The 65766-nt window shown below is 66.9% G+C and overlaps 5 protein-coding genes across 5 annotated transcripts in view; 4 read left to right on the forward strand and 1 right to left on the reverse strand.

Moving 5' to 3' along the window:
* Window positions 1-5227: 5227 nt before the first annotated feature.
* Window positions 5228-35361, forward strand: KMT2D (lysine methyltransferase 2D). The gene is made up of 47 exons (XM_084277142.1): window positions 5228-5594; window positions 5851-5985; window positions 6064-6914; window positions 7154-7267; window positions 7676-7786; window positions 7894-7998; window positions 8907-9088; window positions 9200-9364; window positions 11432-11541; window positions 11634-11675; window positions 11807-12022; window positions 12099-12242; window positions 12334-12450; window positions 12577-12698; window positions 13377-13569; window positions 13736-13810; window positions 14332-14436; window positions 14601-14783; window positions 15519-15603; window positions 15699-15943; window positions 16666-16748; window positions 16852-16902; window positions 17058-18803; window positions 19072-19248; window positions 19385-19533; window positions 19720-21803; window positions 21920-22047; window positions 22460-22543; window positions 22722-22788; window positions 22898-23130; window positions 23239-23746; window positions 23900-26847; window positions 26938-27081; window positions 27163-27327; window positions 28080-28236; window positions 28321-28402; window positions 28489-28664; window positions 29126-29274; window positions 29372-29507; window positions 29600-29739; window positions 30064-31252; window positions 31979-32115; window positions 32593-32723; window positions 32822-33107; window positions 33208-33281; window positions 34118-34226; window positions 34319-35361. The coding sequence occupies exons 1-47, from the start codon at window positions 5264-5266 to the stop codon at window positions 34409-34411; spliced, it is 15057 nt and encodes a 5018-aa protein (XP_084133268.1). The 5' UTR covers window positions 5228-5263; the 3' UTR covers window positions 34412-35361.
* Window positions 35362-37022: 1661 nt separating this feature from the next.
* On the forward strand, window positions 37023-40849 carry PRKAG1 (protein kinase AMP-activated non-catalytic subunit gamma 1). Its single transcript, XM_084277127.1, has 12 exons — window positions 37023-37081; window positions 37980-38046; window positions 38174-38277; window positions 38423-38504; window positions 38592-38650; window positions 38780-38825; window positions 38965-39019; window positions 39116-39242; window positions 39596-39761; window positions 39887-39924; window positions 40029-40175; window positions 40279-40849. The coding sequence occupies exons 1-12, from the start codon at window positions 37076-37078 to the stop codon at window positions 40375-40377; spliced, it is 996 nt and encodes a 331-aa protein (XP_084133253.1). The 5' UTR covers window positions 37023-37075; the 3' UTR covers window positions 40378-40849.
* A 9355-nt stretch (window positions 40850-50204) lies between these two features.
* On the reverse strand, window positions 50205-52150 carry WNT1 (Wnt family member 1; the record flags this gene model as incomplete). The annotated part of the gene is made up of 4 exons (XM_084277158.1): window positions 50205-50693; window positions 50957-51222; window positions 51479-51732; window positions 52050-52150. 4 exons carry the CDS (start codon window positions 52148-52150, stop codon window positions 50205-50207), a joined length of 1110 nt encoding a protein of 369 aa, XP_084133284.1.
* A 5829-nt stretch (window positions 52151-57979) lies between these two features.
* On the forward strand, window positions 57980-62532 carry ARF3 (ARF GTPase 3). Its single transcript, XM_084277285.1, has 5 exons — window positions 57980-58031; window positions 58978-59157; window positions 59273-59383; window positions 59495-59619; window positions 61405-62532. Exons 2-5 carry the CDS (start codon window positions 59010-59012, stop codon window positions 61564-61566), a joined length of 546 nt encoding a protein of 181 aa, XP_084133411.1. The 5' UTR covers window positions 57980-58031; window positions 58978-59009; the 3' UTR covers window positions 61567-62532.
* A 1540-nt stretch (window positions 62533-64072) lies between these two features.
* The window catches only part of FKBP11 (FKBP prolyl isomerase 11), a 3735-nt gene continuing 2041 nt past the window's right edge, over window positions 64073-65766 (forward strand). Inside the window, exons 1-2 of the mRNA XM_084277134.1 lie at window positions 64073-64229; window positions 64642-64707. Of these exons, the coding sequence (XP_084133260.1) occupies window positions 64110-64229; window positions 64642-64707 (186 nt within the window). The 5' untranslated portion in view covers window positions 64073-64109. The remainder of the gene's footprint in view (window positions 64230-64641; window positions 64708-65766) is intronic.

Below are 65766 nucleotides of genomic sequence, written 5' to 3' on the forward strand. Positions count from 1 at the left end.
CCCTCCCATCCTCCACCCCTGGACAGGACGTTCCATTGCCCCCCCCCCGCCCCAGGAGAGGGGGTGCGGGGGGGGCTTCCCGCGTGCGTGGCCGGTACCGGGAGGGGTGCCACGGACACCCGCCGGGGCCAGGCCGCGGTTTGGCAACACGCGGGGCCGGTGGGGCGCCCGGTAAGCGGTACCGGACAGAGCAGCGGCCCCGGTCAGCCCGCTAGCGGGTAGAGCAGCTCATCCCCTACGGACACCCAAATCCCCGCCGGGGCTGCTCCATCCGGTACCGGGATGGGAGGAGGTTTGGGGGGGCGGGGGGGGGGGCGGAGCCGGTGCCGCCCCGCGTGCCCACGTGCGCGCCGCCCGCCCCGGCGCCGGCGGGGTTAAGTGTCGCGGAGGGATCCCTCCTCCCGGCAGCGTGCGCTGCGTCCCGCGCCGTCACACCCCCCGCGGCCGCAGCTCCCGCGCCGCTCACCCGTCTCCCTCCGCCCGAGCCCCCGCCGCCAAGTAGTGCGGGCGCTGAGCCCCCCCCCCCCCCCCCTTCCTCTCCCTGGCCGCGGCCCCCAGGGCGGAGAGCGGCAGCCCCGGCGGGGCTAAGCGGGCGGGGCGGGGCGGGGGCGGGGGCGGGCGGCGGGACCTACTTTCCTCTGGAAATGGCCGCGCCGGGGAGCACCGTTCGCCCCGCGCCCCGAGGCCCGTCGGCGTAGGGCGGCCCTGGGGGTAAGAGCCGGGTGGTGGGTGCGGGGGGGGGACCCGCCGTACCGGGGCTCCAACGCGTTCGGGACCGGGCCCTGTAAGGCCCCGGAAGGGAGAGGAGGCGCGTTCGGCCCCCCCCCAGGCCGCGCCGCCTCCGCCGGGCCGCGCCGCCGCCGCCGCCTCCTCCTCCTCCTCCTCCCGGCCAGGCCTCTCCGGCGGCCGGGCCCGGAACGCGGTCTCCGGCTCTCTTTGTGTCCGGTACCGGGGATGCCCACCCACCGCTCGGGGAACCGGTGGGGCCTGGGCTACTGAGCCGACCGCCTGAGCCACAGGTACGGCCGGGCCCGGCCGCGCCGGGGCCCCGGTGCCGGTCCCTGGGTAGGCCGCGGCGGGCCGTGGCACCGGGCCTGGCTGGCTCGGCCCCTCCGGAGGGCTCGGTTGCACCGGGGAAGGGGAGAGCGTGGCCCGGGCTCACCGGGGTGTTTCAGCCTCCCTAGGGGCGCGGGCAGGGCCGGCCAGGCCCTTCCACCGGCAGCTCCCCCCCCCCCCCCCATCCCCTCCACCGTCCCCGGTGCACGCCGGGGCCCTTCCGAGGAGGGTGCAGCCGCCCCGGGGAGGCCCTAATCCCCCCGGGGTTACCGGGGGACCGGAGGAGATTTGCTGGGGGGTGGGGGGCGCCCCTTTCTCCCCTGGGCCGGGACATGGCTGTGCCCGGCCGGAGCTTCTCTCTGAACCCTGTTGTGGGGGGGGGGGGGGTGGCAGGGACCGCACCGGCGTGTCCCCTCTGCCCGGTATCTCGGGGGGTGGGGGGTGGGTTCCCCCATGTGTGTCTCACAGGCAGGTTTGGGTTTCTCTTCCTCGACCCCTCTTGGTGTTTTGGGGTAGGGCTGAGGTGCTGGCACGAGGAGGGTGAGTTGGTGGCTGTGGGTTGGTCGTGGTGTTTGGGGATGAACCCACCCATCCTGGGACCCCCTGGGTGCTGTGGGGGCTTGGCCAGGTTGATGCTGGGCTTGGGGACACCGAGGCACAGGCTGGGTGTGGATGGAGGGAGCCCCAGTCACCCTGCTTTATAGCCTTGGGGCTGCCCATGTGTGTCTCTCCTGCACCCACCTCCCACCCCCTCCAATCCCCCCAGTTGAATTGTGGGGCTGCTTAATATGTGCTGGACTACCTTGGGGTATCACTGTACCCCCCAACCCCAACCTGGGGTCTGGTGGGTGGCAGAGGTGTGTGGGGAGGTACCCTCACTGTGGAGCACAGGGACTTGGGGGCTTCTGGGGAGCTGGAACCCCCCACCTGCTCGTGGTACGTGCAGGAAGGCTGCTGGGCTGAGACCCCGCAAACTCAGCGCAGGAGGAGGGGCTGCCCTACCCCTCATGCGTGGGAGTCACGGGGTGGGGGTAGGGGGGCTGGGGAAGGGCCCTTTTAGCCCTGTGCTGACAGATCTGACCCCCTTGCAGCCGCGGGCCTCCCCCGAGGGACGCCGGAGGCAGGATGGACGAACAGAAACCTCCCAGCGAGGAGAAGGACGCGGACACGCCAGGTGAGCCTGGGGCAGGGCAGGGGGCTGGGGGTGGTGGTGGTGGGGGAAGGAGGGGCTGGTGCTGCCCCCTGCCCCTCCCCATTGCCTGACGTTGCTCTCCCAGCAGCCGATGGGGCCGTGGCCTCGGAGGAGATGGGCAGTGCGGAGGGAGACCCCCTGAAACCCCCTGAAGGAGCCTCTGTGGGGCCAGAGCCAGAGAGCACAGACACGAAGGGACCTTGCCAGGCTGGCAGGTGAGGATGGGGCTGGGTGTGTGTGGGGTCCTTATGGATGGGGTGGTGTGGAACTGATTGTGGGGGGGTGTCTCACGTGTCCCTGAAACCCCCTGTTCTCCCCCAGCCCGCCGGCCCGCCGCTGCGCCCTCTGCAACTGTGGGAACTGGAGCCCACACGGGCAGCGGGAGCTGCAGCGCTTCGAGCTGGCGCCCGACTGGCCCGAGTGGCGGGGGGCACACGAGCCCCCCGGGGGTCTTGGCCAGCCCCCCGAGGGTCTTGGCCAGCCCCCCCCAGAGCTGGAGCCGGCGGGCGATGGCCCCGTGCAGATCGGCTTCTCGGAGCGGGAGACGCCGCTGCAGCTCTTCGAGGCGTCGGGTGAGTGGAGCATCGTCAGGGCGCTGGGGTCCTCGTCCCACCACCCTGGGGGCCCTTCCCAGGACCCCCCTTCTCCCCACCAGCTCCCTGGCACCTCCCACCCCTTCCTCCCCCCGGTCCCTGGAGTTCCCCCCCTTCCCCCTGACCCAGTGTCTGGCACCTCACACTTCCCCCCCGCCTCCCCTGGTCTCTTGGCAACCCCCCTTCTGCCCCCCACCCCAGTCTCTGGTACTGGCAACCCCCTTCCCACCCCCCCCCCCACCGGATTCTAGCACCCCCACCCCCTGGTCTCTGGCACCCCCCTTTCCTCCCCCACCCCGCCACTGGTCTCTGGCACCCCCCTTTCCTCCCCCACCCCACCACTGGTCGCTGCCACCCCCCTTTCCTCCCCCCTCCCGCCACCGGTTTCTGGCACCCCCCCTTCCCTCCCACCCCCTGGTCTCTGGCACCCCCCTTTCTTCTCACCACCCCTCTGCCACCGGTCTCTGGCACCCCCCCTTCCCTCCCACCCCCTGGTTTGTGGCACCCCCCTTTCTTCCCCCACCCTACCACTGGTTTCTGGCACCCCCCCTTTCCTCCCCCCCTGCCCCAGTCTATTAACAACCCCCTTCCCCTCCCCGGTCCTGTTTCTGATGCCCCACCCCTGGTGCTCCCTGGTCCCTGGCGCCCCTTCTTCCTTCTCCCCATCTCTGACACCCCCTTTTTCCCCCCATCTCTGACACCCCCTCCCCACAGGACACTGCTGGGTCCACCGCTGGTGCGCAGCCTGGTCTGCCGGCGTGGAGCAGGAGGTGACAGGGCTGACCGGGGTGGACAGAGCTGTTTTCTCAGGGATCTCACAGGTGAGCAGGTTGTGGTGGGGGGGCAGCAGAGGGGGGGGATCAACCCAGCCCCTCTGACCCCTCTGGGCCCCTTTGACCCCTCCTTGCCCCTCTGCTTCCAGAAATGTGAACACTGTCGGCGGATGGGGGCCACCATCCCGTGCCGGGCCGACGGCTGCCCCCGCCTCTATCACTTCCCCTGCGCTGCTGCCAGTGGCTGTTTCCAGTCCATGAAGACCCTGCGGCTGCTGTGTCCCCAGCACGTGGCCCAGGCTGTGCAGATGGGTGCGTGGGGGCTGCCAGCACTGGGTCCCCTCCCTTCTTAGAGGAGTGGGACCCAGGAGGGGTAGAGTTTTGGAAAGAAAGGGGTGACCCTGACAACTCCCACCCCTCTCTCTCTCTCCACCCTCTCCCCATGCAGAGGATGCCCGGTGCTCGGTGTGTGATGGGCCTGGTGACCTACAGGACCTGGTTTTCTGCACCAGCTGTGGGCAGCACTACCATGGGTCCTGCCTGGACATCACCCTGACGCCCCGCAAGCGGTCGGGCTGGCAGTGTCCCGAGTGCAAAGTGTGCCAAACCTGCAGGTGAGCCCCTTGTCCCTGTGGAGAGGGGTAGGGGGACACAAAGGAGGGAGGTGACAGCACAGCCTTCAAGCCCTGTCCCTGCTCCCCACAGGCAGCCCGGTGAGGACTCCATGATGTTGGTCTGTGAGGCTTGTGATAAGGGCTACCACACCTTCTGCATGGAGCCGGCCATCGAGGGCCTCCCTGCTGACTCCTGGAAGTGCAAGGTGGGTGCTGCTCTCATTGAGGGGGGGTACAGGGTGCCCCCAAATCCCCCTTGTGACACATCTCTGCCTCTGCCTCAGGACTGTCGGGTCTGCTCAGACTGTGGCCGGCAGCCGGCGGCGCTGGAGCCCGGCTGCCAGTGGTACCGGAGCTACTGGGTGTGCGAGGGCTGCCAGCAGCGCCGCGCCACGCAGGACGCTGGGGAGGCATCAGCACACCCCCCCCAGCCAGACCCCCCCTTCCAGGGGTGAGTGGGGATTGTTTGGGGTGATATCAGGTTGGGGGGGGACCCCCTTTGCAGGTGGGTGGGGAAGGTGTGGCCTGAGCCCTGTGTCCCTCACACCTCTTTCCCCATCCAGGCCGGTGTCCCCCGAGCGCAGTGAGCAGCCTGATGTGCCTGTCCCCCTCCCTGAGCTGGAGCCTGAGGGCTGTGATGAGGAGATGCAGCCTGGGGGGGACCCCAAAGAGGCACCCCTGGGTGATGGTGGGGCTCCTCCAGGCGAGCTGCCCCCTGATGAACTGGTCCCTGAGGAGCCCCCTCCTCTTGTAGAGCCCTCTCCTCTCGTGCAGCCCCCCCCGGAGGAGCCCCCTCCTCTCATAGAGCCCCCTCCTCCTGTGCAGCCCCCCGAGGAGCCCCCTCCTCTTGTAGAGCCCCCTCCTCCTGTGCAGCCTCCCGAGGAGCCCCCTCCTCTTGTAGAGCCCCCTCCTCTTGTGCAGCCCCCTGAGGAGCCCCCTCCTCTCGTGCTTCCTCCTGAAGAGCCACTCCCTGATGAGCAGCATGTCAAGACACCACCCCTTGATGAGCTGCTCCTTGACAGATCCCTCGAGGGCATGCCCCCCAGTGACCCACCCCTTGACAAGCTGCCCCCCAGTGACCCACCCCCTGACATACCTCCCCTCGATGAGCTGCCCCCCAATAAACCACCACTTGAGAAGTCAACCCCTGATGAGCTGCCCCTTGACAAATCACCCCCCAATGAGCTGCCCCCTGAAGATCTGCCCCATGACAAGTCTCCCACTGACGAGTTGCCCCCTGATGAGCTGCCCCCCAACGAACCACCCCTTGATGAGCTTCCCCATGAAGAACCTCCCCCTGATGAGCCGCCCCCCGAAGAGCTGCTCCCCAGTGAGCCACCCCCTGAGGAAGACCCCAGGCCACCAGGTAAATGGACTTCTGGGTCTGTCCCCTTTCCCCTCCCATGGGTGTGGGGGTTGTGCACGTGGGTCCTCTCACCCCATTGCTTGTGTGTGACCCCCTTTTCGTACTTGGATGCCCTGTTTGGGGACATGTCAGAGGTCTGAGGGTGGTCTCCAGGACCAGCTGAGCTAGTGCTTGCTGCTTCTCAACCCTGGGCTGGGTGGCACAGGGGGTGAGGGGACTGCTACAGCTCCCCCTCACCCATGGCCCCATCCTGCAGGTCTTTTCCCCGAGGTGGCTGTGGCAGAGGAAGCGCCAGCCCTGGCTCCAGAGGTGCCCCACGAAGAGGAGATGGAGCTGGAGCCAGAGCCCTTGCTGCCCCCTGAGGCAGCACCCCCACCCCCAGCTCCTCCAGGTGAGTGCAGCCCCCCAGGGTTGGGGGCAGTGTCACTGTTGGGGGCTGTGGGGTCACCATTCTCTCCCTCCTCTCCAGATCTCTGCGCCATCTCGCCCACCCACCCCCCAGGCCCCTCACTGGACCCCAAGGAGGATGAGGTGCCCGAGCCACCCACCCCAGTCCTGCCTGAGCCCCCCAGCAGCCCTGGCACAGCTATGGAGACCGAGCCCCCTGGCTCCCCACCACCTCTGCTGGGCTCCCCTGCCTGCACCCCGGCCCCTGCTGAGCCTCCTGAGGAAGAGGAGATGGAGACAACTGCTGGCGAGGGGGGGTCACCAGCCAGCCCCCATGGAGCTGGCACCCAGGCCAGCCTGGCCCCAGAGCCAGGACCCTTCCCAGACCTGCCTGAGGAGGAGGAAGAGGAGGAGGAAGAGGCACCCAGGCTGGAGCGAGAGGGCACCAGTGGGAGCTCCCCACCACTGAGTGAGGAGGACGCGCTGGAGGAAGGCCGGACTGGAGGGGACCTTGAAGCTAAGGGGTCCCCCTTGCTTCTGGAGCCAGAAGAGCTGGGCCCTGAGACCCCCATGGAAGTGTGCCCCACAGGGGAGAAGCTGCTGGGCCGTGGAGATGAGGGGGGCCCTGAACCCCCTGCCCTGCGCCCCCGGCCTGACATCCTCAACGAGATCTCCAACCTGAGCCAAGGGGACACGAGCAGCAGCTTCCCCGGCTCGGAGCCACTTTTGGGGTCCCCGGACCCTGAGGGTGGGGGCTCACTGTCCCTGGAGCTGGGGCTGACCTCTGCTGATGCCAGCCTGCAGAAGGAGGACGCCCTGTCGCTGCCCCTGGGGGCAGAGACCGACGACTCGCTGCTCTTCGAACCGGCTGCCAAGGTGGATGGGGACAAGAACCGGCGGCGCAGCTCCCCGGGGCGCTCCCGTGTCAAGCAGGTATTGAGGGGACACCCTGCCAGGCCTGATTTTGGGGGATCCACCACCCTCACTGCCCTGCTTGGGGTCATATCCCCCCTCCCTGGGCTGCCCCATGCAAGGGCTGAGCATGGGAAGGGGTGGGGTGGGGGCTGTGCCCCTCTGCTGCCCTGCTGCAGCTGGGATGTGTGGTGGGGGGTCTGGCTGGGTGCCCTGGGGGTGCTGTAACCCCCCCTCTTCCCCTCTCCTCTTGGCTTTAGGGTCGCAGCAGCAGCTTCCCAGGGCGGAGGCGCCCCCGAGGTGGGTCCCACGGGGGCCGAGGCCGGGGCCGTGCGCGCCTGAAGTCGACCACCTCGTCTGTTGACACCCTGGCAGTAAGGCTGGGCTGGGGGAGCGGTGGGGGGGCTGGGGAGGAGGAGTCCCCAAGTTTTTAAGTGTCAGGGCTGAGCACCAAGCAATCCCCCCCCTCCCATTGCCTTCCCCATCATCCCAGTCCCTTAGGACCCCCTGGGGTGGTGTTGGAGCAGAGAGTCCTTGGCAGGGGGAGGTGAGTGCTTGGGGCTGCGATGTGGGTCTGGGGGTTTCACCTCCCCAGCTATAGGGCTGGTGTGGAGTTGCCCCCCTCCCCAGGGAGGGGCTGGCTTGCAGGCAGACAAGGCCTCTGCTGCCTCCCATACCCACCAGTTTGGCACCAGCCTGTGGTTGGTGTCCCATACCCCTACCCCCAGGACTGCCCAGAGACAGAGGGTCCTTGGTGCTGACCCCCTCCTTTCTACCCCCAGCTTGCCGACGTGGAGAGCTCACCCAGCAAGGAGGAGGATGAGGATGATGATGATACCATGCAGAACACAGTTGTCCTCTTCTCCAACACTGACAAGTTTGTGCTCATGCAGGTAACCACACCAGAGGTGCCGTGGGACAGACAGGACAGACTCACGTCCCCCTCCCTGGCTCCTCTCATGGGGTCTCTCTCTCTCTCTCTCTCCCCACTCCCACCCAGGACATGTGCGTGGTGTGTGGCAGCTTTGGGCGTGGGGCTGAGGGACACCTCCTGGCCTGCTCACAGTGCTCTCAGTGCTACCACCCCTACTGTGTCAACAGCAAGGTGAGGGGGGCCAGGACCCCTGGCCCCATGTCCCTTGGGGGCTGTGTCCCTTTTGGGGGAGGCCCCTCTGGCTGGGCCCTGCATCCCTTTTGGTGGGGGAGGGCGTCCTCTGGCCAGGCCCTGTGCCCCTTTTTGGGGGCCCCTCTCTGGCTGGGCCCCGTGTCTCCTTTGGGTGGGTGGGGGGCCCTATGGCTGGTCCTCATGTCCCCTTTTTAGGGGGGGATGGGGTGTGCCTCTGTGTCCAGGCCCTGTGTCCCCTTTTTGCGGGGCGGGGGGGAGAGCCCTCCGTCCGGGCCCCATGTCCCCTTTTTGGGGGCAGGGGGGGCTCTACAGCCAGGCCCTGTGTCCCTTTTTTGGGGAGAGGCCTTTCCAACCAGGCCCCATGTCCCCTTTTTTGGGGAGTGCCTCTACAGCTGGGCCCCATGTCCCCTTTTGGGGGGGGGGACCTTTATGGCCAGGCCCCATGTCCCTTTGGGGGGGAGGGGGGGGGCTCTACAGCCAGGCCCCGTGTCCCCTTTTTGGGAGGGGGCTCTCCAGCCAGGCCCCGTGTCCCCTTTTTTGGGGGGGGCCCTATGGCTGGGCCCCATGTCACCTTTGGGTGGGTGCGGGCGGGGGGTGTGTGCTTCTACATCTGGGCCCCTTGGGTGGGGTGGGGGGGCTCTATATCCAGGCTGTGTCCCTTGGGGGGGCCCTTACAACTAGTCTGTGTCCCTTTTTGAGGGGGGGACACACTCCCCTATGCCCAGGCCATGCCCCTCACACCCTGCACGCTGCGTGGTACCCAGCACATCTCTGCCACGCTCTGAGGTGTCCCCTGAAGCTGTGTGCATCCCCCAAACCCAGGGACACCCATGACTGCACCCAAAGCTCACCCACCCCCCTCTTTCTTTCCACCCCCCTGACCCCAGATCACCAAGGTGATGCTGCTGAAGGGCTGGCGCTGCGTGGAGTGCATCGTGTGCGAGGTGTGCGGCAAAGCCTCCGACCCCTCCCGCCTGCTGCTCTGCGACGACTGCGACATCAGCTACCACACCTACTGCCTGGACCCCCCCCTGCAGACCGTGCCCAAGGGGGGCTGGAAGTGCAAGTGGTGTGTGTGAGGGGCTGGAAGGGCCACAACAGGAGGGTTGGGATGGCTTTAAATTGGTGCTGAGCCCGTTGTTTTCTCCTCTCTCCCCCCCCCAACTCCCGTCTCTCCAAGGTGTGTGTGCTGCGTACAGTGTGGGGCAGCTTCTCCCGGCTTCCACTGCGAGTGGCAGAACAACTACACCCACTGTGCCCCCTGTGCCAGCCTGGTGGTGTGTCCCGTCTGCCGGGAGAAGTACGTGGAGGATGAGCTGCTCATCCAGTGCCGGCACTGCGAGCGGTGAGCGCCTCCAGGGAAGGGGGGGTAAAGGGGGGGGGGGGGGGTGTTCTTAAGGACCCCCCCCCCACACACACTTAAGATCCACCACTTAAGTGTGGGGGGGTGTTCTTAAGTGTGGGGAGGTCTTAAGGGGGGAGGTTCTTGTGGAGGGGGTGTCTTGAAGGGGTGGTGGTGGAGGGTCTTGAAGTGGGGGGGGGTCCTTGAAGTGTTGGGGGGGTCCTCTATAAGTGGTGGTGGGGGGTCCTCTTGAAGTGTGTGTGGGGGGGTCCTCTTGTGGTGGGAGGGGCTCCTCTTGAAGTGTGTGTGGGGAGGGGGTCTTGAAGTGTGTGTGTGGGGAGGGGGTCTTGAAGTGTGTGTGTGGGGAGGGGGTCTTGAAGTGTGTGTGTGGGGAGGGGGTCTTGAAGTGTGTGTGTGGGGAGGGGGTCTTGAAGTGGGTGTGTGTGGGGAGGGGGTCCTTGAAGTGGGTGTGTGTGGGGAGGGGGTCCTTGAAGTGGGTGTGTGTGGGGAGGGGGTCCTTGAAGTGGGTGTGTGTGGGGAGGGGGTCCTTGAAGTGGGTGTGTGTGGGGAGGGGGTCTTGAAGTGGGTGTGTGTGGGGAGGGGGTCTTGAAGTGGGTGTGTGGGGAGGGGGTCTTGAAGTGGGTGTGTGGGGAGGGGGTCTTGAAGTGGGTGTGTGTGGGGAGGGGGTCTTGAAGTGGGTGTGTGTGGGGAGGGGGTCTTGAAGTGGGTGTGTGTGGGGAGGGGGTCTTGAAGTGGGTGTGTGTGGGGAGGGGGTCTTGAAGTGGGTGTGTGTGGGGAGGGGGTCTTGAAGTGGGTGTGTGTGGGGAGGGGGTCTTGAAGTGGGTGTGTGTGGGGAGGGGGTCTTGAAGTGGGTGTGTGTGGGGAGGGGGTCTTGAAGTGGGTGTGTGGGGAGGGGGTCTTGAAGTGTGTGCGTGTGTGGGGGGTGGTCCTTGAAGTGTGTGCGTGTGTGGGGGGGTGTCTTGAAGTGGGTGTGTGTGCATGTGGGGGTCCTTGAAGTGTGTGTGTGCATGTGGGGGTCCTTGAAGTGTGTGCGTGTGTGGGGGGTGGTCCTTGAAGTGTGTGCGTGTGTGGGGGGGGGTCCTTGAAGTGTGTGCGTGCGTGTGGGGGGGTCCTTGAAGTGTGCGTGTGGGGGGGTCCTTGAAGTGTGCGTGTGGGGGGGTCCTTGAAGTGTGCGTGTGGGGGGGTCCTTGAAGTGTGCGTGTGGGGGGGTCCTTGAAGTGGGTGTGTGCGTGTGGGGGGGTCCTTGAAGTGGGTGTGTGCGTGTGGGGGGGTCCTTGAAGTGGGTGTGTGCGTGTGGGGGGGTCCTTGAAGTGGGTGTGTGCGTGTGGGGGGGTCCTTGAAGTGGGTGTGTGTGTGGGGGGGGGTCCTTGAAGTGGGTGTGTGTGCATGTGGGGGTCCTTGAAGTGTGTGCGTGCATGTGGGGGTCCTTGAAGTGTGTGCGTGCATGTGGGGGGTGGTCCTTGAAGTGTGTGCGTGTGTGGGGGGTGGTCCTTGAAGTGTGTGTGTGTGCATGTGGGGGTCCTTGAAGTGTGTGTGCGCATGTGGGGGTCCTTGAAGTGTGTGTGTGTGGGGAGGGGTCCTTGAAGTGGGTGTGTGTGGGGGGGGGGGTCTTGAAGTGGGTGTGCGTGTGGGGGGGGGGTCTTGAAGTGGGTGTGCGTGTGGGGGGGGGGGTCTTGAAGTGGGTGTGCGTGTGGGGGGGGGGTCTTGAAGTGGGTGTGCGTGTGGGGGGGGGGGTCTTGAAGTGGGTGTGCGTGGGGGGGGGGGGGGTCTTGAAGTGGGTGTGCGTGGGGGGGGGGGGGGGGGGTGTCCTTGAAGTGTGTGTGTGTGTGTGTGGGGTCCTTGTAGTGTGTGTGTGGGGTCCTTGTAGTGTGTGTGTGGGGGGGTCCTTGTAGTGTGTGTGTGGGGGGGTCCTTGAAGTGTGTGTGTGTGGGGGGGTGGGTCCTTGAAGTGTGTATGTGTGTGTGTGTGTTCTGGAAGTGGGGAGGGTCTTGGTATTGGGGTTCCCCATGGGGTGGTCGGGGTGTGTAACCCGTCCCCTCTGCCCCGCAGGTGGCTGCACGCAGCGTGTGGCAGCCTCTTCACTGAGGAGGAGGTGGAGCAGGCTGCAGATGAAGGCTTTGACTGTAGCGCCTGCCAGCCCTACGTGGTCAAGCCAGCTGGTGAGCACCCAGGATGGGGACAACCCGTAGAGTTTGGGGGGGTGCTTGTGGGGGATTTGGGGGGTTCACCTTGGCTGCTTTATCCTCTGCAGTGCCTGCACCTCCCCCAGAGATTGTCAAAGCCAAGGAGCCAGGTCTGTGTGGTGCCGTATCCATTGCTGGGGGGGCAGGGGGGGGTTGGGAGGGCTTCCTGGTGCTATGGTGGGTGCTGGCTTTTGTCCCCAGCTCTGGCTTTTGTCCCCAACACTGGTTTTTGTCCCCACAGAGCCCCAGTACTTCCGTTTTGAGGGTGTGTGGCTGACAGAGACGGGGATGGCCGTGCTGCGCAACCTCTCCCTCTCACCCTTGCACAAGCGGCGGCAGCGGAAGGGCCGGCTGGGTACCCTGAATGGGGATGGGGGGCTGGAGGGGGGTGACCCCCTGGGCCCTGATGACAAGAAGGATGGTGATCTGGATGCTGATGACCTGCTCAAAGCTGAAGGTGGGTAAACATGAGGGAGGTGGGGGGTGTGGAGATGACCCCCGGGGAACCCCGTTAACGTTGTCCTCCCTGCCAGTGGGTGTTGAGCACATGGAGTGTGAGATCAAACTGGAGGCTCCAGTGAGCCCTGACCGGGACATGGGGGCTGACCTGGATTCGGGGAAGGGGCTGGAGGACCCAGAGGAGTGCAAGAAGAGGAAGCGCAAACCCTACCGGCCCGGTGAGTGCCACGCTTGGCCGTTGCCCCTGAGCTGCATCCCTGCCTCAGTCCCCACTGTGACCTCCCCAGCTCCTCTTCCTCTGCTCCTCAGGCATCGGTGGCTTCATGGTGCGGCAGAGGAAGTCCCACACCCGCCTAAAGAAGGTCTCTGTGGTGCCCACTGAGGTGGGGCGCGAGGGGCTGAGCGCCGAGGGTCACCCGGAGGAGGGTAAGGCCTGGCAGCACCCATCCCCTGGGGATGGAGTTGGGGGGGAGGGTTGTGCCCAAGCCATTCCCAGGGCGTGGGAACAGCCTTTTTTTGGGAGGGAAGGTGGTAACAGGGCTGTTGTTGCAGGGGCTCCGGGTGACCTGGCTGAGGGTGGCCTGGAGCTGGGCTCAGCGGAGGGGGATGAGAAGAAGAAGCGGCGTGGGAGGAAGAAGAGCAAGCTGGAGGACATGTTCCCCCCATACCTGCAGGTGGGATGGGGGGGGGATGTGACCATGGGGGTGTGTGTGTGTGTGTGTGTAACCCTGGGGGGTGACCCTGGGGGCTGCCCTGGTTGGGGGGTGTGTGTGTGTAACCCTGGGGGGTGACCCTGGGGGCTGCCCTGGTTGGGGGGTGTGTGTGTGTGACCCTGGGGGCTGCCCTGGTTGTTGGGGGGGTGGGGGTGGTGTGTGACGCTGGGGTTGCCGTGATTGGGGGTGGTGTGTGACCCTGGGGGGTGCCCTGGTGGGGGTGGGGGTGTGTGTGACCCTGGGGGATGCCCTGGTGGGGGGAAGGGGTGTGTGACCCTGGGGGCTGCCCTGGTGGGGGGAAGGGGTGTGTGACCCTGGGGGGTGCCCTGGTTGGGGGAGTGTGACCCTGGGGGGTGTGTGTGTGACCCCGGGGGGGTGCCCTGGTTGGGGGTGTGTGTGTGTGTGTGTGTGTGTGACCCTGGGGGGTGCCCTGGTTGGGGGAGTGTGACCCTGGGGGGTGTGTGTGTGACCCTGGGGGGCCCCCTGGTTGGGGGGGGGTGACCCTGGGGGGTGCCCTGGTGGCGGGGGTGTGTGTGACCCTGGGGGGTGACCCTTGGGGGCAGGGGGTGACCCTGGGGGGTGCCCTGGTTGGGGGAGGGGGTGCTGTGGGGGTGCTGACATCCACTCCCCCTTGGGCAGGAGGCCTTCTTCGGGAAGGCGCTGATGGACCTGAGCCGGAAGGCGCTGCTGGCGGCGGGCGGCGTGGGGGACGGGGCCGCCCGCCCCTCCCTGGCCCAGGGCGCCCCACGACCCAAGGGGGACCCCCCCAACCTGGCTGGAGCGCTGCAGGGTGCCCCCCCCAGCAGGAGGGAGACCCCTACGCACCCCCGAGGTGAGAGGGGAGCCCGAGGGGGGGGGCTGCTGGGGGCTCCGGGGAAGGTGGAGGGGGGGGGGGGCTGGGGGAGGGGGGGGGGGGCTATGGGGGGGGTGGGGGGGCAGTTTGGGGGTCCTACCCTGAGGAGGCAGCGTGGCCCAACCACGGCCTGGTGCCCCCGCAGGGGACGACAGCACCGATGGCAGCGCCGCGGCGCCTGACGACGAGGGTAAGGACGACGCGAAGGCCGAAGAGCTGGGTGAGCACCGCGGAGACCCGCGGCCGCCCCCCCCCCCCCCCCGGCCCCGCAGGCCGGGCCGGGAGCGGAGTCCTCCCAGGGGGCTATCGAGTGGCGGCCTAGAGCGGCCGCGACCATAGAGACGGAAGTGCTCTGTGGCTGAGCGGGCCGAGCTCTGTGGGTTCCTAGAGCGGCTCCCCGGTGTCGGAAGTGTGGCGTGTGTAGCGCCCCCCTGTGGTTCGGGTGGTGCTGGGCGGACTCGTCACCCTGAAGGCGATGGGGGGAACCGGGGTGCTGGGGGGGGGGGACGGGACACGGAGGGGGATTGGGGTGCTGGGGGGGCAACGGGGGGAACCTGGGGTGCTGTGGGGAATGGGGGGGGGGGAACCAGGACATGGGGGTGGGGGGAATAGGATGAACTGGGCTGCTGCAGGGGATGAACTGGGGGAAACTGGGTTTGCTGAGGGGGGGGAACCGGGCTGCTGGGGGGTTGGGGGGGGTGATACAGGCTCTTGGGGTCACCTGCTGATTCCTCTTCTCAGGGGCTGATGAGCCAAAGGACTCCCCAGACCCAGGGGATGCTGAGAAACCGGCCACGCCAGGTGAGGGGGCGCTGAGCTCAGACCTTGACAAGATCCCCACGGAAGGTGAGGTCCCCCCCCACACCCCCTCAGAGCTGAAGGGGGAGGGGGATGTCCTGGGGCTGGGACCCCCAGGTTTCTCCTCCGCTTCCCATCAGCGTGAGATCGCTGCTGCACGCTGCTTGTGATAGCTCAGCTCTTCCTTTTTACCCCCCCCCCCACCTACCTAGAGCTGCCCAAGATGGAGAGCAAGGATGTCCAGCAGCTCTTCAAGGACGTGCTGGGCTCAGCAGAGCGTGGGGAGCAGCCCCTCAACTGTGTGGCCGCGGGGATGGAGGCTGGGGGTGCAGCACAGGACCCCAGCCGGGCACAGCGACCCTTCCTGCAGGGAGATCTCCAGCTGCCAGGGCAGGGTGGGTGGAGGGGGCACAGCCCTGAGCTGAGAGGTGGTGATTTTAGGGGTGGGGGAGGGCATGGGGAGAAGGGACAGGACCTGCTGGCTGACCTGGGGGGATCAGTGTGCTGTGTTCTTAATGGGGCTGAGGTGTTTGAGCAGCAGTGGTGCCTGTGGCCAAGGAGGGTTTGGAGTATTGCTGCTTCCTCATCTGTGAGGAGAGGCTGAGGGAGCTGGGCTGGGTCAGCCTGGAGAAGAGAAGGCTGTGAGGGGACCTCACTGCAGCCCCCCAGTCCCTGAAGGGACCCCAGGAACAGGAGGGGAATGGGCTTGTTAAAGGGCAGAGACTGGCAGGACAAGGGGATGGGGTGAAGCTGGAGGAGGGAAGGGGGAGAGGAGAGATTGGGGGGAAGTTCTGTGCAGAGAGAGTGGTGAGGGGCTGGAAGGGGCTGCCCAGAGAGGGGGTGGGTGCCCCATCCATCCCTGGGGGGGTGTCCAAGGCCAGGTTGGCTGGGGCCCTGGGCACCCTTGTGTAGCTCCAGGCCTGGAGGTCGGTGTCCCTGCCTGTGGCAGGGGGGTTGGAGCTCTGTGACCCTTGGGGTCCCTTCCAACCCAAGTCACTCTATAATTCTATGAATGTGGAAAGCATTTTGGGGGTGTATGTGATCTAGCTGTGTCTGAGGGGACTCCCAGGGTGGGCAGAGGCTGAGCCCCAGCTCTCCCCTCCCTGCAACCCCTCTCCCTTCCCTTCCAGGACCCATTTCCTTGGGCTCCCTCTCTGGAGCCGTCCCCTTGGAGTCCTACTCGGGTGTTTGCCAGTCTCCATTCCTTGATAACAGGTATGTGGGGAGCTGGGGCTGACCTGCTCTGGGGGGGGGGTTCACTCCTCCCCTCACACCCCACTGGTCTGGGATGTCCTGTTTTCCCCACGCAGGGAGCGGAGCGGCTTCTTCAGCCCTGACCACTGTGAGCCTGAGAGCCCCTGGGCCAGCAGCTCGGCCGCCACCACCCCCTCAACCCCCACAACACCCACCACAGAGGGTGAGGGTGACAGCTTGTCCTACAACCAGCGTAGCCTGCAGCGCTGGGAGAAGGATGAGGAGCTGGGGGAGCTCTCCACCATCTCTCCCGTCCTCTACGCCAACATGAACTTCCCCAACCTTAAGCAGGATTATCCAGGTAGGGGTCTGGGGTGGGGTTGGGGGGGTTGTGGGGGTCTGGGAGGGGCTGTGGTTGTCTGTCCCTGGGTGAGGATGCTCTGTGATGCCTCAGGCTCCTCTTCAGAGGGGAAGTCTTGTCCTCTTTCAGCCTGGAGAAGAGAAGGCTGTGGGGGGACCTCATTGCAGCCCCCCAGTCCCTGAAGGGAGCAGAGGAACAGGAGGGGAATGGGCTTGTTAAAGGGCAGAGACTGGCAGGACAAGGGGATGGGGTGAAGCTGGAGGAGGGAAGGGGGAGAGGAGAGACTGGGGGGAAGTTGTTTGCAGAGAGAGTGGTGAGGGGCTGGAAGGGGCTGCCCAGAGAGGGGGTGGGTGCCCCATCCATCCCTGGGGGTGTTCAAGGCCAGGTTGGCTGGGGCCCTGGGCAACCTTGTGCAGCTCCAGGCCTGGAGGTTGGTGGCCCTGCCTGTGGCAGGGGGGGATTGGAGCTCTGTGACCCTTGGGGGTCCCTCCCAACCCAGAACATTCTATGATTCCATGATTCTCTCTAGTGCAGGGCTTGGCTGTGGGACTGGAGTGCTCCTTGTAGTGATGAGCTGGGGCTGGGGGGGACAATTTTACCTCCAGCTCCTGGGCAGGGAGCCTCCCTGTTGCATGAAGAGGGATGATCACCCACTTCAAGCCAGGGTGGGGTTGTCTAGGGTGGGCTAACATCACTTTTCCCCTCTCCATCTCCTCCTGTTGGACTCCCAGACTGGTCGAGCCGCTGCAAACAGATCATGAAGCTCTGGAGAAAAGTCCCTGCTACAGACAAAGCCCCCTATTTGGTGAGTGCTTGGTGGGGGGGGGTTGTGGGGTGCATTGCTGGGGGCAGGGGGGGGCCCTGGGCACCGGGGGGCTGTGAGTCAGCTGGCTTCATGTTTTTGTTAGCAAAAGGCCAAAGATAACCGGGCGGCTCATCGCATCAACAAGGTGCAGAAGGTACGTGCTGGGGTGGGGAGGTGCCCAGAGGCCCTGGCCCAGCCCTGGGGGGCGGGGGGGGGATACAGTGTGCCCAAATCCTGCCCCCTTAGCCCCTTCCCCAGCCTGCTAGCAGGGTAGAGGTGTCCCCCCTGACGACAGGGCTCTCTCTGCAGCAGGCTGAGAGCCAGATCAACAAGCAGACCAAAGGGGAGGGACTGCGCAAGCCGGAGAGGCCCTCGCTGCACCTGCGGATCCCGGTGCCGCCGGGGGCTCAGCCTGTCTACATCAGCAGCCCCCCTGCCACAGGCGAGGGCTTCCTGAAGCCCCCAGTGGGTGCTGGAGGGGGGCCAGAGTCACCCAGCGAGCTCTTCCTCAAGCTGCCCCCCCAGTCCCCTGCCCAAGTGCCTTCGCACGACCCCTACGGCTCGGCGCCCACCTACGCGCTGGAGCCCCGTTTTCCCTCGCCCCTGGGCCAGAGCCCCACAGCAGGTGCTGCCTTCCAGCCCTTCCCTGGCCAGCCCCAGCCCCTTACTGGCCAGCCCCAACCCCTCCCTGTCCCCCGCACTGTCCCAAGCTCCCAGCCCCCTGATTTTCACTCCACACCCCCCGGTACCCCCCGGCACCAGCCTGGCACCCCTGACCCTTTCCTAAAGCCCCGGTGCCCCTCCTTAGACAACCTCTCAGTGCCAGGGAGCCCTGGGGCACGGCCCCCTGAGCCCCTGCTCTCTCCCCTGCCTTTTGGGGAGCAGAAAAAGGGCCTAGAGGTGAAGAAGGAGGAAGTGGGGAGTCTGGGGGTCTGCTCCCCGAGCTACACCCCCGCTGTGGGTTACGGGGACTCCCCGGGTGGTCCCCACCTCTCTGCTGCAGAGCTGAAGGCAGCTGACGTCTTCAAAGCCCCCATGACCCCCCGGGTGTCTCAGGTAGAACCGCAGAGCCCAGGGCTGGGGCACCGGCCCCCTGATCCCCATCCCATGGCCCCCTCGCCCCCCGGACACCCCGATCTCTACCGCCAGTCACCCTACCCTGACCCCTACTCGCAGCCCCCGTTGACGCCCCGGCCGCAGCCCCCCGAGGCCTGCTGCACCCTCCCACCCCGCTCCCTGCCCTCAGAGCCCTTCTCCCGTGTCCCTGCCAGCCCACAGTCCCAGTCCAGCTCCCAGTCACCCCTCACCCCCCGACCCCTCTCCAACGAAGCCTTTTGCCAGTCCCCTGTCACCCCCCGTTTCCAATCCCCGGACCCTTATTCCCAGCCACCCTCCAGACCCCAATCCCGGGACCCTTTCACCCCTCTACACAAACCCCCTCGGCCCCAGCTGCCAGAACCAGGGTTCAAATCGGTGCCCCTCTCGCACAGCCCGGCAGCTGGTGGGGGTTTTGGGGGCACCCCAGCAGGGGAACCCCACACCAAGGCAGCGGGGGGGCAGCAACCCCCCTTCGCCCGCTCCCCCGGCGCCAGTGTCTTCCCAGGCAGCCAGCCCCCCATGCGCTTCACCTTTCCCCCAGCCATCTCAGAGCCACTCAAGGGCTCCCCATCCCACCAGCCCCATGGGATCAACAGCCATTACGTCCCCAGTAAGCCCCAGAGCTCAGCCTACGCCTCGTCCCCTGGCTTCCACCAAGCCAGCAGCCCCCTGGGACCGGGTGCTGCGGCTGCTGACACCTACAGCCTCTCACCCCTCCGGCCCCCCTCGGTCCTGCCGCAGCAGCCCCCAGCTGCCCCACAGCAGCAGCAGCAACAGCAGCAAGATGCCTCCATGTCCTTCCTGCCCCGAGCTGCGCTGGGGCCATCAGCTGACAAGAGGGAGGAGGCAACAACAGGGCTCCCAGCACCCCCAAACCGGGATTTGACAGAGCTTTCCGGTGGCCAGGATGGGGCTCTGGGCACCATGAGCCAGTCGGAGCTGGAGAAGCAACGGCAGGTGAGGGTTCACCCATGGTAAGGTCACGTCTGATGGGGTTTAAGAGGGGGGGTGAGGGAGGAACCAGGACCACCGTGGTTGGGGTGGGCTTGAGGAGCCCAGCTCCCGCTTGCAGCTCCTTCCCCAGGGGCACGGAGCGGGTGGTGCAGATGCCTGGGGGTGTGGGGAATGTCAGTAGAAACAGCCAAAACCTTCTGTGAGGTTTGTAGGTGGGTCCTGGGCTGAGCAGCTCCTGTGCCTGTTTGTCCTGACTCTGGGTTCTTCACAGCGCCAGCGGCTCCGGGAGCTGCTCATCCGGCAGCAGATCCAACGCAACAGCCTGCGGCAGGAGAAGGAGAGCGCAGCAGCAGCAGCCGCCGCCGCCTCGCCGGCAGGCTGGACCCCTGATGCTGCCAGCCAGGGCTTCGAGCTGAGCAGGGGCATGGCCCCCTACCAGCCCCCACAGGTAGGAGAGCTTGGGATGGAGCAGCTGTACTGGGGAGGCCTTGGATGTTTGGGGGTGGGGGTGGGGAGGAGAGGCCATACTGGGAGACCACTGAGCCTGGATGGAAGGGCTGACGTGTCTTTCCCTCCTTGTGCAGGACAAGGCTCTTCTGGGGACACTGGCTACAGCAGCTGGTGCTGGGAAGCTGCCCGGCTCTGTCATGGTGCAGGCAGCATTTGGGCAGGACGAGCGGCTCTCCCGGCCCCTTCCAGCAGCGACACCGTCCACCCTGGACATCAATGGGAGGTGAGTGCCTGGCACTGGGGTGATGGGCTCGCTGAGGGGGTTTAGCCTGGTGGGGCACACCCCCCCCAACTCCAGCTTGTGGGGCAAGGGGCTGGGGGTTCGCTGGGTGCTTGGCATAGCCTTGAAAGGATGGGGACATCCCTGTCCTGGCAATGCTGAGCTTGTTCTGACACTGGTGTCTTGCAGGGCGGCGGTGGGACCCCCCCAGGCCTTTTATCCCCGTGGGGTCTTCCCAGCACCATCCCCCCAGCAGCAGCAGCAGCAGCACCTCTGGCAGCAGCAGCAGCAACAGCAGCAGGCAGCTGCAGCCCTACGGCTCCCCGTCCCCTCCCGCTTCGCCCCCCCAGCCACCGGCACCTCCGTGGGCAACCTGGGCACCCGGCTACCGGCACCCGCCGAGACGGTGACCACACCAGCCACCCTGGGTGCCCCCTTCATCGAGCTGCGGCACAACATGCAGAAGGGAGCTGGGGGGGTGGTGGGCCCCCCCTTTGCCCCCCAGGCACCTCGACCCCGTTTTTACCTGACCGGGGGAGAGGAGGGCACCCCCCAGGGGCTCTGCCCTCCTGTCATGCCCATGCAGGCGCTCCCTGCCCCAGCACTGCAGCCCCAGAAGATGCCGCTGCCGCCCGCGTCTCCCCAGGGAGTGGAGATGAGCAACAGCCACCACCAGCCTCACGCCAAAGCAGCGGCACCCCCGGCACTGCAGACCCCCAGCCTGGAGCTACAGCACATTCCCCCGCGCCCGCTGTCCTCTGGCTCTGCCCTCCGCCCTGAGGGTCCCAAGGATGGTCCCACACCAGACCCTGGGCCAGCTCAGACCCCTGGGAAGAGCCACCTGAGCCTGGAAGGAGGGCGTTTGCCCTGTGAGGTGCCAGTGGAACCGGATTTGGACGATGATTTCGGTTCCCACAAAGACCTGGAAGATGATGACGACTTGGCCAACCTGAGCCTGGATCCAGACGTGGCTAAAGGGGACGATGACTTGGACAACCTGGACAGCCTGGAGACAGCAGACCCCCACCTTGACGACCTGCTGAACGGTGATGAGTTCGACCTGCTGGCCTACACAGACCCCGAGCTGGACACTGGGGACAAGAAGGACATTTTCAACGAGCACCTTCGCCTGGTCGAGTCGGCCAACGAGAAGGCTGAGCGTGAGGCCCAGCTCAAGACGGAGCCGCCGATGCCCAGCTTGAAGCTCCCGGATCACGCCGACAGCAAAGATGTGGTCCCCTCCACAGAGGATCAGGAGGTGCCCAAGGAAGGGCTGGTTCCTGGCGCAGGCTTGGGGCCTGCTCCTTGTCCCCCAGGCCCCACGCTAGCTCCTGAGCTGGCTTTCAAGGCCCAGGGGGCGGAGGCGAAGGCCGGCTCGCTGCCTGCTGAGGTCAAGCCCAAGCTGGAGGACAGCTGCCTGAAGACCTCTCCCTGCCAGTTCACCACCGGCGGCCCCGAGCGGGTCCCCATCAAGTCAGAGGCCATGCAGGGTGCCTCTGCCTCCCTGGGGCTGAGCCTCAAATCCAGCCAGACCCTCCTGAGCCCTGGGGCCGGCCCAGCTCGTCTTCCCTTGACTCATTTCCCAAACAGCAGCCACACTGGTGTCCCTGTACCAGAAAAGGACCCTTATGCTGGCCCGGGCCGTGGGCTGCCCCCTCCTCAGCTGGGCAACCAGAGCAACCCCTTGCTGGAGAAGTTTGAGCTGGATGGTGGAGCCCTGGGCTTGGGCAGCGCCCAGCATTCGCCAGCTGATGACTTGGACAAGATGGAGAGCTCACTGGTGGCCAGTGAGCTGCCTCTGCTCATCGAAGACCTGCTGGAGCACGAGAAGAAGGAGCTGCAGAAGAAGCAGCAGATGTCAGCACACCTACCCCGGGGTGCCCCCCACCTCCCAGCCCCAGGGCACCCCATGCTGCACACAGCAGTTGCTGGGCAGCCCCCTGAGGGGCAGCCACCCCGTCTGGGTGCTCCACAGCCCCCCCTCCAGCTGGGGCTGGTGGCCAGACAGCCGCTGATGCCACCTCAGCCCCCCCGGCTCGGTACACCCCAGCAGGGCCCGGCGCTGGCCCCCCATATGGGCATGGCCCCTGGGCAGCCCCACGTGGTGACAGCCCCTCACAGCGTGCAGGTGGCCCTGGCACAGCCACAGCAGAGCCAGCAGCAGGTGATGGTGCAGAAGCCCATGGCTGGGGTGCAACCACCCACCCTGGGCCTGAAGCCCCCCCAGCTTGTCATGCAACAGCAGTTGGCCAACAGCTTCTTCCCAGACACAGGTAGGGGCTATGGGCTGTTGTTTTTTGGGGGAGAGGGGGGGGTACAAAGGGCTCTCTTGGGTGTGGGGGGATGTAGCACTGAACACTCTGTGGTGCCATCCCCTGACTCTTGGCAGACCTGGACAAGTTCGCAGCAGAGGACATCATGGACCCCATCGCCAAGGCCAAGATGGTGGCACTGAAGGGCATCAAGAAGGTCATGGCTCAGGGCAGCATCGGGGTGGCCCCGGGCATGAACAGGTCAGTGGTGCTGTGGGGTGGAGGGGTGGGCAAGATTGGGCTGGGCAGAGGTGGGGGGGGACGTGATGGGGCTGGGCAGAGGTGGGGGGGGCGTGATGGGGCTGGGCAGAGGTGGGGGGGGCGTGATGGGGCTGGGCAGAGGTGGGGGGGGCGTGATGGGGCTGGGCAGAGGTGGGGGGGGACGTGATGGGGCTGGGCAGAGGTGGGGGGGGACGTGATGGGGCTAGGCAGAGGTGGGGGGGGGCGTGATGGGGCTGGGCAGAGGAGGAAGGGGTCGTGATGGGGCTGGGCAGAGGTGGGGGGGGACGTGATGGGGCTGGGCAGAGGAGGAGGAGGGGGAGGTGTGATGGGGCTGGGCAGGGTGCCACAGCCCCAGCTCACCCCTTACTTCCCTGTTGTCCCCCCACCCCAGGCAGCAGGTGTCCTTGCTGGCTCAGCGCCTCTCGGGGGGCCCGGCTGTCTCCGAGATGCAGAATCACTTGTTGGCTGGGAGCGGGCAGGTGAGTGGGACCCCTGAGTGGGGGTGAATGGGGGTCCCCTTGGGGCTCTCTGCCCCTCTCTCCAGGAGTTCACAGTGCCCCAGGGAGTTGGAGGCTGTAGAGAGGGTACAGGGGGCACTGGAGAGGTGGCACAACATGATGCATGTCCCCAACACTCCCCTCTCTCTTTCTCTGCCAGGAGCGAAGTGGCACCGACCCGACCCAGGCTCGTCCCAACCCACCCACCTTCGCCCAGGGCGTCATCAGTGAGTACCAAGACGATGGGGAGGGGGTTCCAGGGTGGGTCTGAGCAGGCCAAGCTGGGTCCCAGAGCCAGTTTTCCTGCTGATCTGAGCCTTCTCCCTGCTCCTGCAGATGAGGCTGACCAGCGGCAGTACGAGGAGTGGCTCTTCCACACGCAGCAGCTGCTGCAGATGCAGCTGAAGGTGCTGGAGGAGCAGATCGGGGCGCACCGCAAGTCCCGCAAGGCGCTGTGTGCCAAGCAGCGCACCGCCAAGAAGGCTGGCAGGGAGTTCCCTGAGGCTGATGCTGAGAAGCTGAAGCTGGTGACAGAGCAGCAGAGCAAAATCCAGAAGCAGCTGGACCAGGTAGGACCCCTGGGTATGGGTGGGCTGCCTGCTCCCCCACGTCAGCACCTTGTTGGTGTGTGTGTCCCCCCTCTCCACCCCATGCTGACACCTCGCTGTCCCTGGCAGGTGAGGAAGCAGCAGAAGGAGCACACCAACCTCATGGCTGAGTATCGCAACAAGCAGCAGCAGCACCAGCACCAGGCCTCTGCTGTCATGGCCCTGAGCCCCTCCCAAAGCCCCCGCCTCATGTCCAAGCTGCCTGGGCAGCTGCTCTCAGCACACGGTGTCCAACAGCCGGTGGGTGCTGTGGTGGGCACGCAGGGCCTCGGCCAGCAGCCAGGGCAGCCCGGGGGGCTACGCCTGCCCCAGGGTGGTGTGTCCATGGCCATGCAGCAGGGCCTGTCCTTCATGGGCCAGCAAGCTGTGGGGAACAGCCCAGTGCCTGGCACCTCCAACACCTTCTTTGCTGGAAACCCTGCCCTTCGAGGACTGGCTGCTGACAGCCGCCTGATGCAGGAGAGGCAGCTCCAGAGGATGCAGCTGGCTCAGAAACTGCAGCAGCAGAACATGCTGGGACAGGTGTCGCTGCAGCAGCAGCCAGGAGGGATGGGACAGGCATCCATGCAGCAGCCAGGCACGATGGGACAGCCGGGAGCGATGGGACAAGCATCCATGCAGCAGCCAGGAGTGATGGGACAACCAGGAGGGATGGGACAGGCATCCATGCAGCAGCCAGGAGTGATGGGACAGGCATCCATGCAGCAGCCAGGCGCGATGGGACAACCAGGAGTGATGGGACAGGCATCCATGCAACAGCCAGGAGTGATGGGACAGGCATCCATGCAACAGCCAGGAGTGATGGGACAGGCATCCATGCAACAGCCAGGAGCGATGGGACAGGCATCCATGCAGCAGCCAGGAGCGATGGGACAACCAGGAGGGATGGGACAGGCATCCATGCAGCAGCCAGGAGTGATGGGACAGGCATCCATGCAGCAGCCAGGAGCGATGGGACAACCAGGAGGGATGGGACAGGCATCCATGCAGCAGCCAGGCGCGATGGGACAGGCATCCATGCAGCAGCCAGGAGCGATGGGACAAGTATCCATGCAGCAGCCAGGCGGGATGGGACAACCAGGAGGGATGGGACAGGCATCCATGCAGCAGCCAGGAGTGATGGGACAGGCATCCATGCAGCAGCCAGGCGCGATGGGACAACCAGGAGGGATGGGACAGGCATCCATGCAGCAGCCAGGCGCGATGGGACAACCAGGAGGGATGGGACAGGCATCCATGCAGCAGCCAGGCGCGATGGGACAGGCATCCATGCAGCAGCCAGGCGCGATGGGACAGGCATCCATGCAACAGCCAGGCGCGATGGGACAGCCAGGAGCGATGGGACAGGCATCCATGCAACAGCCAGGCGCGATGGGACAGCCAGGAGCGATGGGACAGGCATCCATGCAACAGCCAGGAGCGATGGGACAGGCGACCATGCCGCAGCAGGGAGCGATGGGACAGCCAGGAGCGATGGGACAGGCGACCATGCAGCAGCCAGGCGTTGCTGTCATGGGACAGACCTCAATGCAACCACAGAACATCATGGCACAGACATCCATGCAGCAGCCAGGCATGATGGGACAAGCTTCAATGCAGCAGCCCAGCGTGATGGGCCAGGGCTCCATGCAGCCAACAGCCATGGTGGGCCAGCAGCAGCCCCCAGCACCGGCTCCGCAGCCGGGGGCTGTGGGGCAGCCCCTGGTGCTGAAGCAGCCGGGGCTGATGGGCAGCCAGCAGAGCCTGTTGGTGCAGCAGCTCTCACCCCAGCAGCAGCAACAGCAGCAGCAGGGCTTGCTGGGCCACACACAGGCACCAGGGCTGCAGCACCAGGCGATGCTGGGCCACCCTACGCCCCAGCGGCAGGTTCTCTTGGCCCCCCACCAGCAGCGGGTCCTGGGCTCACCCCAGATGACCCCGCAGACTCCAGGGATGCTGGGCCACCGGCTTGTGCTGTCCCAGCAGCTGGGACAGTCACGGGCGCTGCTGACCCCCCAGCAGCAGCAGAACTCAGTGGCCTCCCAGCCGGGCCTCCTGGGGCTGGGCCAGGGGCAGCCCCCCATCCAGCACTTTCCGCAGCATGGGGCGGTGGGCCAGGTCCCCTCTGTGCTGCACCTGAGTCAGGGAATGCAGCCGGCCCCGGCGGTCCTGGCTGCCAAGGACCTGCCCGCCGCGGGGGATGGCAGTGCCCTGACTGCCGAGGGTAGTGAGAGCGGGGGGCAGCTGCACGGGGGGTCCCAGGAGCAGCAGGGAGGAGCCCTCAACCCCCCAGGGCTGAGTGGCCCAGAGCCCTCTGCTCCCAAACACCAGGCTGAGCTGGGGCAGGGCCAGCAGCTCCTCTTGGCTTCCCCCCAGCCGGGTGTCCTGGGCTCACAGCCGGCGCTGCGGGCAGCCCCGGGGCAGCTGGGCACGCTGCTCGCCCCACCGCTGCAGAGCCCTGGGGCCACTTGCCCTGAGCTGTCCCAGCAGCATGGGGACACTGCTGGGGTGGCAGAGCCGCCCCTGGGCTGCGGGACAGGCCAGGCACAGGGTATGGCGGTGCCGCGGCTGCCGGAGCAGCCAGGCAAGGGGCCGTCGGGCTCGCTGCAGGGGCAGCCACCACCCCCACGGCTCCAGAGCCCCGGGCAGCACAAAGCAGGGCTCACGGTGCTGTCACCAGGCACGGCCCCGCTCCCCCCAGGTCTGTTGGGGCAGGTTCCAGGCCCAGTGATGGGCCAGATCCGTGCGCAGCTCCAGGGTGTCCTGGCCAAGAACCCGCAGCTGCGGCACCTGACGCCGCAGCAGCAGCAGCAGCTCCAGGCCCTCCTGGTTCAGAGGCACCATCAGAGCCTGATGCAGCAGCAGCAGCAGAGCCAGGCACTCCGGCCCCCCGGCTCCTTCCCCGGGCAGGCCCCGGACAGTGGTTCTCTGGCCCCTGTGGCCCGTCAGCCCCCTCGCCCGTTGGGGCCCCTCTTCCAGCCGCGGCCAGGTGCCCAGGCAGAGGCACAGGCCGGCTTTGCCACGGAGCAGGGGCGGGGGCAGCCCCCCCAGCAGCCCCTGGCTGACCTGGTGCAGGCAGCCCTGGCTGCTCGGGGCCCCCAGCCCGGCCTCATCCGGCTCCCCACGCCGCCAGCCCCCTCTCCCCTGGGATGTGCATCCCAGCACCTTGCCAGCCCTGAACAGAGCCCCCAAGAGCCAAAGAAGATGTCACCGGGGGTCCCAGCCTCAGCCCCCAGCCCCACGGCACCAGTGGATCAGGTACTGACACCCACACCCAGTGGAACCCTCCCCGACCCAGCACGGGGCCCCTGGAACCCTGAGGCGCCTGGTGCAGACTCAGCAGACCCCGGTGACACCCATGTCAACGGGGCTGTGCCGGAGGGGACCCCATCGACAGATGAGCACCCCCAGGTTTCGGTGAAGCAGGAGCCCAAGGAGGAGGCAGCGGTGGCACAGTGTGAGCTGGATGGAGATGAGGCAGCAAAGCTGGAGGCCAATGGGGATCCCGGGGCTGGGCAAGCCAACAGCCTGCTGGCATCGGGCGGCCGCTCCGAGGCTGGGCACCTCCTGCTGCAGAAGCTGCTGCGGGCCAAGAACGTGCAGCTCTTAGCACAGAGCCCAGGAGAGCTCAACGGGCACCTGGAGAGCCGGGGTGCTGGGACAGATCCGCGGCCGCAGCCGGTGCTGCTGGGCCGGGAGGTGAGTGAGGGGCTGCAGAGTGGGATGGGGAGGGGGTGATGGCTGTGGGGACAGGCTCTGCATGGCTGCTCCTCCTCTCTCCTTCCCCAGGACCCCTCCATCGCCAGGAAGCCAGCAGCCACTAAGCCCAAGCGGGTCCAGAAGGGCACTGAGCGGGTCCCGGCCTCCCGTAAGAAGCTCCGGAAGGATGAGGGGCTGCGCCCCGGCGAGGCGCTGATGAAGCAGCTGAAACAGGTAACGGCTGCGGGCTGGGGGTGGTGGTAATAGGGTTTGTCCCCTTCCACCCCTGTCCCCTGCTCACTGCTCTGTGCCCAGGAGCTGTCGCTGCTGCCGCTGACCGAGCCGACCATCACCGCCAACTTCAGCCTCTTCGCCCCCTTCGGCAGCAGCCCCATCAATGGGAAGAGCCAACTGCGGGGCGGCTTCGGCAGCGCCGTGCTGGACAGCGTCCCCGACTACTACTCCCAGCTGCTCTCCAAGGTGAGACCCACCCCAAGCTGCTCCTATCTTCCTCCAGCCACCATTGGTGGATGAGAAACTCCCTGTGAGCCAGCAGTGGCTCTTGCAGCTCGGAAGGGCGATGGGATCCTGCGCTCCATCAGCAGAGGGGTGGCAGCAGGGACAGGGAGGGGATTGTCCCTCTCTGCTCTGCCCCATCTGGAGTCCTATGTCCAGAGCTGGGCCCCAACACAAGAAAGATGTGGGACTGTTGGAGAGGGGTCAGAGGAGGGACATGAGGTTGATTAGAAGGGCTGGAGCAGCTCCCCTATGGAGAGAGGCTGAGGGAGCTGGGCTGGGTCAGCCTGGAGAGGAGAAGGCTGTGGGGGGACCTCACTGCAGCCCCCCAGTCCCTGAAGGGACCCCAGGAACAGGAGGGGAATGGGCTTGTTAAAGGGCAGAGGCTGGCAAGACAAGGGGGATGGGGTGAAGCTGGAGGAGGGAAGGGAGAGAGGAGAGATTGGGGGGAAGTTCTTTGCAGAGAGAGTGGTGAGGGGCTGGAAGGGGCTGCCCAGAGAGGGGGTGGGTGCCCCATCCATCCCTGGGGGTGTCCAAGGGCAGGTTGGCTGGGGCCCTGGGCAACCTTGTGTAGCTCCAGGCCTGGAGGTCGGTGTCCCTGCCTGTGGCAGGGGGTTGGAGCTCTGTGACCCTTGGGGTCACTTCCAACCCAACCCATCCTATGATCTCAGGGTCCTGGGTCATCCTGCTATGTTCACCCCACTCTTTCTCCCCAGAACAACCTCAGCAACCCACCCACACCACCCTCCTCGCTGCCCCCCACGCCACCCCCCTCTGTGCAGCAGAAGATGGTGAATGGTGTGACAGCCCCTGAGGAGCTGGGTGAGCAGCCCAAAGATGCTGACCCAGCCCGGGAGCCCCACGGCCAGAAAGGTGAGTGTGGGTGGCACAAGAGTGACATGGAGTCCCTGCTGCCACCACCACCTGCCTGTGACACCTCTCCCCTTCCCCACACAGACACACCAGCCGTGGAGGTGAAGAGCCTGGACCTTCTGGCAGCTCTGCCCACCCCACCACACAACCAGATCGAGGATGTCAGGTGAGCCCCTGGCAGCAGTGACACCCCACCCCCCCTTTGAGGGTGACACCAGGCCTTGCCCTTCCTTGACCCCTCTTTCCATGCAGGATGGAGAGTGATGATGAGAGCGACTCCCCTGACAGCATCGTCCCTGCCTCGTCCCCTGAGAGCGTGCTGGGTGAGGAGCTGCTCCGCTTCCCCCTGCTCAGCGAGGCCAAGCCAGAGCTGGAGGAGCGTGTGCTGTCCCCCATCATCCCCATCATCCCCCGGGCCAGCATCCCAGGTGAGCTGGGCTGTGCTGGGGGGGGTGGGGGGTGTAGACCAGGCAGGGGCAAGGCAGGACAGGGAGGGGGAGGTTTCCAGGCAGGAGCAGGTCTATGGGGTGTAGAGACAGGGTGTGGGGAGGAAGGATCGGGTAGGATGGGGTCTGTGCAGTGAGTGGACACAGTAGGAGGGGAGTTACTGGATGTGTGGGCTGGGGAAGGGTCCTTAGGGTGCAGAGCCTTGAGTGTGGCCCTGTGTGCTGGCACCAGCCTGCTTCCTGAGGGTTTCCCTCTCTGCTGGGTGCTCTGTCCCTTGTCACCACACTCCAGTTTGTCTCACACAAGGTGGTAGGTTCCTGGCAGCGTTTCTGCAGGGGTCCTGGGTGGCTGGCTGGGTGGGCTCACGGGTGGCTGTTGGTGGGGCTGAATTTCTGCAGCTCTAACCCACCCCCCCCCCCCCCCTTTCTCCTCCCTACACCAGTGTTCCCAGACACCAAGCCCTTTGAGGCTGCAGAACCCTTTGGGGCCCTCCCTGGGAAGGTGGGGGCAGCGGGCCCGGGCGCCCCATGGGAGAAGGGCAAGAGCAGCGAGGTCTCCGTCATGCTGACGGTGTCTGCAGCGGCCGCCAAGGTGAGCGAGGGGCTGAGGGGGAGGTGATGCTCTGGGGATTGCTGTGGTCACCTCCTGGGGTGACATCCTGGACCCATCCCCTCTTCTTCTTGCCCAGAACCTCAACGGGGTGATGGTGGCCATGGCTGAGCTGCTGAGTGTGAAGATCCCCAGCTCCTATGAGGTGCTGTTCCCCGATGGCCCCGTACGAGCTGCTGTGATTGAGGCCAAGAAGGTGGAGACAGAGATGGCTGGTGAGCATCTGCCTCCTTCCCCTGGGCTCTCCCCAGGCCGGGATGTCCCCCAGGCCAGGCTCCCTGTGACAGGCTCCCTGTGTCTCCCTCAGGGGTGCTGGGCAGTAAGGAGAAGGTGGCCCTGGGTGCCAAGGTGCCGGACCGCAGCTCGGAGTGGCTGAAGCAGTTCGACGCGGTGCTGCCAGGGTACAGCCTCAAGGGCGAGCTGGACCTCCTGACGCTGCTCAGACAGGTCAGTGGGGGGTTTGTGGGGCTCTCCCCAGGCTCAGGGGTTACCTGTAAGGCTGTGGTTATGGTGGGGGGGCCTTTTGGGATAAGGTGGGACTCCGTAGAGGTGCGTGGGGGTCCCCCTGTGATGGCAAGGTGGCACAGAGGGCTTCCTGTGGAGCTTTGTAGGGTGGAAGGGCAGAGGTGAGGGAGGTCCCTGCATGGCTGGGAGCACAGTGGGGTGCTGTGGGGTCCCTGCCAGGCCAAGGACCCCTCACCTTGCACAGGGAGGTTGGGGTTTGCCCACCCCTGAGGCTCTCTGACCCACACCCCACTCCCTGTGCCTCAGGAGAGCCCTGCACCTGAGAAGACCCTGCACCACTGCTACGTCAACAACGTCTCCAACCTGGACGTGCGGCAGCTCTCGGTCATGCCCCAGGAGCCCTCGCCACCCCTGTCCCCCTCTGTCCCCTCCCCATCCAGCCCTGCTGAGGCTGCCAGGGTCCCTGACCCCGAGGCAGCCCACGAGGCAGCCCCAGCCCCCGAAGCAGCCCCGGTTCCCCCCTCACCCCCACCACCAGCCCCTTCACCAGCCCCCCAGGAGGAAGGAGCCACAGGCCCCCACTCTCCACCCCGCTTCAAGCCGCGGTCGCGGCCGCCGGAGGACGGGGATGAAGCGCGACCCCGGCTGAAGAAGTGGAAAGGGGTGAGGTGGAAACGGCTGCGCTTCCTCGTCACCATCCAGAAAGGGGGGGTCAAGAGGGACGGGGACAAGGAGATCGCCGAGTTCATCGACAAGCTGGGCACCACCCTGCGCCCCGAAAAGGTGCCCCGGGACCTCCGCAAATGCTGCTTCTGCCACGAGGAAGGTGACGGGGCGACGGATGGGCCGGCCCGCCTGCTCAACCTCGACCTAGACCTTTGGGTCCACCTGAACTGTGCCCTGTGGTCCACGGAGGTCTACGAGACTCAAGGTGGGGCCTTGATCAACGTGGAGGTGGCCCTCCACCGCGGGCTGCTCACCAAGTGCTCCCTGTGCCAGAAAACCGGCGCCACCAACAGCTGCAACCGCATCCGCTGCCCCAGCGTCTACCACTTCGCCTGCGCCATCCGGGCCAAGTGCATGTTCTTCAAGGACAAGACCATGCTGTGCCCCTTGCACAAGCTGAAGGGCCCCTGCGAGCAGGAGCTGAGCAGCTTCACCGTCTTCCGCCGGGTTTACATCGAGCGGGACGAGGTGAAGCAGATCGCCAGCATCATCCAGCGCGGCGAGCGGCTCCACATGTTCCGCGTGGGCGGGCTGGTCTTCCACGCCATCGGGCAGCTCCTGCCACACCAGATGGCTGATTTCCACAGCGTCACAGCCCTCTACCCTGTGGGTTACGAGGCCACAAGGATCTACTGGAGCCTGCGGACCAACAACCGCCGCTGCTGCTACCGCTGCACCATCTGCGAGAACAACGGCCGCCCCGAGTTTGTCGTGCAGGTCATCGAGCAGGGCCTGGAGGACTTGGTCTTCTCAGACTCCTCGCCACAAGGTAAAGCCCCCAGGGGGGGACCTGTGGGTGCAGGTCACAGGAGGGGATCCTCTCCCTCTGCTCTGGCCTGCTCAGGCCCCACTGGAGTGTTGTGTCCAGTGCTGGGCTCCCTGGGATCAAAGGGACAGGGATCTCCTGGAGAGAGGCCAGAGGAGGGACAGGGAGATGGTTAAAGAACCTGGAGCATCTCCCCTGTGAGGAAAGGCTGAGTGAGCTGGGGCTGTTCAGCCTGGGGAGGAGAAGCCTGAGAGGGGATCTAATCAATGGGGATCAATAGCTGAAGGGTAGGACACAGGGGACATGGGCAGCCTCTTCTCAGTGTCTGTGGGGCGATGGGCTCAAGTTGGAGCACAGGGAGTTCCCCCACCAACATGGGCAAGAACTTTTCCCCAGTGAGGGTGAGGGAGCCCTGGGACAGGCTGCCCAGGGGGTGTGGAGTCTCCATCTCTGGAGAGATTCCAGCCTCATCTGGAATCTCACCTGTCCTGGGGAGCTGCTTTGGCAGGGGGGTTGGACCTCATGATCTCTTGAGGTCCCTTCCAACCCCTGTGATTCTGTGATTCCTCCCTCCCCTGTCCTGCTGATGGCTGAGATGCACCAGAACAGGGAGGATGGGGCAACGGGAGGTCCCAGGGTGGCTTGATCTGGGAGGGTAGGTCCCCACTGGGGGGTTGGCTTGGCATCTTGCAGCAGGTCCCTGGCTCCAACTCCCCCTTCTCTTGGCAGCTGTCTGGAACCGCATCATCGAGCCGGTGGCGATGATGAGGAAGGAGGCAGACATGCTGCGGCTCTTCCCCGAGTACCTGAAGGGTGAGGAGCTCTTCGGCCTCACGGTGCACGCGGTGCTGCGCATCGCCGAGTCGGTAGGTCCTGGGGGGGCTGTGGGGGTGGTTGGGGGTGAAGGGGGGGTGGGAGTTCCCAAATGCTGTGGCTGTGCTGGCAGGGCTGGAGCAACCACAGTGCTGCCCCTCCTACCCGGGACCCCCTTCCCCTCCTACCCGGGACCCCCTTCCCCTCCTACCCGGGACCCCCTTCCCCTCCACCCGGGACCCCTTCTTCCCCACCCATGACCCTTCCCCTCCACCCGGGACCCCTTCTTCCCCACCCATGACCCTTCCCCTCCACCCGGGACCCCTTCTTCCCCACCCATGACCCTTTCCCTCGACCTGGGACCCCTTCCCTTCCACCTGTGACCTTTCCCCTTGACCTGGGACCCCTTCTTCTCCACCCGTGACCCTTCCCCTTGACCTGGGACCCCTTCTTCTCCACCTGTGACCCTTCCCCTTGACCTGGGACCCCTTCTTCTCCACCTGTGACCCCTTCCTCTTCCTCCTTGTCAGCTGCCTGGTGTTGAGAGCTGCCAGAACTACCTGTTCCGTTACGGGCGCCATCCTCTGATGGAGCTCCCACTGATGATCAACCCCACCGGCTGCGCCCGCTCTGAGCCCAAAATCCTCACCCACTACAAGCGGTACGTAGGGCTGGGATCCCCCAGGGTGAGTTGGGATCCCTGCTCATCCCTTGGCTCTGACCCTCCCCCCTCTCTAATCTTGTCCTCACCCCTGGCAGACCCCACACCCTGAACAGCACGAGCATGTCCAAGGCTTACCAGAGCACGTTCACGGGGGAGACCAACACACCCTACAGCAAACAGTTCGTGCACTCCAAGTCCTCCCAGTACCGGCGCCTCAAGACAGAGTGGAAGAACAATGTCTACCTGGCACGGTCCCGTATCCAGGGCCTGGGGCTTTATGCAGCCAAGGACATAGAGAAACACACCATGGTCATCGAGTACATCGGCACCATCATCCGCAACGAGGTCGCCAACCGGCGGGAGAAGATCTACGAGGAGCAGGTGAGGCCTTGGTGGGCTCTAGAGGGGTACAGTGGGGTTGGGTATGGCCCCTGACCCCCTCTCTTGGGCCCCTAACCCCCTCTTTTTCCTCCCTCCCCAGAACCGTGGTATCTACATGTTCCGCATCAACAACGAGCACGTCATTGACGCCACGCTAACGGGGGGCCCAGCTAGGTGAGTGCAGCAAGTTGCTCTGGAGTGGGGGGACCACCCAACCCATCCTTCCCCTTGGGTTGGCATTGATCATCACCTCCACCACCCCCCCAATATCATTGTCCTGCCCCCTGGGTTGGCATTGACCACTCCACGCCCCCATATCCCTGTCCTTCCCCCTGGGTTGGCATTGACCACCACCCTCACCACCCCCCCTTATTCCTGTCCTTCCCCCTGGGTTGGCGTTTACCACCATGCCCCCATATCCCTGTCCTTCCCCTTAGGTTGGCATTGACCACCACCCCCCCAATATCCCTGTCCTTTCCCTTAGGTTGGCATTGACCACCACCCCCCCCCATATCCCTGTCCTTCCCCTTGGGTTGGCGTTGACCACCACCCCCCCATATCCCTGCCCTTCCCCCTGGGTTGGCATTGCCCACCAGCCCCCCAATATCCCTGTCCTTCCCCCTGGGTTGGCATTGCCCACCAGCCCCCCAATATCCCTGTCCTTCCCCTTAGGTTGGCATTGCCCACCACCCCCTCTTATCCCTGTCCTTCCCCCTGGGTTGGCATTGACCACCACCCCCCCATATCCCTGTCCTTCCCCCTGGGTTGGCGTTGACCACCACCCCCCCATATCCCTGTCCTTCCCCCTGGGTTGGCGTTGACCACCACCCCCACTACCCTCCTTACCCATGTTCTTCCCTCTGGGTTGGCATTGATCATCACCCCCCCTTACCTATGTCCTTTCCCTGGGTTGGCATTGACCACCACCACCACCACCCCCCAATATCCCTGTCCTTCCCCCGGGGTTGGCACTGACCACCCCCCAATCCCTGTCCCCCTGTCCTCCCCAGGTACATCAACCACTCATGTGCCCCAAACTGTGTGGCCGAAGTCGTGACCTTTGACAAGGAGGACAAGATCATCATCATCTCCAGCCGCCGCATCCCCAAGGGGGAGGAGGTCAGGCAGGGCCAGGGGGGTTGGGTCGGGGGGGGTCATGGGGGCACCAGGCTCTGAGGGTGACTCTCTCCCTTCTTCCCCCCCCTCTCCAGCTCACCTACGACTACCAGTTTGACTTCGAGGACGATCAGCACAAGATCCCCTGCCACTGTGGAGCCTGGAACTGCCGCAAGTGGATGAACTAAGGCTGGGAAAAGGGGCCCCACCCCCCGACCTCGGAGACCTCAGCAGCGGCCCCCCCACCCCCCCTCCACCCCCCACCCCTCCAAACCTCGGAGACCTCACCGAGCCCTACAGGGGGGGGCTGTGGGAGGTGCCAGGCAGGCAGCAGCCAGGCTATGGAGGAGGTGGTGGCATCCCAGGGGGAAAGGAAGGAGAGCGGCTGCTGCTGCTGCTGCTGCTGCTGTGGAGCCGCCGGCCCAGCCCCCCCGAGCGGGACGGACAGACAGACAGACAGACAGACAGAAGGACGAACGAACTGGCAACTCAGGGTTTTCTTTGCTTCGTCCTGCGAGGAAACATAAAAGGGGGGAGGTAGAAAGAGAGGAGGAGGCGGGGGAGGAGGTGTGACACCCCCCCTCCTACAACCCCCCCCACCTCCCATACCCCCCCCCCACCACCACCTCCCTTTTAATTAAAGAAGGGGGAGGAGAAGGAGGGGTGGGGAGAGAGGTTCTGGGGAGGGGGGGGGTGTGTGTGTAAAGAACAGAGCTGTCCCAGCAAAATCCAGTGTGAGTTGGGAACTGGTTTGGATCCTGGATCTATTCATTAATAATTATTTTTTTTTCTTTTTTTTTTTCTTTTTTCTTTTTTTTTTTAGAAGAAACTAATAATATTTGCTCGCTAATTACCAAGGTAATTACCAATTACAAGACTCCTCTTGAGCTCGACAATCCGGGCTCTGCCCCGTCGGCACCACGGCGGCCAGAGCTCGCTCGGTTCCTTTTTTGGATCTCTCTCTCTCTCTCTATTTCTTCTTTTACTTTTTCTGGTTGTTTTTTGTGTGTGTGTGGATGAGACACCCCACCCCCAAATCCCCCCCCCAAACCCCTGTGGGGAGGCACCTGTGGTGAGGGGCTCCCCCCCTACAACCCCCCCTTTCCCTTTCCCTGACAGACACAAGGAGCTTCTGCACCCAAACCTACCTCATTTTAAGTGTTAGATGGGTTTTTTGTTTTGTTTTGTTCTTGGGTTGGTGTTGTTTTTAAATGTGAGCTCCCCCCACCCACTATTTTCCCCCCTCCCCATCACTTCTCGGGGGGGGGGGGGGGGGGGGGCTCTTTCCCTCTCCTCCTATTCTGGATGAGGCTCTTCAGCCTGTCCCTAGTGGGGGAAAAGGGGGGGGGCAGTGGGACACCCTTGCCCTCCCTCCCCAGGAGGTCCTAGCTGTGCCCTATGCTGAGGTGGGAGGGGGTAATGGAAGGGGGGGTGCCAGCCCCTCTCCCTCCTAGGGAGGGGGGGGGGTGAGGCCCTGTTGCCCTATCCCCCCCCTACTCAACTCCCAGCACCCAGGGCTGGGGCTGAACCCGGCTGCTGTGGGCACAGAGGTTGGGGGGGGGGGGGGGGGAAGGTTATTTATCTATTTATACCTTATATTGTATATACTAGATGGGGGGGGGAATGGGGGGGCTCTTTGTGCTCTGCTGGGCTGAGATTTGGGGTGCAAGGGCATGGCCGGGGGGGGGGGGGGTGTGTGCAGCGTTTTTAACCCCCAAGCTGGGGGGAAAGGGGGGTCTGGAGCCTCCTGCCAGGTTGGGGGGGGGCTCAGAGAGAGAAGTGGTCACTGGGCATTACATCCCAGCCCCCCCTTACCCCCCCCCACCCCACCCCCCCCGCGCTGGCCGCGGTGCCTCCCCCACCCCTCACCCCCTCCAGGGCCGCTCCACCCACCCCCACCCCCCCCCACACTGGGGCGGCCCCTACCAAGCTGCTTGGGGGATAGGGGGGGGTGTGAGTGAGCTGGGGGGGGGGGGTGTCTCCTAACGCACAATCGCACAGCGTGGGGGGGGCCGCACCCCCTCTCCCCACCCCCCGGGGGGCGGGGGGGTGTGGGGTGGTGTCTGCACCCCTCGGGCCTGTTGGTGGGGTGTGTGTGGTGTGTGTGTGTTTGTGAAGGGGATGGGTACCCCTCCACCCCCCTCAAAATCCACCCCACCCCCCCCCCCCGCCGCCCCGCCCCGGGAGGCTCTTTAAAGCTGCTTCCGCTGCAAAAAAAAAGGTTTAAAAGAGACAAAAAAAGATGTTTTAAAGCAAAAAAACACCCAGAAAACGGGATAAAACTTTTTAAAGAAGGGGAGGGGGGGGGGAGGGGCAAAGGGGGTGTTTTAACAGCGGCCCCGGGCGGGGCTGGGGCTGGGGCTGGGGCCGAGCAGCGCCGGGCCGGGCCCAGGGCCCGTTTTAACCCTTCCGCAACCACTGGATGTTCTTTTCAATAAAGCGCGTGAGAAGCCGGGCCGCTGCCTCCAACTGATGGGGAGAGGAGGGGGGGGAAGCGCTGCGCGGGGCACTGGGAGGGTGGGTGACACCCTCCCCCCTCCCCTAAAAGAACCCCCCTCCAATGTATCAGCTGCTCCCGGCGCCCCCAGGAGTGTGTCCTGCCTCTGTGTTGGGGGGGGTGTCCTGGGGGTTGGGGGGTGGGACGGCTTCCCCCCCCCCCCCGCGACTGGGAGTGGTTTGGTCCGTGTGGTGTGTGTGGTGGTTCCCCCCCCCCCCCCGACCTGGAGTGAGGGGAAAGGTCACCCAGCGGTCATGGGCGCGCGCTTCCGGTCACGTGGGAGGTACTGGCGGAAGTGCGAGTTGGGAGCCGGGCGGAAGTGGGGCGGCGGCGGCGGCGGGACGGAGCGGGGGCCATGGAGGTGGGTGTGGGGAGGGGAGGGGAGGGGGGGGGTGACAGCGCAGCCTGAGGGCAACGGGGCTGGGGGGGCGTGGGAAGGAGGGACGAGGGAAGGGGGAGGGGTGCGGGACGGGGCGATACAGGACCGGGCGGGACGCGGGAGCCGGAGGGATACGGGACGGGGGGGACGCGGGGCCGGGGGAGACGCGGGACACGGGGGGAGAGGGGACCGGAGGGACGCGGGACGGGGGGATACAGGACCAGGGGACACGCGAGACCGAGGGACGCGGGACCGGGTGACGCGGGACCGGGGGGGAAGGCAGGACCTGGAGGGATACGGGACGGGAGGGGCGCGGGACGGGGTGGACGCGGGACGGGGTGGACACGGGACGGGGGGACGCGAGACAGGGGGACACGCGAGACCGTGGGACGCGGGATCGGGAGGGACGCGGGACCCGGAGGGATACGGGACGGGAGGGGCGCGGGACGGGGGGGACACGGGACGGGGGGACACGCGAGACCGGGGGACGCGCGAGACCGGGGGACGTGGGACCGGGGGGGATACGGGACGGGAGGGACGCGGGCCGGGGGGGCACGGAACCGGGGGACGCGGGACAGGGGGGACACGGGACACGGGGGATACGGGACCGGGGGACACGCGAGACCGGGGGACACGGGACCAGGGAGGGTGCGGTACCGGGGGACGCGGCACCGGAGGGATACGGGACCGGAGGGATACGGGGCCGGGGGGACACGGGACCGGGGGGATACGGGGCCGGGGGGCCGCGGGACGTTGGGGACACAGGACGGGGGGAGCGCGGGGCCTGGGGGGGGGGAAACGGGACGGGGGGGGGGGATACGGAACCGGGGGACGTGGGACCGGTTCCGACCCGACCCGACCAGCCCGTGTCTGCCCGCAGGATCCCGGCCCCGGCCCCGGCCCGGCCGCAGAGAGCCCGGCAGAGCTGAGCCCCGCGGGGCCGGAAGGTGAGTGTCACGGGCTGGGGGTTCCCAGTGGCCTCAGGGGTCCCTGAGGGGGTTCCCAGGGTGTGGGCAGCCCCACGGGTGGGTGTCCCAGGGCTTGGGGTGTCACCCTGACGCCTCCTGTCCCCAGGGGAGCCTCACCGAGGCGCCTACACCAGCTTCATGAAGTCCCACCGCTGCTACGACCTGATCCCCACCAGCTCCAAACTGGTCGTGTTTGACACTTCCCTGCAGGTAGGTCAGGCCTGGGGGGGCTGGATCAGGCCTGGGGGGGCTGTGTAAAAGCCTTGGGTGTTGGAGGAGAGGGGTGTGGGCTGCTGGGGGGATGCCCCTGCTCCCCTTTTGGGTGCTGGGTCCCTCCCATGGCGTGGCATTGCAGGTGAAGAAGGCTTTCTTTGCGCTGGTCACCAACGGTGTCCGGGCCGCCCCGCTGTGGGACAGCAAGAAGCAAAGCTTTGTGGGTGAGTGAGAGGGGTCAGGGGGGTCCCAGTGGGTGGGGGGGGGCTGGTGGGACCCTGCTCACCCTGTCTGTATCCCCCCCCCCACAGGCATGCTGACCATCACTGACTTCATTAACATCCTGCACCGCTACTACAAGTCGCCCATGGTAAGGCTGGGGTGGGGGTGGGGGGTTTGAGGGGGGGGGGTCTGAGACACCAGCCCCCCACCCTGTGTGCCCTGTCCCCCACGGGGACACAGGACTGTGGCTGATCCCAGTTTCTCTCCCTGTGCCCAGGTGCAGATCTACGAGCTGGAGGAGCACAAGATAGAGACATGGAGAGGTGAGAAGAATGGCTGCCTGCTGCCTCCTGCCCACCCAGCCCTGCCTGGGGTGGCCAGACCCCACCCCCTCCCCCCCCAAATCTGCACCCTCCCCACCCACGGTGCTGCCGGTCCCCTCAGCTTCTCCTCTCCCCGCAGAGGTCTACCTACAAGACTCCTTCAAGCCACTGGTCTGCATCTCCCCCAATGCCAGGTACCCCCACGCTGTGAGGAGTAGGGGGCACAGCTGGGTATGAGGCCAGGATCTGGGTAACACCCCCCCCCTGCTCCCCCCTTTTCTGCCCCACAGCCTCTTTGACGCCGTCTCCTCCCTGATCCGGCACAAGATCCACCGCTTGCCTGTCATCGACCCTGACTCAGGGAACACCCTCTACATCCTCACCCACAAACGCATCCTCAAGTTCCTCAAACTCTTTGTAAGTCCTGGCCCTGCCCCGGGGGGCCACCCCAAAACCAGCTGGACCCAGACTGTGCCAGGTACCACCAGCTCCGGGGCGCTGGGGTGGGCGCAGCATCAGCACCTTGTAGGTGCTTGGTGGGAGGGTCCCCCCAGGGTGCTGCATGGTCTATCTCTGCCACACACCCCCCCCCCTTTATCCTGGGAGACCCCAAACCCTGCTCTGCACCCCAGTGCTCTCTGCTTTCACTCCTAGGACCCCAGCCTAGGCCCCCCACAAGTCAGGGGCAGCCAGAGCTGGCAGCATCGTGAGGCCTGGGGCGTAGCAGGCCAAGCCAGTGTCAGCACTGTCCCCCTCCCCGTCCCCTGCAGATAGCAGAGGTCCCAAAACCCGAATTCATGGCCAAGACCCTGGAAGAGCTGCAGATTGGCACCTACAGCAACATCGCCGTGGTGCGGACCAGCACCCCCATCTACGTGGCGCTGGGCATCTTTGTGCAGCACCGGGTGTCTGCCCTGCCCGTGGTGGATGATTCAGGTAAGGATGGGGTCTGCTGTGGGGTACAGCACCTTCTGCAAACCACCCACTCAGAGTTCCATCCCCTGGAACTTGACCCTACAGACAGCTGGGTGCTTCTCACCGCCCTTCCTCTCCCTTCCTAGGGCGGGTGGTGGATATCTACTCCAAATTCGATGTTATTGTGAGTACTGGGTGGGTGGGTGGGGTGTTGCTGAAGGGCTGGGGAAGGGGAAAAAAAACCCACAGGACCAGGCTGTGTCCCCCTAAGCCTTTTCCCTGCCCCAGAACCTGGCTGCTGAGAAGACCTACAACAACCTGGACGTGACGGTGACGCGGGCGCTGCAGCACCGCTCGCACTACTTCGAGGGCGTCCTCAAGTGCTACAAGCAGGAGACCCTGGAAGCCATCATCAACCGCCTGGTAGAGGCTGAGGTAACGTGTCATCCCCCCCCCAGGCCCAGGGTGAGGGGCAAAGTTGGGGGGGCAGCCTCCCCATAGCACCCTTAGCCTGTAACACGCCCACCCCGCCCCCCAGGTTCACCGGCTGGTGGTGGTGGATGAGGGCGACGTGGTCAAGGGGATCGTCTCTCTCTCAGACATCCTGCAAGCCCTGGTGCTCCCTCAGGGGCCCTGAGGTGGGGTGGGGAGGGTGGGGTGTTAAGCCCCCTCCACGTGCCCACCCCCCACACCCCTCATCTCCTGCCACACCGGTTTCCCCACCCTGGACTGGTGGGGATGCCCAGGGTGGGGACCCCACTCACCAGCAACAAGCCAGCAATAGCCTCCTGCTGTGGGGCAGCTCCCCCCTCAAAGGGGGTTGGGGGGGGATGCCTGTGGTACCCCACACACCTCACCCTGTACCCCGAGGCCACGTTTGCCAGGCTGGGAGGGGGTGCTGGGGGCAGCCCCCAACTCCACCCAGGGGTGGGGTTCCCTCTGCAGCCCCTTGTCCCCCACACCCACCATGCGGGCTCACTTTTCATCACCCTCACTTGGCTTCCTCTGGCCTGGGGGTGCCACCCTGTGCCCCCCACACCAGCTCTGCTCTGCCCCCCACCCCCCGGGTCTGCACCCAGCCACTGCTGGAGAGAAACCACGAATAAACAGACCTGGCACAAACCTGGCTGGTGTTTCGGGGGGTGGGGGGGGCTTAGAGAGAGAGTTTGATGTCACCCCCCCCCACCCCGTGGGACAGGGGGGAATCTGCTGAGCTCACCCAGCCCCTAAATCCCTGTTTGTTCTGCCTGTGGCTCTTCTAAAAGTCAGGGATTGGGGATGGGAGGAGGATGGGGACCGGGTGGGGGACAGGAGCTTTGGGGAGGGGGAGGGGGCAACGCTTTGGGGTCTGGGGTCCCTGTGGGGTGCTGGGGGGGGGGGGTCACTGCCAGCCTGGAGGGCTGGGTTTGCTGGCAGTGCCGCTCAGGGGAGGTGCAAGGCCTGGCCCTGCTGAGCGTGGCACATTCCTGGCCCGGGGTGGGGTAGGGGGGGAGGCTCAGACGTGACCCCTGTCACCACCAGTTCACACCAGCGCTGGGGTCCGGCACCGGCCGCCGCGTCGCGGCGCGAGGTGAGAGCCAGGCTGGGGTACCCATGGGGCTGGGGGGGGCCCGGAGGGGGGGTGGGTCTGGTGCCATACTGGGGGCTGGTGCCCGTGCCGGTGCCGTTGCCATGCTGCCGCCGGAGGGTTGCTAAGCTCCGCTCGCGGAGCCCGCGTGGGCTGCAGCGCTCGGTGCCAAACCCGGCGTCGCCGCGCGTTGTCGCAGGGGGGGGAAGGGATCCTGGGGTGGGGGGCACCCCCTGGGACGGCTGGCGAGGTCCCTGCGCTGTGCCAGGCTCCCAACTGCCGGGCCTGCCTGGGAATTCGGGGGGGTGGGGTAGGGTGGGGGTGTGTGTGGGGGGGGGATATAGAGTGACACCCGTGGCTGCTGGCCTGGCGCTGCCACCGGGCAGGCCGCGGGGGTCCCCGGGGGTGCACGTGCGGCGGTGGCTGCGGGTGTGTGGGGGGAGACGCCGCGCGGCTCCGGCGAGGCTCTGGCGAGCGTGCGGCTGCGGGGCCCCCCCGGCCCCCCTACGGCAGGGACACCCACCCCCCCACCTCGGTGCCACCGGGGCCATGCTGGGTGGCCCGGAGAGGGGAGCGGGGCGGCTGCAGATCTGCGAACGGACCAAGCTGCTGCTGGTGGAGATCGACACGGTGGCGTGTTGCAGCCCAGCGCCCGGCATGGCTGCGGGGTGCCGGCCTGAGCCCCCCTGGACCTACCGCCGCATCGCTGGGGAGTACGCGTGAGTGGGGACGGGTAGGTGGGGGGGGACCCTGTCCTGTACCCTGAGCCCCACCCGGGTGGCACACACACACACATCACACACCCCCCCCCCTCTCCCCTCTCCCTGGCCCTCGCACCCCTCATGCCCTCCTCTCTGTCTTGCAGGTACCTGGAGAAGCGCTTCGTGGCAGAGCTGGCCCCCCCCTGGCCCCCGACACCCCCAGCTCTCCCCCAACGCCTGCAGGACTTTGCCACCCCAACCCCCCCAGGGCACGAGGGCCGGCCCTGGGCACCCACAGCCCACCACCCCCCCAGGCAGCCCCAGGGGCCGGGGGTCAGCGGAGCTTGGGGTCGGCCACCACCCCCCTGTGCGCCCCGTCCCCTGCAGCAGGGGGGCAGGCCGGGCCCCCCCAGCTACGAGGCCCATATGCAGCGGGTACAGGCGGCTCACGGCCGCCGTGGGGGGCCGCCCCCCTACATCTCGCCCCCCGCCTACAACGGCCCCCACCGCACCCTGCAGCTCCGGCCCCCGCGGGCGCTGCGCAGCCCCCCGCCAGCACCCCGGGGCCGCAGAGCTCTGCCGAGGGGCTGGAGCCACACGCTGCCCCGGGCAGCCACCGAGATGGGGCACCGGCGGCCCCACATGCCGCAGCCATCCCCGGGGGGGGCCGGTACCCCCCGGTACAGCCAGACGCTGCCCCGACCGGCAACCAGCCGGGAGCGGGTCCCGGGGCAGGGGAGGGGGCGGCGGGGTACGGGGGGCCACGTGCTCATCGACGCCACCCGCGTGGTGGTCCGGGCCCAGTACGTCCCCCCCCCCCAGCGGCAGCAGGTTCGCTACACCGGGGGGACCCCGGAACCCACCCCGCCCCCGGGCAGCCCCCCGGCGGCCCCCGAGGCTGCCGCTCCCCCGGCAGCCCCTTCACCGCCTCGGGAGCCCCCCGGCAGCCCCCCGAGTCCCTGGCGGAGCCCGGGAGGCTGCGGGGGTCCCCGGGGCCGGCCCCCTCCCCGCCGGCCGGTGCTGTACGCCCAGGCGCTGCGTGAAGCCGTGTCCCGCATCCGGCGGCACACGGCGCCCGACTCCGACTCGGAGGCCGAGGGGGGGTCGGGGGGGTCCCGCTGGCGGCACCGCCACGACCCCTGTGCCTACAGCAGCAGCAGCAGCAGCCTGGAGAGCACCGGAGCCCCCCCGGGGGCTGCCAGCCCCCCCCGAGCCTGAGGGGCGGTGCCGGTGGGGGGGGTGCGGTGCCCGAGGGGCGGAGCTTGGCGGGGTGTGGCCGGCGGCGGGGGGGGGGCTGCGGTTCCCACGGGGGGACCCCAATAAAGCTGCAGCGTCCCGGCGGGCAGCCTCTGCTGAGTGTGTTCTGAGGGGTCCCAGCCCCCCCGGCGTAGACCCCACACACACACCCCCACACCCCCCCCGTACACCCCCTCCTCGGGCCCCCCAGCTCTGCGCCCACCCCCAGCACGGACAGACACCCCCAAACACCCCCCACCCCCCCCGGATGGACATCCCTCCCCCTGCGCTCCCGGTGGCCCCGGGAGTCCCAAGGAGAGCGAGTGGGGATGCACCCCCCCCACCTCGAACCTCTCTCCCCCCGCCCCTCGACCCCCCCCCGCCTTCCCCGGGTGCCCTGTAATGAGTAGGTGAGCGCAGCAGGTCTGGCCCCCGGCCACCAGCCCCACGTCATGGCCGGGGGGGGACCCCGGGTGAGTCACCGTTGGGGTGGTGGGGGGGAGAGATGCTCCCTCTCCCCCCCCCGCCCCGTCGATGGCCACCACCTCTTAGTCATGCTGCGGGGGGGGGGTTGGGGGGGGGGGTGCGGGGGGGGTGGAGGATCCCCGTGGCCAGAGGAAACCGCACAAATAACGTGTCCAATTTGCACGTTATTTAAAACCGGCTCCTCCCCCGCCCCCCCTGAGCGACCCTGTCATTATCCCGGTGACACCGGCTGGGAGGTCACAGCGTGGGGCAGCTGGCGCAGCAGGGGACCGGCCCAGGCGCTCGGGGCCCCCCCCGTGCCCCGTGGGGAGGGGAGGGGGGGGGGGCTGCTCTGTGAGCATCAACCCACACGCCCCCCCCCCCCCACACACACACACACACACACTCCTTGAGCCCTCAGCACAGACCCAGGGTCCCCACAGCCCAGCGCAGGGTGGCCACAGCCCTGCCCAGGCTGCTCCAGTGCTCGGTGATGGTCATCACCAGCTGGCACAGCACGGTGTGGTGTGGCACAGCTCGGCGCAGGGTGGCACTGACTGGCACAGATCAGCATGGCCTGGCACTGGTTGGCATAGCTTGGTGCAGGGTGGCACCAGTTGGCACAGCTCAGCATGGCCTGGCACTGGTTGGCACAGCTCAGTGCACAGTGGCACTGGTTGGCACAGCTCGGTGCATGGTGGTACCAATTGGCACAGCTCAGCATGGCCTGGCACTGGTTGGCACAGCTTGGTGCAGGGTGGCACTGGTTGGCACAGCCTGGCAGCACACTGTGGCACCAATTGGCACAGCTCAGCATGGCCTGGCACAGCTTGGCACACTGTGGCACCAGTAGGCACAGCTCGGTATGAGCCGGAAGAGTTTGGCATTCCTTGGAGCAGGATGGCAGCCTGGCACAGCTCGGCACAGTTTGGCACAGCTTGGCACAGCTTGGCATGGCCTGGCATGGCCTGGCACTGTTTGGCACAGCCTGGCACAGCTCAGCAAATCTCAGCACAACCCGGCACAGCCTGGCACAGCCTGGCATGGACTGGCATAGTGTGGCACAGCCTGGCACAGCCTGGCACAGCTTGGCACAACCTGGCATGGCCTGGCACAGTGTGGCACAGCCTGGCACAGCTCAGCACAGCCTGGCACAGCATGGAACAGCTCGGCACGGCCTGGCACAGTTTGGCACAGCTCAGCACAGCCTGGCACAGCTCGGCATAGCCTGGCACAGCCTGGCACAGCCTGGCACGGTGTGGCACAGCCTGGCACAGCCTGGCACAGCTCGGCATAGCCTGGCACAGCCTGGCACAGCCTGGCACGGTGTGGCACAGCCTGGCACAGCCTGGCACAGCTCAGCACAGCTTGGCACAGCCTGGCACAGCCCACTGTGTCCTCAGCACAGCCGGTGGCAGCTCGCTGTGGCACCGTGTGGTTCACCGTGGCCCGACACCGCCCGGCACGGCCGGGCACGCTGCCCGCTGTGGCCTGGGGTGTCCCAGACGCGGGGGAGGGCGGCCCGGCCCTTCCCGTGGGCTCAGCTGCTGCCCAAACCCTCCCGCCCCCCGCCGAGAAAATCACCTTCTAATTCGGGCCGCGACGGCGCCGGCACCACCCCCCGGACCCCCCCAAATTCACCGTCCCGGGGTCCCCGCGGGCAGTTTTGGGGGGGGCCCGGGAGTGCCCACGCGTGGGCCCGGGGTGTCCCGCCCGGTCCCGGGGTCCCGGAGCCCGTCGCGGTGCCGCCCGCGGCCGCCAGATGTCGCCGCGCAGCCGGTGACCGACGGCACCGACGGCAGCGGGGAGGGGGGCACCGGGAGTCCTGCCCCGGGGGTCCCTGCCCGTGCCTCGCCCCGCTCCTCCGGCTCCCGGACAGCACCGCGGGGACCCGTGTCCTGGCGCTGTCACCGGTGCCAGCCACGTCCCCAGGCGTGTGCCAGCGCCACCAACCGCGTGTGCCGGGTCCCCACGGAGCCGCATCCCTCCTGGGGACAGGATGGGGACGGTGCTGCCCGTGGGCTGGTGCCACCAGCCAGCTCTGTCCCTCTGTCCTGCACCCCTGGGCACTGCCCTGTCCTTCTGTCCTGCACCCCTGGGAATGACACCCCTGGGAATGACACCCCTGGGAACGACAGACATCCCTCTGTCCTGCATTCTGTGTGGTGGCTGGTGACAGCCACACCATGCCTCTCCCCAGCGTGCCACTCGAGTCCCCTCTGCCCCGTGGCCACCCATCCCCATCCTCATCCCCTCCCCATCCCCATCCCCATCCCATCCCCATTCCATCCCCATTGCAACCCCACCCCATCCCCATCCACATCCTCATCCTCATCCCCATTCCCATTCCCATTCCCATCCCATCCTCATCCCCATCCCCATCCCATCCCAACCCCACCCCACCTCATCCCATCCCCATCCCCATCCCCATCCCCATCCCCATCCCCATCCCATTCCCATCCCTATTGCAACCCCACCCCATCCCCATCCTCATCCTCATCCCCATCCCCATCCCCATCCCCACCTCACCCCATCCCATCTCCATCTCCGTCTCCGTCTCCATCCCCATCCCCATCCCCATCCCCATCCCCATCCCCATCCCCATCCCCATCCCATCTCCATCCCCATCCCATCCCCATCCCATCCCCATCCCCATCCCCATCCCATCTCCATCCCCATCCCATCCCCATCCCCATCCCCATCCCATCCCCATCCCAATGACCACCGGGCTCTCCCAACCCACCCGAAGGAGCCGGTGGGAAGTGAGGGCGGGGTGGGGGGGACACAAGGAGCGGGAGTTGAGGGAGGGGGGGTGTGTGTGTGTTACCGGTGAATGCAGCATTGTTGCGCTGGGGTTGGAGTCACAGATAATTACCTCAATTAGTTACAATGGCAGAGTAATAAATACAGGCTTAGCGGCTCCTACCCCACTGCGGCTTCTCAGATTAATCCAGCCCGGGCGAGCGGAGCTGAAAGGAGTGATGGACAATTCATTAAACTCCCCGAATGCCACACAAGGCACCCGTGAAGGACGGCGTTAGCCCCCGGCGGCTCCGGCTTTGTCCCTAATTGTTCGTCTCGGGCATTGGTCACCTATCTGGGTGTGGGTGACGGCGACGGTCCCCCCGGGGCTGGCATGCCCCGGGGATTAGAGGCCAGCCCCTGCCACGGTTGCTGGGCGCTCTGGCCCTGCGCTGGAGGAATGCGACGCTTTGGGGAGGGGGCTGCTGGACAAGACGGGTGCTGATGGGCTGAGGGCCCACGGGGAGGGGAGGTGGGATGGGATGGGACCGTGTCCCTGACAGCGGTTAACGGGGCGCAGGATGGGGGACGGGATGGGGATGGTGCTGCCCCTGGGCTGGTGCTGCCACCCAGACTGTGCGGCTGGGTACGGCTCTGTCTGTCTGTCCTGCAGGGCTGGGCACTGCCCTGTCCTTCTGTCCTGAATGACACCCTGGGAATGGTGTCCCTCTGTCCTGCACCCCTGGGCACTGTCCTGAATGACACCCCTGGGAATGACACCCCTGGGAATGATGTCCCTCTGTCCTGCACCCCTGGGCACTGCCCCATCCTTCTGTCCTGAATGATACCCCTGGGAATGACACCCCTAGGAATGACACCCCTGGGAATGATGTCCCTCTGTCCTGCACCCCTGGGCACTGTCCTGAATGACACCCCTGGGAATGACACCCCTGGGAATGACACCCCTGGGAATGATGTCCCTCCGTCCTGCACCCCTGGGCACTGTCCTGAATGACACCCTTGGGAATGACACCCCTGGGAATGACTCCCCTGGGAATGATGTCCCTCTGTCCTGCTCCGCTGGGCACTGCCCCATCCTTCTGTCCTGCACCCCTGGGAATGATGTCCCTCTGTCCTGCATCCCTGGGAATGACACCCCTGGGAATTATGTCCCTCTGTCCTGCACCCCTAGGAATGACACCCCTGGGAATGACGTCCCTCTATCCTGCACCCCTGGGCACTGCCCCATCCTTCTGTCCTGCACCTCTAGGAATGACATCCCTCTGTCCTGCATTTCATCCTGCCCCATCTCTCCACCCTACACATCTGGGCAGCCCCCCCACACACACATCCCCTCACCCCAACCCCTCCGAGGCATGGGGAGGGAGGGAGAGAGGGGGGATCCCAGCCCCATCTCGCAGCCACCATCCAGCTGTTCCCCAGCTTCCCAGCTGTGACAGGCTGGCACGGGGGCGGGACCGCCTTGTCCCTGTCCCTATCCCTGTCCCTTCCCCGGCCCCGAGGCTGCGACAGCAGCTATTTCCAGTGCCTCCCGTATTTGTACAAGCCGGGGTGTGTGTGTGTGTGTGTGGGGTGGGGGGGGAAGGTCTGGACCCTGCAGCCGGGCGCCTGCCCCGCACCCGGAGCGCCCCTGCCCGCCGTGGGGGTCGTGGCTTCCCGAGGTGTCCGGCGGTCACCGGAGCTCAGGAAAAGCTGAGTAACAGCGAGGTGACTTAGAAGAATGTCATTATCTATATTCCTGACTCGCTACCGCAGGAAAACAGGCTATTTCCATGCCCTCTGCCTGTGCAGAATTTAGCAGGCAGATAACTCCCGGCAGGCAGGAGATGCTGGGGTGGGGGGGTGGGGGGGGGTGGGGGGTTATTTTGGGATGTATTCCTTTCCAGTCACTTTTTTTTTCCCCCCTCACGTTATTTTTTTTACTGTGTTTTTACCTTGGCACGGACAGCGGGGGCCCTCGGGGTTTTTTTTTTACCCCCCCCCTCTGGGTCTAGACATCAACTTTTCCACTATCGGTTCCGGATGGGGTGGGGGGTGGGGGGTATATTTTGGGCAGCAGCAGCGTCATCCCACTGTCTTTGATGCTGTTGGATCTTCAGGCGCCCCAAGAGGTTCCCAGCTCCCAGGCAGCACAGGTTGAGGGGGGGTATCCCCGCTATGGGTGGGCACTGATGGGACTGGGGGGTCCCTGGGCATCACCCCCCCCCCCCTCCCGAGGCTGAATGTCACCGTGCGGTTCACCCTGTGGCAGCCGTGGGGATGGAGGATGCTCCAGGGTGTGGAGTTACAGTGCAGGGCGGGGAGGTCCCCAGGCTCCTTCCCCCGCTCCGGGGGATGCCTGTCCCGTCCCAGGAGGATGCCCACGCTGATGGGATGCCTGGCCCGAGGGGATGCCTGGTCCTGGAGGGATGCCCTTCCCAGGGATGCCCATCCTGGGGCTAAGCACACCCCTGCGGGATGCTCATCCCAAGGGAAAAGCCGTGCCAGGGGGACACCCACCCCGTCCCGGAGGCATGCCCCCCCCCTTCCCCATCTCGGGATGCCCATCCCAGGGGATACCCCCCACCCCCACCCCCCTTTTCAGGGCACTCCCTGCACCCCACCTTTGCTGTAGCTTTTCCCTGGCTGCAGCCAGACCCCACGCACGGGTGTGGGGGCCAGTGGCTGATCCCAGCTCCCCACACACACACCCCCACCTCGGCCCCAGTAACCTCAGTGCCCTCCCCAGCTCCCCCCCCCCCCCCTCCCCCAGAGCCGAGGGGAGCCGTCAGCCCCGGCCGGGGCTGGTGATGGACGATGCTCATTCCCTGTCTGTCGTCTTGTACCTCCCGTGGCCGCTCCCAACTCCCGGCCCCAGCGGCACCAGTCCCACCGCCCCAGCAAATTCCAGTGCCGGGGATGTCGCAGCCCAGGTGCCATGGTGATGGGCGCCCCCAGCCATGGGGATGGATGCCCCCGGGGCCGGGAGAGGCGGCAGGGATGGCTGAGCTGGAGACGGGCACAGCGGGGAGAAAGAAGGGGGTCTGTGGGGAGGGAGTGACAGAGGGGAGGAGGAGAAGGATGCACGGACTGGAGGGACTGACGGACACAGAACGGGGAGGTGAGTGGACAGAGAGGTGGACAGACAGAGCAGGAGGAGGGCAGGGAGGACCAGCTGCCCCATGGTTTGGGGGATATTGCTCTGTTCTCCCCCCTCCCCACCCCTCAGCCTCCCCCCCCCCGCCCCGAAAGGAATGGGGGGCAGGACTGATAAAAATATATCCTTTATTCTTCTCTAAAGTCTATCGGTGAAACCTGTAACGAAGCATCAGCAGCATTATTATTATTAATTATTATTCTCTTTAATTATAAAAACCTGGGCCTGGGGCCAGCAAAGCAGTGGGGGGGTGGGATTGGGGTTGGGGGGCATCAAACAGTCCATAATAAATATTTTATTTACAGTGAGATGGGAACCCCACAGAGCTGGAGCATCCCTGGGGTGGCTGGAGGGTGGGGTGCGTGGCACAGAGCACCCCCCCCCCCCCCCCAGGTGGGATGGGATGGGATAGGGGTGCCCCACACCCACCCATGGGCGCCTTCAATCCAACCAGCATCCCATCATTGGGGGTGGCGCAGAACCCCCCTCTGGGGCTGGGGCAGGGTGGTCCCTGGGGAGGATGGGGTGGGTGAGTGGGTGGATGTTTGGGGGTGGGGTGGGGGTGGGTGTGTGTGGGGTGGGGGTGGGGGGGGTTGTCACAGGCACTCGTGCAGCACCTGGGTGTTGGTGCAGTTCAGGCAGCTGACGTGGCAGCACCAGTGGAAGGTGCAGTTGCAGCGCTCGGTGACGCGCTGGGTGCGCGTGCGGTACCCCCGCCCGCAGCACAGCAACTCGCACCCATCCAGCCCCGGGGAGGAGCTGTTGCAGGAGCGCCCGGCCGTCCCCGCCGTCCCCGTCTTCCCGCTGTAGGTGCAGAAATTGGGCGACTTCTCGAAGTAAACGAGGTCGTGGGGAGAAGGGGGTTTGTGGGCCGGGTTCTCGGGCTCCAGGTGGTGCAGCTCTACCCGGGAGGCCCGGTTGCTGCCCTTGTTGCCGTAGATGACGCGGGAGGCGCCGTCGAAACGGTCCTTGAGGACGTCGCCCACGGCGCGGAAGGTGGGAAGCCGCATCCAGCACGTGCGGACGGTGCAGGAACCCGACATCCCGTGGCACTTGCACTCCTGGCGCATCTCTGAGAAGACTGTCTGCGAGTTGAAAGGGGAGGTGGAGGGTCGTGAGCAGCCAAGGAACCTCACCCTGAAGACCGCCAACCCGCATCCCGCTTCCCTCACCGCATCACGTTATGCTCAGCCCACCCAAAGCTGGGGTGAGGAGAGAGTAGGACACCTCTCCGATGGAGCCCAACCCATCCACAGGGATAGGTTGGGGGGTCTTGCTGGCCATGCCTATCCCCACCACCCCTGGAACCCACTTCAGCCCACCCAGGCACTGCCCGCAGCCCCCTCACCATGCGCCCGGCCTCGTTGTTGTGCAGGTTCATGAGGAAGCGCAGGTCCCGGCCCTTCTCACTGGAGTCCACAAACTCCCTCCCGAAGAGGCGCCCGAAGTCAATGTTGTCACTGCAGCCCCCCCAGTGCCAGTCGGGCCCCCCGGGGCCACGGCGCCGGTAGTCACAGGTGCAGGACTCGATGGAACCCTCTGAGCACGACCGGGCCACCGAGTGCGTCACACCGGCGCTGGTGATGGCGAAGATGAACGCCGTCTCCCGACACCCTGCGGAGGGGAGCGGGGGGGGCCTCAGGGTGCTGCCAGAACAGGGAGGGGGCACCCACCAGCACCCCCAACCCGCAGCTGTCACAGGGAATGGCATGGGGAACGGTGAAGCACCCCACACACCCCACACCCACACCCACCCCATGGGGAACTGGGGGTGCTTTGCCAAGCATCCCGCTTAGGAGCATCGCGGTGGGGAGGGGAGGGGGGGTGGATTTAAGGAGGTGGGGGGGGGGTGTTGTCCGGGGAGCCTCACCCCTGTTGACGATTTTGCCGAAGATGTTGGGGCCCTGGGAGGTGGGGCAGTTCCAGCGGCGGTTGCGGAACTGCCACTTGCACTCCTTGATGGCGGTCTGGAGGCCGGAGCTGACGCTGTGCAGGATGCCGGGGTTCTGGCGGATCAGCTTGCGCTGCTTGCGGCTCAGCAGCTGCAGGCTGGGGTCCAGCACCAGCTGCACGTTCTTGGAGTCTGTCAGCAGGTTGGTGGATGAGGCCACGTTGATGATGCCCCTACAGCACAGGCAAGGTGGGGTGGGGGGTGGGGGGTGGAGGGGGGGTGTTGGTCAATAGGGAGGGATCCCCAGCATCCTGTTCCCCACTTTAACACACACCCCACAATACCCCACCCTGACCCCTGGCTCCTCTCTGCTACAGGAGCATCCTCCTCCCCGGACATCCCCATGTGTGTTTAGTTGGGGGGTGGGGGGTGTGTGTGTCCCCCAATTACACCTGCACCGCCCCATCCCCAGGCACGGGGCAGCCACCTCCGAGTGGTACCAACCCCGCTCCCCCTCCCCGCTCCCCGGTGCCGGTACCGGCGGACTCACCACCACCGGCCGCTGTTGTTCACCGCCAGCGTGTTGGAGAGGGAGGAGAGGGCCAGAGCCCAGAGCGCCCGGAGCGCCAGCCCCAGCGCAGCGGCTCGCATGGCTCCGGCACCGGGAAGCCCCGGCAGAGTGCGCGGGCGAGCGGCCGCCGGGGTATTTATGGTGCCACGGAGCCCCCGGCCCGGCCGCTACATCCACGCGTGTTTCCGGACGCGCGGGGCGCGGGCAGGGCGGGCGGCTCCGAGGAGGGCGGCCGCGGGGACACGCGGGGAACGCCGAGCGAACGATCCGGCCCCTGTCCCGGCCCCGGGATGCGGCCGGTGCCCGCTGCCCCGGACGCGCGTCGGGAGCGCGGTGCCCGCCGCTCCCTGCCCGGTTCCCGGGGCGCGGCGTCGGGCGCTCCGTGCGCGGTGCCCGGTGCCCGATGCCGGTGCTCGGCTCTCCGTGAGGGGTACCCGGTGCTCCGTGCCCTGTGCCGGTGCTCGGGGGTCGCTGCACGGCTGCCGGCGGCTCCCCAGGGAGGCGGCGCGGCTGGACTCGGCTCGGCGCGGCGGGTGCGCAGCGCTCAGCACCCGGGAGCATCTTCCAGCCCCTTCCCTCTTATAGGGGCGGCGCGGAGGGTCCCCATGGGCCGGTCCCGCCGAGCGGGGCCTCCCCGCGTCCTCGCCCTAACAATGGGGAGCGGCGGAGCCGCGGCACCTCTTATGGGGCGGCCGGAGCGGCGGCGCCGGGCCTGTCCGTCACGGCCCGGATTAGCCCGGCGGGTGGCTGCGCCCCGGCCCCGTGCCCAGAGAGCGGCCGGGGCGGGGGTGGAGGGGGGCCGGCTGCCGCCCCACGCTTCCCCCGCCCGGCCCCGCGCACACGCTCTACCGGCACCGGCACCGGCACCGGCACCGGCAGGGGGGATCCCGGCACGGACCGGTCCCTGAGTAAGGAGGAGCCCGGGATAGCCCGGGACGGCCCGGGACAGCTCCGGGTGCGCGGAGGCAGCGGGGGCCGGGGACAGCCCCGGATCTCCCGGGACATCCCGGGGCGCACGGGGGAGTGGAGTGACGGGTCCTCCGGGGACAGCCCTGCGGACACGGTGGGATGGAGTCCCGGGACACCCCGGGGCGCACAGGGGACCGCGCTCCCTGGATGGCCCTTGGGACGCTGTCCTGGGACCCTCGGGGTTTGGCGGGGAGGGGGGGGGGAGGCAAATGTGCGGGGACCGTCGGGGCCGCGCCGGTCCCCGGTGCCGGTGCGGGGCTGTCGGGCCCCGCTGCCGTTCCTGCCGACCCCCGTACCAGTCCGTGCCCGGCGCGACGGGGCGGCCGCGTCCTCTCGCCGCTCGGGGCCGGGCTGTCCCGGGGGGTGGGGATGCGGACGGGGCCCGACCACCGGCCCCGCACCCCTGGGCCACGCGTGAACGTGATCACGGGCGCCCGCGGTCTGCACAACCGGCCCGGACCGGCGCTGAGCGTTGGAAGGATGGATGGACGGAAGGAGGGGAGAGGGATGGAGGGGAGAGGGATGGAAGGGAGAGGGATAGAAGGGAGAGGGATGGAGGGGAGAGGGATAGGAGGGAGAGGGATGGAAGGGAGAGGGATGGAGGGGAGAGGCATGGAGGGCTGAGGGATGGAGGGGAGAGGGATGGAGGGGAGAAGGATGGAAGGGAGAGGGATAGAAGGGAGAGGGATGGAAGGGAGAGGGATAGGAGGGAGAGGGATGGAAGGGAGAGGGATGGAGGGAAGAGGGACGGAGGGGAGAGGGATGGAGGGGAGAGGGATGGAAGGGAGAGGGATAGAAGGGAGAGGGATGGAGGGGAGAGGGATGGGAGAGGGATGGAGGGGAGAGGCATGGAGGGCTGAGGGATGGAGGGGAGAGGGATGGAGGGAAGAGGGATGGAGGGAAGAGGGATGGAAGGGAGAAGGATGGAGAGGAGAGGGATGGAAGGGAGAGGGATGGAAGGGAGAGGGATGGAGGGGAGAGGGATAGAAGGGAGAGGGATGTAGGGGAGAGGGATGGAGAGAAGAGGGATGGAAGGGAGAGGGATGGAAGGGAGAGGGATGGAGGGAAGACTCGAGGTGATGGATGGAATGGCTAGGGAGGGAGGTGGGGGTGCCCGGGCCGGGGTGGGGGCAGGCAGGGTGCCTTGGAATGCCCATGAACCGGGCACGGTGACGCAGGGCCGGTCCTGGCACGTGCCTCCGTGAGGACGAGGGTCTGTCCCTACTGCTCCCCGACCGCGGGGGGGCGTAGTGAGCGTGACACCCCCCCACCCCCACCCCTCGGGGGTTGTGGGGGGGGAGTTGAGTTGTGTCAGGGGGGGTAATCCCCCCGCGGCCGTTTCCCCGGACCAGTCATGCGGGGCCGGATTAGCTCCGCTCGCCCGGCACGGCCCCGGGCCGCCGCTCACGCTTTCAATTCAAGGACAAAGCCCAGGCCGGCGGCTGGGGGGGGGGGGGGCGGGGGGGGGGGCGACGACTCACACCGGACCACCAGCCCCCCCTCACCCCCCATCATGCCTCCCCTCAACCTCAGCCCGGGAGGGGCCCAGGGCCGCCCTGGGGGCAGCTCCACGACGGCTGCTACTGCCCACCCCCCCCACCCCCCCACCCCCTCCATCCCCCCTCCCGCCCGCCCCTGGTTCCCGGCCGGGCCAGGCGGTGTCCGCGCCCTCGGGCCGCCGCCCCGTCGGGGCTCCCGGGGCTGAGGTCAGCGGCCGCGGGGAGGCCCCGGGGTGCGGCCGGGAGGGCCCTGCCCGGCGCCGTGCCACCAGCGGCGGGGCCCGGACACGACACTGTGTGTCCCTCCCTCCCCCCCCGCTCCAGCCCGGGGGTCCCCGCACCCCCTGCCCGCTCTCCTATCCCGTTCCCCACTTTCTGTCCCCATCCCCCCCCCCCCCGACCCCTTCCCCCCATCCTCTCTGTTGCCCCCCGACGGCAGCCCCGGGAGCGCGGTGCTGGGGATCCCCCCGGCCACGGGGTGTCCGCGGGACCCCCGTCAAGGGGCAGTACCCTGGTACTGCCGGTGCCCCCGGGGCAGCCGCCCTTACCTGCCCGGGGAGGGGCGGGGGATGGGGGGGGGGTGTCACACGTCCCGTCCCTCTACACCGAGCCGGGGTGGACGGACGGACGGATGGACGCAGGGACAGACTGACAGCAGGACAGCCGGCCGGGTCGAGGGATGCGGGGGGAGCCGGGGATGTCCCACACCCGCTGCCGACCCCGGCCCGCCCCGTGAGCACCGGGACGGGCTCGGTACTGGGTCGGGCAGGGAGACCCCCCCCCCCCCCAGCCTGGGGCAGGGCGAGAAGCCCTGTGCGGGAGGGGCGTCCCCGGGACCCCCGTGCAGTTATTAGGGTCCCCCGCCCCCCCCCATGCAGTTCTTGGGGTCCCCATCCCCCCCCATGCAGTTCTTAGGGTCCCCATCCCCCCCATGCAGCACAAGGGGTCCCCATCCCTCCCATGCAGTTCTAGGGGTCCCCACCCCCCCATGCAGCACAAGGGGTCCCCATCACCCCCATGCAGTTCTTGGGGTCCCCACCCCCCCATGCAGTTCTTGGGGTCCCCATCCCCCCCATGCAGCACAAGGGGTCCCCATCACCCTCCATGCAGTTCTTGGGGTCCCCACCCCCCCATGCAGTTCTTGGGGTCCCCGCCCCCCCCTGCAGTTCTTGGGGTCCCCATCCCCCCCCATGCAGCACAAGGGGTTCCCATCACCCCCCATGCAGTTCTTGGGTCCCCACCCCCCCATGCAGCACAAGGGGTCCCCACCCCCCCCCATGCAGTTCTTGGGGTCCCCATCCCCCCCATGCAGTTCTTGGGGTCCCCATCACCCCCCATGCAGTTCTTGGGGTCCCCATCCCCCCCATGCGGTTCTTGGGGTCCTCACCCCCCCACGCATTTCTTGGGGTCCCCATCCCCCCCATGCAGCACAAGGGGTCCCCATCACCCCCCATGCAGTTCTTGGGGTCCCCATCCCCCCCATGCAGTTCTTGGGATCCCCACCCCCCGCATGCAGCACAAGGGGTCCCCATCCCCCCCCATGCAGTTCTTGGGATCCCCACCCCCCCCATGCAGTTCTTGGGGTCCCCACCCCCCCATACAGCTCAAGGGGTCCCCATCCCCCCCATGCAGTTCTTGGGCTCCCCATCCCCCCATGCAGTTCTTGGGGTCCCCGCCCCCCCCATGCAGTTCTTGGGGTCCCCATCCCCCCCCATGCAGCACAAGGGGTCCCCATCCCCCCCCCATGCAGTTCTTGGGGTCCCCATCCCCCCCCATGCAGCACAAGGGGTCCCCATCACCCCTCATGCAGTTCTTGGGATCCCCATCACCCCCCATGCATTTCTTGGGGTCCCCATCCCCCCCATGCGGTTCTTGGGGTCCCCACCCCCCATGCAGTTCTTGGGGTCCCCATCCCCCCCCATGCAGTTCTTGGGGTCCCCACCCCCCATGCATTTCTTGGGGTCCCCATCCCCCCCATGCGGTTCTTGGGGTCCCCACCCCCCATGCAGTTCTTGGGGTCCCCATCCCCCCACATGCAGTTCTTGGGGTCCCCTTCCCCCCCCATACAGCACAAGGGGTCCCCATCCCCCCCATGCAGTTCTGGGGCTCCCCATCCCCCCCATGCAGTTCTTGGGGTCCCCGCCCCCCCCATGCAGTTCTTGGGATCCCCATCACCCCCCATGCAGCACAAGGGGTCCCCATCCCCCCCCCATGCAGTTCTTGGGGTCCGCATCCCCCCCCATGCAGCACAAGGGGTCCCCATCCCCCCCCCATGCAGTTCTTGGGATCCCCATCCCCCCCCATGCAGCACAAGGGGTCCCCATCACCCCTCATGCAGTTCTTGGGGTCCCCACCCCCCCCATGCAGTTCTTGGGGTCCCCATCCCCCCCCATGCAGCACAAGGGGTCCCCATCACCCCCCATGCAGTTCTTGGGGTCCCCACCCCCCCCATGCAGTTCTTGGGGTCCCCATCCCCCCCCATGCAGCACAAGGGGTCCCCATCACCCCCCATGCAGTTCTTGGGGTCCCCATCCCCCCCATGCAGCACAAGGGGTCCCCATCCCCCGCCATGCAGTTCTTGGCGTCCCCATCCCCCCCATGCAGCACAAGGGGTCCCCATCCCCCCCCATGCAGTTCTTGGGGTCCCCACCCCCCCATGCAGCACAAGGGGTCCCCCCCCCCCCATGCAGTTCTTGGGGTCCCCATCACCCTCCATGCAGCACAAGGGGTCCCCATCCCCCCCCATGCAGTTCTTGGGGTCCCCACCCCCCATGCAGTTCTTGGGGTCCTCGCCCCCCCCATGCAGTTCTTGGGGTCCCCATCCCCCCCATGCAGCACAAGGGGTCCCCACCCCCCATGCAGTTCTTGGGGTCCTCGCCCCCCCCATGCAGTTCTTGGGGTCCCCATCCCCCCCATGCAGTTCTTGGGGTCCCCATCCCCCCCATGCAGCACAAGGGATCCCCATCCCTCCCATGCAGTTCTAGGGGTCCCCACCCCCCCATGCAGCACAAGGGGTCCCCATCCCCCCCATGCAGTTCTTGGGGTCCCCATCCCCCCCCCGCGCCGGGGGCTCTCCCCCGCCCCCCATGTGTGTGTGTTGGTGCACGGGGACCCCCGTTTCCCTCCACCCCCCCCAACACCCCCCTGTGCATCCCCCCGCACTGCTGCAGCCGCTGCCATGGAAACGGCTCGCGGCTCTCGCGAGCTCGGCGTGTGTGTGTGTGTCCCACACCCCCCCCTCTCCCCGCGGGGTGCGGGTTAAGGGTTGGGGGGGGGTGGGGGGGGGGAGGCGGGAAGCGGAGGTGGGGGGGTGGTGAGAGAGAGAGAGAGGGGGGGGAGGGGGGAGGAGGAGTGGGGGGGGGGGGATGTGGGGAGGGGGTGGGGGGGGCACCGGGCGCTCTCGCGAGATCGGCGCGCTCGGGCCTCCGCTTCCGGCGGCGGGAGCGGTGCAGAGTCAGCTGCGGGCGGGGGGCGCCACCGGCACCGGCACCAGGTGCGGGGCTGGGGGTGGGGGGGATGTGTCAGCGGTGGGGTGGCGGTGGGTGCGCTGCCGCGGGGGAGGAGGAGGAGGAGGAGGAGGAGGAGGAGGAGGAGAAGGGGGGGGGACACGGCGTGTGTGGGTGCTCGGTGCTACCGGGGGTGATGGGGGGGGGGTGATGGGGGGGGGGGGTGATGGTGGGGGGAGCATCGCACCGCACCGGGAGGGGCTGATGCGGTGGGGTGCGGGGGTGAGGTGGGGGGGGGGGTGCGGGGGTGATTTTTGGGGGGGGGTGCGCTGCAATCCGGGGTGGGGGCGGCGCGTGTGAGGAGGGGGGTGGGGGGTGTGTGGGAGGGGGGGTGGGGGGTGCTGAGATGCGGGCGGTGAGGAAGGGGAGGGGGGGGTAGGGAGAGGGATGCGCTGAGGGGGATGCAGGGGGGCTCCGGGGGCGGGCGGCAGCTCACGGTGGGGAGGGGCGCGCTGCGGGGTGGGGGTGGGGGGGTAAGACCGGGTTGGGGGCGGTGGAGGGTGATGGGAGCCCTCCTCCCCCCCCGTTGGGAAAGCTGCAGGGCCTGGGGGGAGTGGGGGGGGGGCTGTGCATGGCTGGGAGGTGCAGGGGGAATGTCAGGGCTGAGGTGGCAGCCGTGCCTCAGTTTCCCCCCAGTGCAGAGCCTTGGCCTGTCCCCTTGTAGGGTGCAATGTGTGTGGGGGAGAGAAAGAACACCCCCAGCCCACCCCCACCCCCCCCTCAATCCCAAGCTGCACACAGGGGCTCCATCCCCAGTGTGTCCCCCAAGCCTTGCATCCCCCCCCCCCAAGACATGGGGTGGTCTCTGATCCACACAGCCCCCCCCCCAAAAAGAGTGTGGGTGATCCCTGAAATCCCACAGCCCCCCCACCCCTTCCCCATCCTAGCTGCCAGGCCTCCCCTCGCCCCAGCGCCTGCCCCGTGCCCCCGCAGGATCCGGCCTCACAGCCAGCGCTGCCGTCACCATGGGCAACATCTTTGGGAACCTGCTGAAGAGCCTGATCGGCAAGAAGGAGATGAGGATCCTGATGGTGGGGCTGGACGCTGCTGGGAAGACCACCATCCTCTACAAGCTGAAGCTAGGGGAGATCGTCACCACCATCCCCACCATAGGTGTGTGTGTGGTGGGGGAGAGGGACCCCCACCCCTCCACCCCCTTTAGAAAGGGGTTTGGTGGCCCCCCCCCCCCCCCCGTGCCTCAGTTTCCCTCTGCTGTTGCTCCCTGCAGGGTTCAACGTGGAGACGGTGGAGTACAAGAACATCAGCTTCACCGTGTGGGATGTGGGTGGGCAGGACAAGATCCGGCCCCTCTGGAGGCATTACTTCCAAAACACCCAGGGTAGGTGTGTGTCCCCTCCCCTGGGGGGGTGGTGGGGGGTGACAGGGCTGGATGGGGAGTGGATCCTGGGCTCCCAGCAGCTCCTGCTCACTCCCCCCTGCCCCTCCCCAGGGCTGATCTTCGTGGTGGACAGTAACGACCGGGAGAGGGTGAATGAGGCACGGGAGGAGCTGATGAGGATGCTGGCAGAGGATGAGCTGCGGGACGCCGTCCTCCTCGTCTTTGCTAACAAGCAGGTGGGGCTGGGCAGGGGGCAGCTGCCCTCATGGTGGAGCTGGGACCATCCCTGGGGCGTTGGGGCTGCTGTCTGGATGGCTGGGGCAGGAGCAGGCCCGTGCTGGTGGCATCGGGGGGTGGTATTGAACAGTCTGGACCATGCCTACTGCTGTGATGCTGGGGCTTAGCAGAGCTGTGCCCATCCCCATGGCATCAGGGCTGGTGTCTTAACACCTGAGAGGTTCCTCACCATGACATGGGGGCTGGTGCAAGACCCTGTGCCAGGATGGTGCCCATCCCCATGGCATCAGGGCTGGTGTTTAATACTCCTCAGGCTGGTCTGTGCCCATCCCCATGGCATCAGGGCTGGTGTCAACACCTCAGTGGCTCCTCTGTGTGACATGGGGGCTGGTGCAACCCCCTGTGCCAGGATGGTGCCCATCCCCATGGCATCAGGGTTGGTGTTTGGTACTCTCTCAGGCTGGACCATGCCCATCCCCATGGCATCAGGGCTGGTGTTTAATACTCCTCAGGCTGGTCTGTGCCCATCCCCGTGGCATCAGGGCTGGTGTCTTAACACCTGAGAGGTTCCTCACCATGACATTGGGGCTGGTGCAAGCCCCTGTGCCAGGATGGTGCCCATCCCCATGGCATCAGGGCTGGTGTCTTAACATCTGAGAGGTTCCTCACCATGGCATGGGGGCTGGTGCATGCCCCTGTGCCAGGATGGTGCCCATCCCCATGGCATCAGGGCTGGTGTCAACACCTCGGTGGCTCCTCTCTGTGACATTGGGGCTGGTGCAAGCCCCTGTGCCAGGATGGTGCCCATCCCCGTGGCATCAGGGCTGGTGTTTAATACTCCTCAGGCTGAGCCATGCCCATCCCCATGGCATCAGGGCTGGTGTCTTAACACCTGAGAGGTTCCTCACCATGACATTGGGGCTGGTGCAAGCCCCTGTGCCAGGATGGTGCCCATCCCCATGGCATCAGGGCTGGTGTCTTAACACCTGAGAGGTTCCTCACCATGACATGGGGGCTGGTGCAACCCCCTGTGCCAGGATGGTGCCCATCCCCATGGCATCAGGGCTGGTGTTTAATACTCCTCAGGCTGGACCATGCCCATCCCCATGGCATCAGGGCTGGTGTTTAATACTCCTCAGGCTGAGCCATGCCCATCCCCATGGCATCAGGGCTGGTGTCTTAACACCTGAGAGGTTCCTCACCATGACATTGGGGCTGGTGCAAGCCCCTGTGCCAGGATGGTGCCCATCCCCATGGCATCAGGGCTGGTGTTTAATACTCCTCAGACTGGACTATGCCCATCCCCATGGCATCAGGGCTGGTGTCTTAACACCTGAGACGCTCCTCACCGTGACATTGGGGCTGGTGCAAGCCCCTGTGCCAGGATGGTGCCCATCCCCATGGCATCAGGGCTGGTGTTTAGTACTCTCTCAGGCTGGACCGTGCCCATCCCCATGGCATCGGGGCTGGTGTTTAATACTCCTCAGGCTGGAGCATGCCCATCCCCATGGCATCAGGGCTGGTGTCAACACCTCAGTGGCTCCTCTGTGTGACATTGGGGCTGGTGCACGTCCCTGTGCCAGGATGGTGCCCATCCCCATGGCATCAGGGCTGGTGTCAACACCTCAGTGGCTCCTCACCATGACATTGGGGCTGGTGCACGCCCCTGTGCCAGGATGGTGCCCATCCCTGTAGCCTCAGGGCTGGCGTTCACTCACCCGTGGTGGGATCGTGGCCCACCCCCATGGCTCTGGGGCTGGCCTGTGACCTTATCTCTGCCCTAGGACCTGCCCAACGCCATGAACGCGGCGGAGATCACGGACAAGCTGGGGCTGCACTCCCTGCGCCACCGCAACTGGTACATCCAGGCCACCTGTGCCACCAGCGGGGACGGGCTCTACGAGGGCCTCGACTGGCTCGCCAACCAGCTCAAGAACAAGAAGTGAGCAGGAAGCCACCCAGCCCCAGCCCCCCCTGTCCCTGCACCCCCAGCTGCCCCCTGCCCCCCCCCCCCCCACCGGGGCCGTGCCAGGCCCCCCCACCCCCAGCCGCCCCCTCCCCATCCCGGTTGGGTTTTGCTTTTCTGGCACCGGTTGCTGGGGGGGGGGGGGGGTTATTTCGCCTTTTTTTTGGGGTCTCCTTGGTTCCCCTCGGATCTCGTGTGTGCGTGCGTGGAAATATAGCTCTATATAACGGATTTGGGGGGGCAGAGCCCCGGGAAGTGGGCTGGGGGCTGGGGGCTGCCTTTCGGTGCTGCCCTGCCTGGGGTGGGGAGGGGGGGGGAAGCCATGCCGGGGGCGGGGGGGGGGGGGGCACCCCATCCCTGTGCATGTCTGTGCACCCCCTCGCCTTCCTCTGGACCAAATGTGGGAGCAGCAGGGCCGCTAAAGGGGGGCATTTGGGACCATACACTCCTCCCCCACACCCAGCACCCCCAGCCCAGCCCCGCATGCCCCTCCGGGGGTCCCACACGTCCCCATCCCCCCTGTCCCCCCCCCCCCCCCCTCACTCCATGTCACTTTGAGGCAGGTCTCCTCCCCCCAACAGCGCGACCCCCGCAGAGGGGGGGACAGGGCTGCTGGGACTGAGTCCCCACGGCCGTGCCGTCTCCCCCCACCCTGGCCACCTGCACCCCAACCCCATGCCAGCATAGTGATTGTATGTCCCTGCCCCTCACGGACGGACAGACAGCCCCATACTGTACCCCACCCCCCCCTACCCCCCCCATCCCCTCCCCAACCTCACCCCCTGGCACCGTATTTATACCCCTGGTCTGTGCTTGGTGTGACGTGTCGCTGCGGCTCTGCCCCGTCCGGGGACGTGTGTACTCGCCCCCTCACCCCGCGCCTGAGATGGTGGGTGACCCCCTCCCCCCTTAAGTCCCCCCTTGGATATTAAACATGTTTTATGTAGCCCTGTCCCATAGTTCTTCTTCTGCAGCCCCCCCTCCCCACACCTCCCAGCACGGGGGTCCCACAGAGGGGGGATGGTGATGGACAGCCCTGGGCTGGTTTTAATTAGAAAGAGCTTAGTGGGGCAAAAAGGGGGGGGGGGTGGTGGTGAAGGGGGGTTGAGGGAGGGCCCCCCTTCCCAGGCTCATCTTGAGGGGAATATTGGATGAAATGGTAAATCCCATTAGCACTAATCCCAGCCGGGGCGTGGGGACAGCGCCAGCGCTGGGCTGGGCGTGAGCGGGGCTCAGCTCCCCGGTGTCACCCCGCTACGGGCTGAGAGTCCCATCTGTGGCCTGTCCCCTGCCTGGGTTTCCCCTCTGGGTTGGTGGTTTGGAGTGTGTGGGTGGGGGGGGCTCTGTGTCCCCAGGATCACCCCTGTGTTGGTGACCCCCAAACCAGGGTGCAGGGCCAGCTGCCTGGCTCCATCCCGCATGGGGTGGGGGTGACTGGGGTTCCCCAGTGGGCTTGGAGCTGGAACTGGTGTGTTCCCACTGGCTGGACTGGTGGCTTTGTCTGGTGGGGGCCCGTCCCAGCACTGACCCTACAGCCCTAATCCCATTAGTACCCCAGCCCTGAGGCTTCCCCACCTCTCGGCAACCGGGGCTGGTATGTGGGGTGCACCGGTGGGGCCGACATGCCGATGCCGTCGCCCAGGAGCTGCACCAGGGCCTGTACTGGCACCACCACCACCACCAGTGGGGCGAGGGAACTGGGGTCCCCAGTGAGTGTTAGTGCCACCCCCACACCCACCCCAGCCGGGGCTGCTCCCCATGTTCCCTGGCACTGGGTTGCCCCAGGGACTGGTGTGTCCCCCCTCCACCAGGCACGGGGGTTTTGGGGGGCATTTGGTTTCACACAGGGTGACAGCCCAGCCTTGGGGGTCCCCCCTGGTCCAGCTCCTCTCTTGAGAGGGGCTCAGCTTCCTGGTCCCACGCGTCCGGGGATGCTGGAAGGGGTGTTGGGGTGCCAGGAGGAGGGGTGCCGGGAAAGGATGCTGGATGGGTGCTGGACGCGGTGCTGGACGCGGGCGGCTGCCGGTTTCTCCGGGCTTTGCTGCCGCCTGCTGGTACCGAGCCCCGACGGCGCCGGGACCACAGGTGCTGCAGCGAATCACCGGGACGACCCCCATCGCCCAGACCCCCGCCCGGACCCCCCGTCCAGGGTGACCGTGGGCGGCCGACAACTCCCAGGAGCGACGGGACAGTCCCCGGGCAGAGACGCATTCCCGGTACCGGCCCGGTTTTAGCAGCACCGGAGCGCGGACGGACGCGCATCCCCGGGCACCGAGGGGGCGTCCAGATCGGGGGACCCCCCCCACACCCCCCACCCACCCACCCACCTTGCCCCCCGCTGGGTTTCGGGGCACCTCCTGCCGCCCCGACGGCGCGTCTCCCGTCCCAGTGCAGCATCCTGGGGTCGGGCAGGGGTGGGGCCGCGGGGGCCGGGGGCGGTACCCGGGGAGAGCCCGGGGGCCGGGTCGGGCCGGACGGGGCGGTCCCGGTGCTGCCGCCGCCGCCGCCGCCGCCAGCCCGGCCATGCCGCCCCCCGCCGCGCTGCTGCTCTTGGCGCTGCTGCTGCCGCCGCCGCCGCCGCTCGTCCGCGCCGCCGAGAGCGAAACCGAAAGCGGAGCCCGGGGACTGCGGTTGGAGACGCTGGTGAGGCCGGGGCGGGGGGTGGGGGGAACGGGGGGGGGGAGCGCGGAGGAACGGGGCGCACCGGCCACCCCCCCTTCGGAGCTGGGACGGGGAGGGGAACGGCGACCGACGGTCCCGGGGGTGGCGGGGGGGCACTGCCGGGCGCTGCTGCTCGGGAGGGGGGTTAGGGGGGCACCGGGGAGCCCGGCCTGGGCGGAAGGCGCACGGGGCACCGGGGGAACCGGGCTGCGGGCTTGGGGGGGCAGCAGGGGGAGCGGGAGGCCGGGGCTGCGGAGGGGAAGCACGAGGGGTCCGGCTCACGGACGGCGGTCGGGGGGGGGACCCTTGGGTAGGGGGAGTGTGTGGACCCCCTGGCCGGGGCGAGGAGGGGAGGGGGGGTCCCGTCCCCTCTTCTTGAGACCCCTGGTTGCAGGTGGCCCCCCCCGAGGACTGCACGGAGCTGTCGGCGCCGGGGGACACGGTGCACATCCACTACACGGTGCGGGGCGGCCGGCGGGAGGAACACGTCAGCACTGCGCTCCCCGGGCGGGGCGGGGGGGGGCGCGGCTCCGGCACCGGCGGCGGGGCCCCTGGGCGGGGATGGGGCCGGCACCGGGGGCTGTACGGGGTGACACCCCCGGGATGGGGCCGGGGGTGGGGGCTGCATCGGGGTGACACCCCCGGGATGGGTCCTGGGCTGGCATCGGGGGGTGCATCGGGGTGACACCCCCGGGATGGGTCCTGGACTGGCACCGGGGGGTGCACAGGGTGACACCCCCGGGATGGGCCCTGGGCTGGCACAGGGTGACATCCCCGGGATGGGTCCTGGGCTGGCACCAGGGGCTGCATCGGGGTGACACCCCTGGGATGGGTCCTGGGCTGGCACCGGGGGTTCCTTCGTGGTGACACCCCCGGGATGGGTCCTGGACTGGCACCGGGGGGTGCATCGGGGTGACATCCCCCGGATGGGTCCTGGACTGGCACCGGGGGTGCATCGGGGTGACCCCAGTACAGGCATGGCTTGGCACTGGGACTGGCACTGGGACCAGCATGTTTGGCCCAGAATGGTCCTGGCGTAGAGTGGGGTGTCCCAGGGGTGGCTTTGGGGTTGGCAGGGGGCTGGGGGTGGCTTTGGGGTTAGTAGGGGGCTGGGGGTGGCTTTGGGGTTGGCGGGGGGCTGGGAGTGGCTTTGGGGTTAGCGGGGGACTGGGGGTGGCTTTGGGGTTGGTGGGGGGCTGGGAGTGGCTTTGGGGTTGGCGGGGGACTGGGGGTGGCTTTGGGGTTGGTGGGGGGCTGGGGGTGGCTTTGGGGTTGGCGGGGGGTGGCTTTGGGGTTAGCAGGGGGCTGGGGGTGCCTTTGGGGTTGGTGGGGGGTGGCTTTGGGGTTGGCAGGGGGCTGGGGATGGCTTTGGGGTTGGCAGGGGGCTGGGGGGGTGGCTTTGGGGTTAGCAGGGGGCTGGGGGTGGCTTTGGGGTTGGCAGGGGGCTGGGGGGGGTGGCTTTGGGGTTAGCAGGGGGCTGGGGGTGGCTTTGGGGTTAGCAGGGGGCTGGGGGTGGCTT

The sequence above is a fragment of the Gallinula chloropus genome (genome assembly GCF_964237585.1).
Source record: "Gallinula chloropus genome assembly, chromosome: 31".
NCBI classification, from domain to species: domain Eukaryota; kingdom Metazoa; phylum Chordata; class Aves; order Gruiformes; family Rallidae; genus Gallinula; species Gallinula chloropus.

Excerpts from the sequence above, each read along its gene's own strand:
- KMT2D (XM_084277142.1), top strand. The coding sequence starts at position 5,264 with ATGCCCCCCAGTGACCCACCCCTTGACAAGCTGCCCCCCAGTGACCCA. Across the intron at positions 12,023-12,098 it reads TGACCTGCTCAAAGCTGAAG|TGGGTGTTGAGCACATGGAG; the intron begins GTGGGTAAACAT and ends CCTCCCTGCCAG. Across the intron at positions 16,749-16,851 it reads CAGACAAAGCCCCCTATTTG|CAAAAGGCCAAAGATAACCG; the intron begins GTGAGTGCTTGG and ends TGTTTTTGTTAG.
- PRKAG1 (XM_084277127.1), top strand. Across the intron at positions 39,020-39,115 it reads TGCATCTCCCCCAATGCCAG|CCTCTTTGACGCCGTCTCCT; the intron begins GTACCCCCACGC and ends TCTGCCCCACAG. Across the intron at positions 39,243-39,595 it reads TCAAGTTCCTCAAACTCTTT|ATAGCAGAGGTCCCAAAACC; the intron begins GTAAGTCCTGGC and ends CGTCCCCTGCAG.
- ARF3 (XM_084277285.1), top strand. The coding sequence starts at position 59,010 with ATGGGCAACATCTTTGGGAACCTGCTGAAGAGCCTGATCGGCAAGAAG. Across the intron at positions 59,158-59,272 it reads CACCACCATCCCCACCATAG|GGTTCAACGTGGAGACGGTG; the intron begins GTGTGTGTGTGG and ends TGCTCCCTGCAG. Across the intron at positions 59,620-61,404 it reads TCGTCTTTGCTAACAAGCAG|GACCTGCCCAACGCCATGAA; the intron begins GTGGGGCTGGGC and ends TCTCTGCCCTAG.